Source organism: Salvelinus fontinalis, chromosome 17 (genome assembly GCF_029448725.1).
Source record: "Salvelinus fontinalis isolate EN_2023a chromosome 17, ASM2944872v1, whole genome shotgun sequence".
Taxonomy (NCBI): domain Eukaryota; kingdom Metazoa; phylum Chordata; class Actinopteri; order Salmoniformes; family Salmonidae; genus Salvelinus; species Salvelinus fontinalis.
Genome location: NC_074681.1, coordinates 35,620,937 through 35,693,025, shown reverse-complemented (window position 1 = coordinate 35,693,025; position 72,089 = coordinate 35,620,937). Strand labels below are relative to the sequence as shown.

At 42.4% G+C, this 72,089-nt stretch overlaps 2 protein-coding genes across 2 annotated transcripts; one reads left to right on the top strand and one right to left on the bottom strand.

The window, feature by feature from the left end:
* The first annotated feature begins 38,108 nt into the window (after positions 1 to 38,108).
* LOC129814604 (cytochrome P450 7A1-like) lies at positions 38,109 to 42,152 on the top strand. The gene is made up of 6 exons (XM_055867778.1): positions 38,109 to 38,331; positions 39,094 to 39,334; positions 39,455 to 40,059; positions 40,728 to 40,858; positions 40,985 to 41,163; positions 41,269 to 42,152. Exons 1-6 carry the CDS (start codon positions 38,249 to 38,251, stop codon positions 41,566 to 41,568), a joined length of 1,539 nt encoding a protein of 512 aa, XP_055723753.1. The 5' UTR covers positions 38,109 to 38,248; the 3' UTR covers positions 41,569 to 42,152.
* A 5,624-nt stretch (positions 42,153 to 47,776) lies between these two features.
* LOC129814235 (dual specificity protein phosphatase CDC14AB-like) lies at positions 47,777 to 66,152 on the bottom strand. The gene is made up of 13 exons (XM_055867223.1): positions 65,680 to 66,152; positions 65,098 to 65,188; positions 63,216 to 63,291; positions 62,913 to 63,005; positions 62,742 to 62,821; positions 62,000 to 62,066; positions 60,881 to 61,031; positions 60,280 to 60,510; positions 59,254 to 59,392; positions 57,531 to 57,696; positions 50,486 to 50,571; positions 50,172 to 50,315; positions 47,777 to 48,434 (listed from the first exon to the last, which is right to left on the bottom strand). The coding sequence occupies exons 1-13, from the start codon at positions 65,723 to 65,725 to the stop codon at positions 48,386 to 48,388; spliced, it is 1,419 nt and encodes a 472-aa protein (XP_055723198.1). The 5' UTR covers positions 65,726 to 66,152; the 3' UTR covers positions 47,777 to 48,385.
* Between the last annotated feature and the right edge of the window lie 5,937 nt (positions 66,153 to 72,089).

The window sequence follows — 72,089 nt, the reverse complement described above, 5'->3', positions numbered from 1 at the left end:
GAGAGAAAGAAAGAGCGAGAAAAAGAAAGAAAGAGCGAGAGAAATAAAGAGCGAGCGAGAGAAATAAAGAGCGAGCGAGAGAAATAAAGAGCGAGCGAGAGAAATAAAGAGCGAGCGAGCGAAATAAAGAGCGAGCGAGAGAAAGAAAGAAAGAAAGAAAGCGCGAGAGAAAGAAAGAAAGAGGGAGCGAGCGAAAGAGCGAGCGAAAGAGCGAGCGAGCGAAAGAAAGAAAGAGCGAGAGAAAGAAAGAAAGAAAGAAAGCGCGAGAGAAAGAAAGAAAGAGGGAGCGAGCGAAAGAGCGAGCGAAAGAGCGAGCGAGCGAAAGAAAGGAGCGAAAGAGAGCGAGCGAGCGAGCGAAAGAAAGAGCGAAAGAAAGAAAGAGCGAGAGAAAGAAAGAGCGAGAGAAAGAAAGAGCGAGCGAGCGAAAGAGCGAGCGAGCGAAAGAGCAAAAGAAAGAAAGAAAGAAAGAAAGAAAGAAAGAGCAAAAGAAAGAAAGAAAGAGCAAAAGAGCAAAAGAGAGAGAGAAAGAAAGAGCGAGCAAGCGAGAGAAAGAAAAAAAGAAAGAGCGAGCGAGCGAAAGAGAGAAAGAAAGAGAGAAAGAAAGAAAGAGCGAGAGAAAGAAAGAAAGAGCGAGAGAAAGAAAGAAAGAACGAGAGAAAGAAAGAGCGAGCGAGCGAGCGAGAGAAAGAGCGAGAGAAAGAAAGAAAGAAAGAGCGAGCGAGCGAGCGAAAGAGCGAGTGAAAGAAGGAAAGAGCGAGAGAAAGAAAGAAAGAAAGAGCGAGAGAAAGAAAGAAAGGAGGGAGCGAGAGAAAGAGCGAAAGAAAGAAAGAGCGAGCGAAATAAAGAGCGAGCGAGCGAGCGAAAGAGCGAAAGAAAGAAAGAGCGAGCGAGCGAGCGAAAGAAAGAGCGAGAACGAAAGAAAGAGCGAGCGAGCGAAAGAAAGAGCGAGCGAGCGAAAGAGCAAAAAAAAGAAAGAAAGAGCAAAAGAAAGAGCAAAAGAGAGAGAGAAAGAAAGAGCGAGAGAAAGAAAGAGCGAGCGAGCGAGCGAAAGAGCGAGTGAAAGAAGGAAAGAGCGAGAGAAAGAAAGAAAGAAAGAGCGAGAGAAAGAAAGAAAGAGGGAGCGAGAGAAAGAGCGAAAGAAAGAAAGAGCGAGCGAAATAAAGAGCGAGCGAAAGAAAGAAAGATAGAAAGAGCGAGCGAGCGAGCGAAAGAAAGAGCGAGAACGAAAGAAAGGAACGAAAGAAAGGAACGAAAGAAAGAGCGAGCGAGCGAAAGAAAGAGCGAGCGAGCGAAAGAGCAAAAAAAAGAAAGAAAGAGCAAAAGAAAGAGCAAAAGAGAGAGAGAAAGAAAGAGCGAGAGAAAGAAAGAGCGAGCGAGCGAGCGAAAGAGCGAGTGAAAGAAGGAAAGAGCGAGAGAAAGAAAGAAAGAAAGAGCGAGAGAAAGAAAGAAAGAAAGAGGGAGCGAAATAAAGAGCGAGCGAGCGAGCGAAAGAAAGAAAGAGCGAGCGAGCGAGAGAGCGAAAGAAAGAGCGAGAACGAAAGAAAGGAACGAAAGAAAGAGCGAGCGAGCGAGCGAGCGAAAGAAAGAGCGAGCGAGCGAAAGAAAGAGCAAAAAAAAGAAAGAAAGAGCAAAAGAAAGAGCAAAAGAGAGAGAGAAAGAAAGAGCGAGCAAGCGAGAGAAAGAAAAAAAGAAAGAGCGAGCGAAAGAGAGAAAGAAAGAGAGAAAGAAAGAAAGAAAGAGCGAGAGAAAGAAAGAAAGAGCGAGAGAAAGAAAGAGCGAGCGAAAGAAGAGAGAAATGGGTGGTGGGGGTTTCTCCAATTACATTGAATGAACTACAGGACAGAAATACAAACCCTCCAACCGAAAAAGGCCTGTTGTGTTGATGGTATCCTCAATGAAATGATAAAATATACAGACCACAAATTCCAAGTGGCTATACTTAAACTCTTTAACATTATCTTTATCTCTGGTATCTTCCCCAATATTTGGAACCTAGGACCAAAAAAGTGGAGACAAATTTGACCCCAATAATATGTGGGATATGTGTCAACAGCAACCTTGGGGAAATCCTCTGCATTATCACTAACAGCAGACTAGTACATTTCCTCAGTGAAAACAATGTACTGAGCAAATGTCAAATTGGCTTTTTACCAAAGTACTGTACGACAGACCACATATTCATCCTGCACACCCTAATTGACAAACAAACAAACCAAAAAAAGGCAAAGTCTTCTCATGCTTTGTTGATTTCAAAAAAGCTTTGACTCAATTTGGCATGAGGGTCAGCTATACAAATTGATGGAAAGTGGTGTTGAGGGAAAAACATAAGACATTATAAAATCCATGTACACTAACAACAAGTTTGTTAAAATTGGCAAAAGAACATACACATTTCTTTCCATGGGGCTGTGGTGTGAGACAGTGATACAGCTTAAGCCCCACCCTCTTCAACATATATCAACAAATTGGCGACGGCACTAGAACAGTCTGCAGCACCCATCCTCACCCTACTAGAATCTGAAGTCAAATCTACTGTCTGCTGATGATATGGTGCTTCTGTCCCCAACCAAGGAGGGCCTACAGCAGCACCTAGATCTTCTGCACAGATTCTGTCAGATGTGGGCATTGACAGTAAATCTCAGTGAAACAAAAATAATGGTGTTTCAAAAAAGGTCCAGTTGCCAGGACCACAAATACAAATTACATCTAGACACTGTTGCCCTAGAGCACAAAAAAAATTATACATACACTACCGTTCAAAAGTTTGCGGTCACTTAGAAATGTCCTTGTTTTTGAAAGAAAAGCAAAAAATTGTATCCATTAAAATAACATCAAATTGATCAGAAATACAGGGTAGACATTGTTAATGTAGTAAATGACTATTGTAGCTGGAAACAGCTGCTTCTTATTGGAATATCTAAATAGGCGTACAGAGGCCCATTATCAGCAACCATCAGCAACCGTGCCAATGGCACGTTGTGTTAGCGAATCCAAGTTTATCATTTTATAATTGATCATTAGAAACCCCATTTGCAATTATGTTAGCACGGCTGAAAACTTTTGTTCTGATTAAAGAAGCAATAAAACTGGCCTTCTTTAGACTAGTTGAGTATCTGGAGCATCAGCATTTGTGGGTTCGATTACAGGCTCAAAATGGCCAGAAACAAAGAACTTTCTTCTGAAACTCGTCAGTCTATTCTTGTTCTGAGAAATGAAGATGTGTGAGAAATTGCCAAGAAACTGAAAGATCTTGTACAACGCTGTGAACTACTCCCTTCACAGAACAGCGCAAACTGGCTCTAACCAGAATAGAAAGAGGAGTGGGAGGCCCCGGTGCACAACTGAGCAAGAGGACAAGTGTGTATATATATATATATATATATATATATTTAATTTAACCTTTGTTTAACTAGGCAAGTCAGTTAAGAACAAATTAATTTGTTCAATGACGGCCTAGAAACAGTGGGTTAACTGCCTTGTTCAGGGGCAGAATGACAGATTTATACCTTGTCAGCTCAGGGATTTGATCTAGCAACCTTTCGGTTACTGGCTCAACACTCTAACCACTAGGCTACCTGCCGCCCCATATTAGAGTGTCTAGTTTGAGAAACAGACACCTCACAAGTCCTCAACTGGCACTTCATTAAATAGTACCCGCAAAACACCAGTCTCAACGTCAACAGTGAAGAGGCGACTCCGGGGTGCTGGCCTTCTAGGCAGAGTTGCAAAGAAAAAGCCATATCTCAGACTGGCCAATAAAAATAAAATATTAAGATGGGCAAAAGAACACAGACACTGGACAGAGAATACCAGTCCACTGTCACTGACCCAAACTTAAAATAGGCTTTGACTATGTAGACTCAGTGACTATGTAGACTCAGTGAGCATAGCCTTGCTATTGAGAAAGGCCGCCGTAAGCAGACCTGGTTCTCAAGAGAAAACAGGCTATGTGCACACTGCCCACAAAATGAGGTGGAAACTGAGCTGCACTTCCTAACCTCCTGCCAAATGTATGACCATATTAGAGACATATATTTCCCTCAGATTACACAGACCCACAAAGAATTTGAAAACAAACCCAATTTTGATTAACTCCCATATCTATTGGGTGAAATACCACAGTGTGCCATCACAGCAGCAAGATTTGTGACCTGTTGCCATGAGAAAAGGGCAACCAGTGAAGAACAAACACCACTGTAAATACAACCCATATTTCTGTTTATTTATTTTCCCTTTTGTACTATTTACACATAATGACATTTGATTTTTTAAAATTATTTTGGAACTTTTGGGTGCAATGTTTACAGTACATTTTTATTGTTTATTTCACGTTTGTTTATTATCTACATATGTTTCCCATGCCAATAAAGCCCTTAAATTGAAATTGTACTGCATTGAGAAAGGGATGGATGGATGAGAGAGAGAGAGATGGCTGCAGTTACAGTCTATTAACGCTTTTTATCTAATAACGGCTAAGTCAGGCAGCCTTCCCTCCCTAAAAAGATTATAAGATTTGTCATGGGCCCTCAGATCCTCAAAAGGTTTTACAGCTGCAACATTGAGAGCATCTTGACTGGCTACATCACCGCTTGCAACTGCAAGGCACCCGACCACAAGGAGCTACATAGGGTGGTGAGTACGGTCAAGTACATCACTGAGCCCAGCTCCCTGCCATCCAAGTCCTCTATAACAAGCGGTTTCAGAGGAAGGCGCAACCATTTTCCATAGACTAGTCACCCAAGCCATAGATTGTTCCCTCTGCTACCGCACAGCAAGCGGTGCCAGTGCACAAAGTGTGGAACCAACAGGCTCTTGAACAGCTTCTACCCCAAGCCATAAGCCTGCTAAATAGCTAATCAAATGTCTACCTGAACTACCTGCATCAACCCTTTTTTGAACTACCTCTCTTGCACTGACTATGCACACAAACTCACAAATGCAGTACTTAAACTGACATACAACATACATGGGCTCCCGAGTGGCACAGAGGTCTAAGGCACTGCATCTCAGTGCGTCACTACAGTCCCTGGTTAGATCACATCCGGCCATGATTGGGAGTCCCATAGAGCGGCGCACAATTGACCCAGTGTCGTCCGGGTTTGGCCTGGGTAGGCCGTCATTGTGAATAAGAATTTGTTCTCAACTGACTTGCCTAGTTAAATAAAGGTTACATTAAAAAAAATAAAAACACACACACACTACATACGCCCACACACACATAACATGCACACACATGCATACTGATGCTACACACCCTCACACACACTTTCACACTCACCCCATGCACTGCAGCTACTGCTCCACATATGCTACAGCTCAGTCTATTTATTATCTATCCTGTTGCCTAGTAACTTTACCCCTAACTACAGTATATGTACATAGCTAACCTCAATTACCTCGTACCCTTGCACATCGTACCACTGCACATAGCCATGTTATTTTTACTCATTATTGTTATTTGTTATTCACTGTGTATTTATTCCTCGTGAGACTATATATATATATATACAGTATATATCTTTAACTCTGCATTGTTGGAAAAAGACCCGTAAGTAAGCATTTCACTGTTAGTCTACACCTGTTGTTTACGAAGCATGTGACAAATAACATTAGATTTGACTGTATATATTTCAATGAACGACCTCATATCAAATGGATGAAATTACAAGTGTCTTGTGTATTAGACAGATATCAGTGTGAGGGCATTTCCCGCAGCGGTGAAATATAATATGATGGAAGCTCTCTCTCTATCTATCTCTCTCTCACCTGTTGTTTACAATGCATTGAGCGGATAAAATGTGATTTGATTCGTCTCGCCGCATTCTCCCCCTCCCTCTATGTCCCTCTCTGCCTCTCTCCCTCCTCATATCCCGTGCACAGTAAGACAGAGTACCCATAAAGAGATGCACAACACCTCCTCCCAGGGAGAGAGCTCGTGCTTGGGGGCAAACCTCAGAAGAAGCCTGGGTTTTTGCTGATTCAATAGCAGCTCCCTGCTACAACGGCACAGAGGCTGCATCTGCAACCAATCCCCAGTATAATGTAGGTCATGTTCCCACACTCTCTTCTCCCAGAGAACTGGCAAGACAACGGTACTGAACGGACCCCACTCACAGAAACTCACGCATCCACCAATCAGGGCCGGTGCTGGGCTCTGTCTGGTACTCATAAAGTAGAGATGTTCTCTAAGGTCACAGTAAACGAATGATTTGTAAGTCTGGAGCATTTATGATGTATTATTCATAACCTTGGGTATTGCTCGAGACCGGTGGAGAACATTTGAGGTTGCTCATCATATCCCTGCTTGGATGTTGTTTTTAGAAAAACTCACTGACACGCTATTGTAGGAGGGTATGAATGCACAATGCAAAGATATGGTGCCTTTGTGCAGTGCTATACCAGAACTACCAGGTGGTTAGAGTAGTTCAAAGCCATGTTAATATCCACAGTGTCCTGACCATGCAGTTCATAAGATCAGAGTAGCATGTGATGTAAAGAAAAGGAGAGAGCAAGAGAGGAAAGGGAGGGTAGAGGGATTATATAGAGTGATGAGGTGAAAAGGAGAGGGAAAACAATGAGAGAGGGGAGAGTGAAAGGGAGCGAGAGAGAGAGTGATCATTGTGCTGATGCTCTCCTTTCCACATTCCTCATAACAGCCGCCCCACTGATCACAGGGCCCCGAGGAGGAAGTGCTCATTCAGGAAGGAAGCGTCTGCTGAACTAGCACCAGGAGAGAGAGAGAGGGAGGAGGGCGAGAGGGAAAGAACGCTGGGAGAGAGAGATAAGAGAGAGAGAGAGAGAGAGGGAGTGTGTGTGTGTGTGTGTGTGTGAGAGAGAGAGAGAGAGAGAGAGAGAGAGAGAGAGAGAGAGAGAGAGAGAGAGAGAGAGAGAGAGAGAGAGAGAGAGAGAGAGAGAGAGAGAGAGAGAGAGAGAGAGAGAGAGAGAGAGAGAGAGAGAGAGAGAGAGAGCACAGGAGGCATGCATGTTACAGTGATACACAAGATTTATCGAAGTAATCTAGATTGTATTCATGTTAATCTCATTTGGAATAAAACTAAATGAATGAACTACAGTCAGAATCTGTTTTGTTTTGGTCTGAAAACTATTATATTGGCTTCTTACAGGGTTTTAATTTTTACTTGACCAAGTTAAGCATCTCTATCAGTCTGTCTAAAATAACTGAACCAACTAGGACAAAGGTCATAGAGTTGGGTTAAAGGTTAGAATTACAGTAACAAAGGAAAAGGGTGGTTGGGGGTGCTAAACTGCGTGGCCAACATGAGGAACTGTACCGTGCCTTCTCCCTCAGTTCAGCAGAGATGATGAGTTTATAAAGAGGGGTCAGAGAGTACATCCAGAGGACATTCTGGGAAGAGAGAGACAGAGTGTATTGAATCATGAAAGATTGATATCAAAACAGTATTGTGGCTGAAAATTGCATAAACCGCCCGCGATGCACTCACCAAAGGTTTGCTTTTAGCGGCACTCTAGTCCTTTTCACTCTTTTATTCATTGCACGCTATTTGTCTTGCCCTCCAATAAAGTATATATTTGGTATTTACACTGTGGTAAAAGGTAGCTAAGTGAAAATGTGTTTATGTGAGAGACAGAGGGCATTTTTTGGGGCCAGTTCTTTTCTGACAAGAAAAACTCTGAGAGCAGGTTAGTCGTAGGCCCTATGGCAGGGGATCCCAAACTTTTTTGGTCCGTGACCCTATTTTGATCACCTGGTAAAAAAAACACTACCGGTCAAACGTTTTAGAACATCTACTCATTCAAGGGTTTTTCTTTATTTTTGTTATTATCTACATTGTAGAATAATAGTGAAGACATCAAAACTATGAAATAACAAATATGGAATCATGTAGTAACCAAAAAAGTGTTAAATAAATCAAAATATATTTTATATTTGAGATTCTTCAAATAGCCACCCTTTGCCTTCATGACAGATTGCACACTTGGCATTATCTCAACCAGCTTCACCTGGAATGCTTTCCCAACGGTCTTGAAGGAGTTCCCACATATGCTGAGCACTTGTTGGCTGCTTTTCCTTCACTCTGCGGTTCGACTCATCCCAAACCATCTTAATTTAGTTGAGGTCGGGGGATTGTGGAGGCCAGGTGTCACGCCCTGGCCATAGAGAGGCTTTTATTCTCTATTTTGGTTAGGCCAGGGTGTGACTAGGGTGGGCATTCTAGTTTCTTTATTTCTATGTTCTCTGTTTCTATGTTTTGGCCGGGTATGGTTCTCAATCAGGTACAGCTGTCTATCGTTGTCTCTGATTGGGAATCATACTTAGGGAGCCTGTTTTTCTAAAGTGGGTAGTTGACTTTGTTAGTGGCACTATAGCCCTAGTAAGCTTCACGGTCGTTTCTTTGTTTCTTTTTTTGTTGGCGACATTCTAATAAAATAAAATGTACGCTCACAACGCTGCACCTTGGTTCGGTCATTTCAACCTAGACGACGGACATGACACCAGGTCATCTGATGCAGCACTCCATCACTCTCCTTCTTGGTAAAATAGCCCTTACACAGCCTGGAGGTGTGTTGGGTCATTGTTCTGTTGAAAAACAAGTTTAGTTCCACTAAGCCCAAACCAGATGGGATACCGTGTTGCTGCAGAATGCTGTGGTAGCCAATCTGGTTAAGTGTGTCTTGAATTCTAAATAAATCACAGACGGTGTCACCAGCAAAGCACCCCCACACCATCACACCTCCTACTCCATCTTTGCGGTGGGAAATAAACATGCGGAGGTCATCCGTAGTGGTTTATTTGCAACAATTCGACCATGAATGCCTGATTCACACAGTTTCCTCTAAACAGTTGATGTTGAGATGTGTCTGTTTCTTGAACTCTGTGAAGCATTTATTTGGGATGCAATTTCTGAGGCTGGTAACTCTAATGAACTTATCCTCTGCAGCAGAGGTAACTCTGGGTCTTCCTTTCCTGTGGCGGTTCTCATGAGAGACAGTTTCATCATAGTGCTTGATGATACAGACCGCCGGTTGTTTATTCAATTTTTTTTGTTTTTTTGGGGAGGGGCTCAGTCGGGCCTCAACCACTGGTGTCATATAAGCCCACATAAGACAAAACATGTAGAATTGCTGGAAATTACCTTTCAAACTGCAACATTTTCTCCCTGCCCCATGGCAAAACATGTAGAATTACAGGCAATTAGTTTGAAAACTGCAAAATGTTCTCTCTGCCAACAAGAAGGGTTTGAACAGTTTGGGGTCGCATGGGTTGTGAGGTGGGGGTTTGTTACTACGTCGATAAATGACAATATCCATCCAGACCTTAGCCACCTAGGAAATTTGTGTGACTGGACCTTCTCAAATAGTACTTGAGTACCCCTGGCTTATAGCTCTAACCATTCAAAAGTTAGAGCCACATTTGTAGGAAGATAACAGAACACTCTGTGTTTGTCCCAACCGCATTTAGATGATATCTATTAACCAAGTGGCACATTTTAGAGAAAATCTGAGTTTCTCTTGCGATCCCATTTTCAAATCAAGCGGTGTCACGCCCTAGTTTGGGAAAACACTGCTCTGTGGGCATGGAGTTCAACCTTGTCAAATCACATGGTCAGAAACAAATCTGTGTATTAGTTTCTTCTACACCAGAAGTTCAGGAATTTTTTCACTGGTGTTACTCCCTATAGTTAGTCAGAACAGGAAGTGAGTAAAGCATGGAGCTGCAGTCCCCCCATATGGAGATCATTAGTGATGATGAGTTGTGAGACCCTGACAGATTTCTGCCTCACTCAAAAACTTTCACAGCATTTTCCACAGAGGAGAAGAGCACGGTACAGTACAGTCAGTCAGTGCCAATCCAAGAGAGAGGATTGTAATTACGTTAATGATGAATGTAGGTAGTCCAACAGCAAAAACACTATTCAGAATGATTTAGCGTAATCTCCCCTCTACAGTAGGGCTTGTTCCCTGGTCAGTATCACCAGGATCAGGGCTCATCCAGGACCAGGCAGATCCACACAGACCCCAGTACAACCAGTCTAATAACATAGGAATGCTATGAAGAGTGGAAAGGACTTTATTCTGCAGGAGGTTAGGGCTACTTAACATGACCATATACACTGCATTCGGAAAGTATTCAGAAAGTATTATGTATGTATGTATGTATGTATGTATATATATACACACACACACTGTGTATTTGGAAAGTATTCAGACCCCTTGACTTTTTCCACATTTTGTTACGTTACAGCCTTATTCTAAAATAGATTAAATAGTTTTTTCCCCTTATCAATCTAGACACGATACCCCATAATGACAAAACAAAAACTGTTAAAAAAAATTTTTTGCAGATGCATTACAAATAAAAAACTGAAATATCATATTTACATAAGTTTTCAGACCCTTTGCTCAGTACTTTGCTGAAGCACCTTTGGCAGTGATTACAGCCTCGAGTCTTCTTGGGTATGACGCTACAAGCTTGGCACACCTGTATTTGGGTAGTTTCTCCCATTCTTCTGCAGATCCTCTCAAGCTCTGTCAGGTTGGATGATGTCGCTGCACAGCTGTTTTCAGGTCTCTCCAGAGAGTTCGATCGGGTTCAAGTCTCTGGCTGGGCCACTCAAGGACATTCAGAGACTTGTCCCGAAGCCACTCCTGCGTTGTCTTGGCTGTGTGCTTAGGGTCGTTGTCTGGTTGGAAGGTGAACCTTTGCCCCAGTCTGAGGTCCTGAGTGCTCTGGAGCAGGTTTTCATCAAGGATCTCTCTGTACTTTGATCTGTTCATCTTTCCGTCGATCCTGACTAGTCTCCCAATCCCTGCCGCTGAAAAACATCCCCACAGCATGATGCTGCCACCACAATGCTTCACCTGTCACGGCCGTCAAAGGGAGGAGACCAAGGAGCAGCGTGGGATGCGTACATTCTTCTTTATTTCAAAAAACAAACACTAAACAAACTAACAAAATAACTAACGAACCGTGAAGCTATACAAAAATGAGTGCTGACAGGCAACTACACAGAGACAACTACCCACACTTACAGGCGGGAAAGGGCAACCTAAGTATGGTTCTCAATCAGAGACAACGATAGACAGCTGCCTCTGATTGAGAACCACACCCGGCCAAACACACAGAAATACAAATCATAGAAAAAGGAACATAGAATGCCCACCCAAATCACACCCTGACCAAGCCAAAATAGAGGTTCACCGTAGGGATGGTGCAAGGTTTCCTCCAGATGTGATGCTTGGCATTCAGGCCAAAGAGTTCAATCTTGGTTTCATCAGACCAGAGAATCTGGTTTCTCACGGTCTGAGAGTCCTTTAGGTGCCTTTTGCTAAACTCCGAGCGGGCTGTCATGTGCCTTTTACTGAGAAGTGGCTTTCGTCTGGCCACTCTACCATAAAGGCCTGATTGTTGGAGTGCTACAGAGATGGTTGTCCTTCTGGAAGGTTCTCCCATCTCCACAGAGGAATTCTGGAGCTCTGCCAGAGTGACCATCAGGTTCTTGGTCAGCTCCCTGACCAAGGCTCTTCTCCCCTGATTGCTCAGTTTGGCCCGGCGGCCAGCTCTAGGAAGAGTCTTGGTGGTTTCAAACTTCTTCCATTTAAGAATGATGGAGGCCACAGTGTTATTGTGGACCTTCAATGCTGCAGACATTTTTTGGTACCCTTTCCTAGATCTGTGCCTCGACACAATCCTGTCTCGGAGCTCTAAGGACAATTCTTTCATCCTCATAGCTTGGTTTTTGCTCTGACATGCACTGTCAACTGTGGGACCTTATATAGACAGGTGTTTGCCTTTACAAATCATGTCCAATCAATTGAATTTACCACAGGTGGACTCAAATCAAGTTGTAGATGACCAATGGAAACAGGATGCCCCTGAGCTCGATTTCAAGTCTCATAGCAAAGAGTCTGAATACTTATGTAAATAAGGTATTCTGTTTGTATTTGTATAAATTTGCAAACATTTCTAAAAAACAGTTTTCGCTTTGTCATTATGGGTTATTGTGTTTAGATTGATGAGGAAATTGCTTTATTTAATCAATTTTAGAATAAGGCTGTAACGTAACAAAATGTGGAAAAAGTCAAGGGGTCTGGATACTTTCCTCTAAACATACACTGTACTGTATGTAATTGTTGTGATCATTCAACAGATTATTTTTGTTTGTCTTGGTTTCTGTATACTGTACTGTAAGTGTGTCTGCATAAGTAAGCGAATCTATTTGCTCCTTTGCTGATGAATATTAGTAGCCATTTTGCAACATGATTTACATATAGGCCTTTACCTCATTGCATTGGGAAATTAGGGGTTTTGTTCAGATTTGTACGATGATTTGTAATAATCACAGTTGGCCATCGTATCAATTGATAGTTTCAGCTTGCTTTTCAGTTAAAAGTCATTCAATATTGTCTGTCTGCTCGTTTATCCATCAGCAACTCCATTCTGAAGGAGAAAGGTTAACCTCAAAAAGGCTAAATTACTTTAACAGATGAGTGCTATAGATCTTCCGTCGCTATGCAAAAGCCTCAGCAGATATTTCACTCAACAGCACGCCTCCTTTGTGTTGTTCCTGCAAAACCGATGGACGGACAGACAGACAGACACACAGACAGGTTTGCGGGCCTCACCACTGACAATGCCATGTCACACAATGGGTCTATAAATCAGTTGATCAGATCCAATATGGTGTGAAACTTTCCTAATGGAGTGAAGTATTGAACTGTTGCTGTAAACATTGCAGGGAGGGGAATAATCTATTGGATTCATCAAAAGCCGTTTGTCTCCAATGCTGTTGAAGGGTGAAGCTGTGGAGATGGCAGCCCCTATGTGTCATGTCGGCTCTGCTGTAAGTGTTTCTGTCACCAGAGGGATAAACTCAAGTTTAATGTGACATCGCCGTGGTTACTGTGACACACTTTTATCCAGCAAGGACTACATGGAGATAGAAACAGCACAATAATAACTGCATGGCTAAGACTACCATGATGTTAGATAGTCACATCACATGATTGAGATAATCCATGTGATTTAAAAAATAAACATATAGATGATTAAATACGGTATATAGATGTGATATACATGTTAATACAGATTATGTAATATGAGTGTTTGTCTCTATATTTTAGGTTGGATGCAGATGCTGTAAATCCGTTATGACTACCGGCATATGATTATGGTTTATGTAAAATAATGAATTGCATTAAATCAAATGACTGTTGGGTGAATTTCAGTAATCGAAATTGGGATATATAAAGAAACAATACAATGTGGTTTCAGACTATACTTCTGGGACCATGCTTTCCAAGAAACAGGATTCCCACAAATGTTCTAGAATTCCAAAGAATTCCCACGATGCTCTGGAATACTACATGAAGGTACATCGGAATTACGGACTGTTAGATGCTGTTTCTGAGGAAATGGCCTGATCATTCTGAAATGACTAGTTGATACACAGTCAACCGCTACTGCTGCAGATTACATTTGTAAACACACTGAGAGATAAATACAGTTACTGTTATTTAGTGGCTGTTAGGAGAATGTAACCACTGACCACAGCCCTGTTTAGGATGTCAGTGGGTGACAGGAGATGGGTTCATGGGTAATTCTGTAGTGGAATTGATGTATCTGTGTTTTGATTCAAACATGGTGTGTTTAATCAGGACCACCAATGATACAGAGTTTGTTTTTGAAAATGTATTATTTTTTAACTCTACCTCACATTCAAACATAAATCTATAATTCCAAAGAGCCTAAAAAAGCCAGAATCATTAGATTCTTAACACATTAAGTATTATTCATATTTTATGTACTTTTCTCAATTTTATCCATTTTAGCTTGGTAAATTGTATGTTTCTCAGACAGACTGGGTAGGAATCAATGAGATTTGACACGGTTGTGTGTCCAAGGTTTCTGAATCCTGGAGGGGCAGATGCAGGGTATAATTGACCTAAAAAGCTTTCTTTCCAGTCCAGAGTCCAGAATCCAACCCCTACTCTGCAAGCCCTTTAGCACCGAAATGGTGTATTAGTTTGACATCCTCAGTTTGACAACATGTTGAGTTGACAAAGTGTCATTTTGGGCATAACAGCTATGAGCAATGGATCTATGCAATAAATGTATTAATAGGAGACTAATAATCTACAAGCAAGCTAGTTATTTTTTCTATTGTTTATTTAGTAAGTAAAAAAACAAGTAGGCAACAATACCTTGACATTATGTTCTTTAAATTATTTTGTTCATTGAAGGTCATGATGACTGTATGACGACACACTGATGGACAAACACAACATTGGGACTGTTATGCAATGTTTAGAGCACAGAGATGTTGGTTTTGCACACAGAATCAGATATCATCAGGGGGTTCACTGCTGTGCTCTTATCTGTTATACCTGATACCTATTGGATGTAAGCTATTACTAGTACTGTACTGTTTCAACAGAAGGGGGCAGCACACACACACACAAAGAAAAACAAGTTTGTAACATGACAATCCAACCCAGAGTTTTCTACACGCTGCCGATTGTGGTTGCTTTTAGGCACTGATGTAGGATAAGCTTATTTTCCCCAAATTTGAACCTTAATCGTTAGGGAAGGAAATGCGATACTGACTTCACATCAGCAGCTACAGGGAATATCATCGAATTGGCCGTGAAACAGGTGGTCCATTACAGTGAATGAATGTGCTAATCCAGGCTTTCGATACTGCCATTGGTACAATTCCCAAATATCTGTTTTAGAATAACATTTTGACACATTTTACATATTGAAAGAATTTTGCAAATAATATTGCAAAGTAGTCTAACAAAGTTGAAAGATGTTTTGATAAAGAGATCTAACGACAAAGTTAATGAATTATAGAAATAGGCTACTATACATAAAATGCAGTGTCATTTTTATTAAAGAATTAACCAATCAGCGCTAAGCAAAACTCAACTGTGTATTGTCCTGGCGAATCACATCCTAAGCGAAACGTCATCATTATCAGAAAATGTTGTCTGTTTCTAGTCTGCTTGTGTTGATGTCTTTCAGTAGTTAGCTTGCTAAATCGGCCCTTTCCTAAACCATGGTTGTAGATGGGGATTTGGACTTGTGGTTTTGACTTAATTCTCTGTACAGGCCAATGATCATAACGGCAATTCTGATCTAACCATAAATGCATATATTGTGCCACTGGCGTGAGAAGATTGAAGTTCAATATGTAGCCTAGATGTAGCCTAGTAGGCTCACGTTAACTATGCTGAACAAAAATCTAAACCCAACATGCAACAATTTGAAAGATTTTACTGAGTTACAGTTCATATAAGGAAATCAGTCAATTTAAATAAATGAATGAGGCCCTAATCACATGATTGGACAAGGGTGCATCCATGGGTGGGCCTGAGAGCATCCCTACGGTGACGCATGGTGGTGGCAGCATAATGCTGTGGGAATGTTTTTCAGCAGCAGGGACTGGGAGAAGCACTTGGGAGCCAGGCGGCTTATGGTTGGAGGCAGCTTATCTTAGAGAAATAAACATTCCATTCTCTGGAAACAGCTCTGGTGGACATTCCAGCAGTCAGCATGCCAGTTGCACACTCCCTCAAAACTTGAAACATCTGTGGTATTGTGTTGTGTGGCAAAACTGCACAATTTAGTGGCCTTTTATTGTTCCCAGTACAAGGTGCACATGTGTAATGATCATGCTGTTTAATCAGCTTCTTGATATGACACCTGTCAGATTATCTTGGCAAAGGAGAAATGCTCACTAACAGGGACGTGAACAAACAGCGTCCAAATGTGTGTCCAAACTAACAGCGTCCAAACTAACAGCGTCCAAATGTGTGCACAAAAAATAAGCTTTTTGTGCGTATGGATTATTTTAAAATTTTCTTTATTTCAGTTCATGAAACATGGGACCAACACTTTACATGTTGTGTTTATATTTTTATTCAGTATAGCTAGCTAACATAGCTGGTTCATTGTTGCCCATGAGAGGAAGTTAGTCTAGCAAGCATTTTAGCTAGGTAGCCTATGAAACAAAAACTAAAAGTGTACTGTATGACAGAGCCATAGACCGCTTTGACAACATGAAAGAGAGGAGGATGGCATTGGCATTTAACTAGTCTACAAGGAGGGTGAGTATTATTTTATTTTTTTACTTGCACACGCAAGCACACATGCCCACACAGACAGAAATCAGTGCCATGGACAGCCACATGATTTTTAGCAACATTGATTGGACTAAATTGTTGTTGGTATCTTTAAGCTTGCTTACAGTGTATTAAAACCACTGTAAATCTAAGCCGTTGGGGGGGTATCAAAAAAATTGAAAAAATATATAGAAAAAATATAGAATTAGGCTTTTACTACTAAAGCCCAGAGAAACACATTGAATAAAACATTAATAAATGGCAAAAAATACATAATAAGGGTCTGTCCTATATCTAGGAGATATAAGAAAGCTCAGGAAATATATATATATATTACACATATTTAACCCCTTTTCTTTAGGTAGGCACAAAACTACCTTCATACTTCCATAACTTTTTAAAAAACGGTACCGGTCACCAGACGAGTCCTAGAGCAAAAGATAACACCATCGTGTTTGTGAGAGCATCCCCTCTCCATAGAGGGGTCAGTTTGTAATAGTTTGTAGGTCAAACCATTCAGAAGCTACAGACTGAGAAGACCGATTTTCGGGATGTCTCATGGTGTGAAAAACACTGCTCTAGCTCTGTCACCTTTCACCCCAGATACGGAAGTGTGACATAGGCGGATGTAGTGGATTGAGACGCATCCAAATGGAAAAAAAATTTAATTGACGGATTTTGATGGGGATTTTTTATTAGGTTACTTAGATTGCCGCACCGGTGCATCAATCAACTCTAGGGGTTATTAAGCATATATAGCCTTGTTGATTTGATGATGTTTAAATGTTTAAGTTGAAATGGTGCTTGAATAGCGGAGGCAGTGTTGTCTTTGTGCTGACTTGCGCTAACTCTGTGGTTCTAAATCATTTATTCCACCACTGTGTGACTATTGTCACGGCCTTATTGTATATCACGGTGGTGTATGAAGTAACACAATAAAATAATCCCCATCAAAATCCGAGCCCCACAAGTGTCTCGTCTGAAGGCAACCCATACAAACAAATTGAAGTATGAAGGTAGTTTTGTGGCAACAAAAAAAGGGGGGTAAATGTGTGTCAATTTAAAAAATAATATTTCCTGAACTTTCTTACAGTGAGGGAAAAAAGTATTTGATCCCCTGCTGATTTTGTACGTTTGCCCACTGACAAAGAAATGATCAGTCTATAATTTTAATGGTAGGTTTATTTGAACAGTGAGAGACAGAATATCAACAAAAAAATCCAGAAAAACGCACGTCAAAAATGTTATGAATTGATTTGCATTTTAATGAGGGAAATAAGTATTTGACCCCTCTGCAAAACATGACTTAGTACTTGGTGGCAAAACCCTTGTTGGCAATCACAGAGGTCAGACGTTTCTTGTAGTTGGCCACCAGGTTTGCACACATCTCAGGAGGGATTTTGTCCCACTCCTCTTTGCAGATCTTCTTCAAGTCATTAAGGTTTCGAGGCTGACGTTTGGCAACTCGAACCTTCAGCTCCCTCCACAGATTTTCTATGGGATTAAGGTCTGGAGACTGGCTAGGCCACTCCAGGACCTTAATGTGCTTCTTCTTGAGCCACTCCTTTGTTGCCTTGGCCGTGTGTTTTGGGTCATTGTCATGCTGGAATACCCATCCACGACCCATTTTCAATACCCTGGCTGAGGGAAGGAGGTTTTCACCCAAGATTTGACGGTACATGGCCCCGTCCATCGTCCCTTTGAGGCGGTGAAGTTGTCCTGTCCCTTTAGCAGAAAAACACCCCCAAAGCATAATGTTTCCACCTCCATGTTTGACGGTGGGGATGGTTTCTTGGGGTCATAGGCAGCATTCCTCCTCCTCCAAACACGGCAAGTTGGGTTGATGCCAAAGAACTCCATGTTGGTCTCATCTGACCACAACACGTTCACCCAGTTGTCCTCTGAATCATTCAGATGTTCATTGGCAAACTTCAGACGGGCATGTATATGTGCTTTCTTGAGCAGGGGGACCTTGCGGGCGCTGCAGGATTTCAGTCCTTCACGGCATAGTGTGTTACCAATTGTTTTCTTGATGACTATGGTCCCAGCTGCCTTGAGATCATTGACAAGATCCTCCTGTGTAGTTCTGGGCTGATTCCTCACCGTTCTCATGATCATTGCAACTCCACGAGGTGAGATCTTGCATGGAGCCCCAGGCTGAGGGAGATTGACAGTTCTTTTGTGTTTCTTCCATTTGCGAATAATCACAGAAACTGTTGTCACCTTCTCACCAAGCTGCTTGGCGATGGTCTTGTAGCCCATTCCAGCCTTGTGTAGGTCTACAATCTTGTCCCTGACATCCTTGGAGAGCTCTTTGGTCTTGGCCATGGTGGAGAGTTTGGAATCTGATTGATTGATTGCTTCTGTGGACAGGTATCTTTTATACAGGTAAGAAACTGAGATTAGGAGCACTCCCTTTAAGAGTGTGCTCCTAATCTCCGTTCGTTACCTGTATGAAAGACACCTGGGAGCCAGAAATCTTTTTGATTGAGAAGGGGTCAAATACTTATTTCCCTCATTAAAATGCAAATCAATTTATAACATTTTTTACATGCATTTTTCTGGATATTTTTGTTGTTATTCTGTCTCTCACTGTTCAAATAAACCTACCATTAAAATTATAGACTGATAATTTCTTTGTCAGTGGGCAAACGTACAAAATCAGCAAGGGATCAAATACTTTTTTCCCTCACTGTATATATCCTAGATATAGAATAGACACTTCAAAACAATATTCCTTATTATTTATTTTTTGACTGTCTTTTTTGCCATTTATGAATGTGTTATTCAATGCGTTTCAATGGGCTATAGTAGTAAAGGCCAAGATCAATATTTTTGGGGGATACCTAAAGGGGTCCTAAATTCAAAATGAAATAGCTATAGATCCATGGTATGACCGTCTTAAAACAATTCCACATGTTAGTTTACTACCCCACAAATACAATTATCTGTAAGGTCCTTCAGTCGAGTAGTGAATTTCAAGCACAGATTCAACTACAAAAACCAGAGAGATTTTCCAAAATAAGGAGATGGGTAAACTATACATGACCTATACATTACCTTGTAGTAAGACACTTGATTCAACTAATCAAGGGCTTGAGGATGTGTTAGAATTCATATAGAACAATCGCCTGAACGCTCTATGGGTCCCAAGGATCAGGAATGAAGAACAATAGTTCACAACCTACAGTGGGGAGAACAAGTATTTGATACACTGACGATTTTGCAGGTTTTCCTACTTACAAAGCATGTAGAGGTCTGTAATTTTTCTCATAGGTACACTTCAACTGTGAGAGACGGAATCTAAAACAAAAATCCAGAAAATCACATTGTATGATTTTTAAGTAATTCATTTGCATTTTATTGCATGACATAAGTATTTGATCACCTACCAACCAGTAAGAATTCCGGCTCTCACAGACCTGTTAGTTTTTCTTTAAGAAGCCCTCCTGTTCTCCACTCATTACCTGTATTAACTGCACCTGTTTGAACTCGTTACCTGTATAAAAGACACCTGTCCACACACTCAATCAAACAGACTCCAACCTCTCCACAATGGCCAAGACCAGAGAGCAGTGTAAGGACATCAGGGAAAAAATTGTAGACCTGCACAAGGCTGGGATGGGCTACAGGACAATAGGCAAGCAGCTTGGTGAGAAGGCAACAACTGTTGGCGCAATTATTCGAAAATGGAAAAAGTTCAAGATGACGGTCAATCACCCTCGGTCTGGGGCTCCATGCAAGATCTCACCTCGTGGGGCATCAATGATCATGAGGAAGGTGAGGGATCAGCCCAGAACTACACGGCAGGACCTGGTCAATGACCTGAAGAGAGCTGGGACCACAGTCTCAAAGAAAACCATTAGTAACACACTACGCCGTCATGGATTAAAATCCTGCAGCACACGCAAGGTCCACCTGCTCAAGCCAGCGCATGTCCAGGCCCGTCTGAAGTTTGCCAATGACCATCTGGATGATCCAGAGGAGGAATGGGAGAAGGTCATGTGGTCTGATGAGACAAAAATAGAGCTTTTTGGTCTAAACTCCACTCGCCGTGTTTGGAGGAAGAAGAAGGATGAGTACAACCCCAAGAACACCATCCCAACCGTGAAGCATGGAGGTGGAAACATCATTCTTTGGGGATGCTTTTCTTCAAAGGGGACAGGACGACTGCATCGTATTGAGGGGAGGATGGATGGGGCCATGTATGGCGAGATCTTGGCCAACAACCTCCTTCCCTCAGTAAGAGCATTGAAGATGGGTCGTGGCTGGGTCTTCCAGCATGACAACGACCCGAAACACACAGCCAGGGCAACTAAGGAGTGGCTCCGTAAGAAGCATCTCAAGGTCCTGGAGTGGCCTAGCCAGTCTCCAGACCTGAACCCAATAAAAAATCTTTGGAGGGAGCTGAAAGTCCGTATTGCCCAGCGACAGCCCCGAAACCTGAAGGATCTGGAGAAGGTCTGTATGGAGGAGTGGGCCAAAATCCCTGCTGCAGTGTGTGCAAACCTGGTCAAGAACTACAGGAAACGTATGATCTCTGTAATTGCAAACAAAGGTTTCTGTACCAAATATTAAGTTCTGCTTTTCTGATGTATCAAATACTTATGTCATGCAATAAAATGCAAATGAATTACTTAAAAATCATACAATGTGATTTTCTGGATTTTTGTTTTAGATTCCGTCTCTCACAGTTGAAGTGTACCTATGATAAAAATTACAGACCTCTACATGCTGTGTAAGTAGGAAAACCTGCAAAATCGGCAGTGTGTCAAATACTTGTTCTCCCCACTGTATATGAGGCATCTCATAGCTCACACTGTTCAACTCTAGTCTATGTGTTTCCCTTCCTCCCTTGCATGTACAGTTGAAGTAGGAAGTTTACATACACTTAGGTGGGAGTCATTAAAACTTGTTTTTCAACCACTCCACAAATTTCTTGTTAACAAACTATAGTTTTGGCAAGTCGGTTAGGACATCTACTTTGTGCATGACACAAGTAATTTTTCCAACAATTGTTTACAGACAGATTACTTCACTTATAATTCACTGTATCACAATTCCAGTGGGTCAGAAGTTTACATACATTAAGTTGGACTGTACCTTTAAACAGCTTGGAAAATTCCAGAACATGATGTCATGGCTTTAGAAGCTTCTGATTGGCTAAATGACATAATTTGGAGGTGTACCTGTGGATGTATTTCAAGGCCTACCTTCAAACTCAGTGCCTCTTTGCTTGACATCATTGGAAAATCAAAAGAAATCAGCCAAGACATCAGAAAAAAATTGAACACCTCCACAAGTCTGGTTCATCCTTGGGAGCAATTTCTAAACGCCTGAAGGTACCACATTCATCTGTACAAACAATAGTACGCAAGTATAAACACCATGGGACCACACAGCCGTCATACCGTTCAGGAAGGAGAAGCGTTCTGTCTCCTAGAGATGAACGTACTTTGGTGCGAAAAGTGCAAATCAATCCCAGAACAACAGCAAATGACCTTGTGAAGATGCTGGAGGAAACAGGTACAAAAGTATCTATATCCACAGTAAAACGAGTCTTATATCGACATAACCTGAAAGGCCGCTCAGCAAGGAAGAAGCCACTGCTCCAAAGTGCACCGCCATAAAAAAGCCAGACTACGGTGTGCAACTGCACATTGGGACAAAGATTATACTTTTTGGAGAAATGTCCTCTGGTCTGATGAAACAAAAATAGAACTGTTTGGCCATAATGACCATCGTTATGTTTGGAGGAAAAAGGGGAACGCTTGCAAGCCGAAGAACACCATCCCAGCTGTGAAGCACGGGGGTGGCAGCATCATGTTGTGAGGGTGCTTTGCTGCAGGAGGGACAGGTGCACTTCACAAAATAGATGGCATCATGAGGGAGGAAAATTATGTGGATATATTGAAGCAACATCTCAAGACATTAGACAGGAAGTTAAAGCTTGGACGCAAATGGGTCTTCCAAATGGACAATGACCCCAAGCATACTTCCAAAGTTGTGGCAAAATTTACATTTACATTACATTTACATTTACATTTAAGTCATTTAGCAGACGCTCTTATCCAGAGCGACTTACAAATTGGTGCATTCACCTTATGATATCCAGTGGAACAACCACTTTACAATAGTGCATCTAACTCTTTTAAGGGGGGGGGGTTAGAAGGATTACTTTATCCTATCCTAGGTATTCCTTAAAGAGGTGGGGTTTCAGGTGTCTCCGGAAGGTGGTGATTGACTCCGCTGACCTGGCGTCGTGAGGGAGTTTGTTCCACCATTGGGGTGCCAGAGCAGCGAACAGTTTTGACTGGGCTGAGCGGGAACTGTACTTCCTCAGAGGTAGGGAGGCGAGCAGGCCAGAGGTGGATGAACGCAGTGCCCTTGTTTGGGTGTAGGGCCTGATCAGAGCCTGAAGGTACGGAGGTGCCGTTCCCCTCACAGCTCCGTAGGCAAGCACCATGGTCTTGTAGCGGATGCGAGCTTCAACTGGAAGCCAGTGGAGAGAGCGGAGGAGCGGGGTGACGTGAGAGAACTTGGGAAAGTTGAACACCAGACGGGCTGCGGCGTTCTGGATGAGTTGTAGGGGTTTAATGGCACAGGCAGGGAGCCCAGCCAACAGCGAGTTGCAGTAATCCAGACGGGAGATGACAAGTGCCTGGATTAGGACCTGCGCCGCTTCCTGCGTGAGGCAGGGTCGTACTCTGCGAGATAACAAGAGTGACAAGAGATAACAGAGTCATGGTATTGGAGTGGCCATCACAAAGCCCTGACCTCAATCCTATAGAACATTTGTTAGCAGAACTGAAAAAACGTGTGCGAGCAAGGAGGCCTACAAACCTGACTCAGTTACACCAACTCTGTCAAAAGGAATGGGCCAAAATGCACCCAATTTATTGTGGGAAGCTTGTGGAAGGCTACCTGAAACATTTGACCCAAGTTAAACAATTTAAAGGCAATGCTACCAAATACTAATTGAGTGTATGTAAACATCTGACCCACTGGGAATGTGATGAAAGAAATAAAAGCTGAAATAAATCATTCTCTCTACTATTATTCTGACATTTCACATTCTTAAAATAAAGTGGTGATCCTAACTGACCTAAGACAGGGAATTTTTACTAGGATTAAATGTCAGGAAATGGGAAAAACTGAGTTTAAATGCATTTGGCTGAGGTGTATGTAAACTTCCGACTTCAACTGTAACTGATCAAGGTCGTTGATTAGCTAGGTAGTCCACAGGTCTTCCAGGTCTAAATCTGAATAGCAGAATTCAGGACGAGATCTATATGAGGTTGTGGATCACCATTACATGAGGCGTTCACTCTTCTTATCCAGACCTTTGCCTGCTTTACAGTACTACTGTATTTCAGAGGATATCTAGTTGGCAGATAACTCTACAGCTTCATATCTGTCAAACAGCATTACGGTCAAGGTCAATTATCCTCCACACAGCATTACTGTCAAGGCTAATTATCCACAGCTATCATCTGTTGTCTGTGTCAAGGTGCAGCTGTGTGTGTGTGTGTGTGTGTGTGTGTGTGTGTGTGTGTGTGTGTGTGTGGGGTGGGGGGGTGGGGGGAGGGAGGGAGGGTGGGGGGAGGGAGGGAGGGAGGGTGGGGGGGCGTGCGTGCGTGCGTGCGTGCGTGGGTCAGAGCGTCAAAATAGAGGTTGTTCGATGGGACAGTGTAGGTCTTCCATTACATCAAACTTGCTGAAAGTATGAAAATGATTATTTAATGTAATCATAAATGATCACATAACAAAAACAACATAGTGTCAAAGTAATTCCATAATAAGCCCAACTGTATCAACGCTAATCCCACCTCCTTTTCTATCCAGTCCTATTGTTTGCTAGTTCAAGGTGAACACATCCAAGACCTATGATAACCCTACTACACCCATAAGTCTGTGAGTCATAGATAGTGGAGCAGCACTGATTGTGGACATCAGCTCTCTTGTCCCCTTAATGTCACTTACTCTTTACAATATGCTAAAGGTACGGTGCACTGTAAAAGTAACTGCAATGTTATTATAACCAAACAAATCATTTTGGTTTCTTCTAGTTTCACTGATACAAAACAATATGTTTGTTTAATTACTTACTTGCTGTTTAATCTATTTGAATGACATAATTACTGTTTATTAAATTACTTATACTTACAGTACTTACTTACTTGAAGTTCAAAAAAGTCGTCTATCATGTTGTTATCATGTAATCTTTGAACAAATATTGGGTATGTAACAGTTACAGATTTACTGTAAACTTGAACTTCAATATGATTGGATAAAGTATCCACGTCAAAACTGTTTCAAGTCATCCTTGTCTAGTAAAACAAAATACAGGATAATACCACTGAAATAATTCCCTCAAGTGTAATGTATGCTTCATCTTCAGGAGCACAAGACAGCACAAGATTGCAATAACTTTGTCAATATTAATTGCCCTGAGGGCTCCTCTCTCTCTTCCCTTTTGCATTCCTTTCACTTTTTAAAGTATCTCCATTTTACAACAGTCCCCTGGACTGCTTGCTAATCGCTATGACTGTTGGTCGGGGAGTAGGGTGCAGTGGGTTATCTCTCTCTATCCAACCAGCAGTCTGAACCAAATGTCATGTTTTGTCTTTGATCTTCATGTCTTGTCCCTGTGCTTCCCTCTGCTGGTCTTATTAGGTTCTTTCCCTCTTTCTCTCTCTCTCTCTCCTCCTCCCTCTCTCCCTCTCCCGCTCTCTCTCTCTATCGTTCCGTTCCTGCTCCCAGCTGTTTCTCATTCTCCTAACGACCTCATTTACTCTTTCACACCTGTCCCCTATTTTGCCCTCTGATTAGAGTCCCTATTTCTCCCTCTGTTTTCCGCTTCTGCCTGGTCGGATTCTTGTTTGATGTTTGCTGTTCCTGTGTCCTTGTTCCGCCCTGTCGTGTTTTTGCCTTCTTCAGATGCTGCGTGTGAGCAGGTGTCTATGTCAGCTACGGCCTGTGCCTTCCTGAAGCGACCTGCAGTCTGTGGTCGCGTCTCCTGTCGTTCCTCTCTACTGACGAGAGGATTTCAGTTTCCTGTTTTGGATTTACCTTTGATATATCCAGGAGAATCATTGTTTGTTTGATACTGGAATAAAGACTCTGTTACTATTACGTCGCTGTTGGGTCCTCATTCATCAGCATAACACCAAAGCTCCATGGCAGCTTGACAAGGGACACATCAGATCGGACTGGCAAATTGTTTTCATATCTTTATTGAACCTCACCAGAAATCATCAGGCTAATAAATGTCTGGCAATTCAGAAATTGTACCTAGTAGTGTAATAAAACATTTGCCTTGAGTTTTTTTGTTCCATTGATCAGGTGGCAACTAGCTCTCACAGTCTCATGTCAGAATTAGACGTTCATCTATGTTTCTCAAACGTCACATGTCAAAGTTGTTGCAAACTAATTTTTAAGGTTAGGGTTAAGTTCAGGCATTAACTCTGACATCTTAAGGTTAGGCATTAACTCCAAATGGTTAAGGTAAGGGTTAAGGTTTGGGATAGCTTAAAACACTGTATTTGAACTTGCAACCTTAGGAATCAGCGTCCAAAAAAAGGGGCTAAATATTTCCTTACCTTTCTTATATATTCTATGGGTTATAGTAGTAAGGGCCAAATTCAATATTGAGGGGTTCTAAAATTCAAAATGAAATAGCTAAATGATGCATGGTATGACCGTCTTAAAACAATTCCATATGTTAGCTTAGTACCCCACAAATGCAATTATCTGTAAGGTCTCTCAGTCGAGTAGAGAATTTCAAGCACAGATTGACCCACAAAAACCAGGGAGGTTTTCTAAAAAAAGGAGAATTGTAAAAAAAAGACACTGAATATCTTTTTGAGCATGGTGAAGTCATTAATTATGTATCACTACACCCAGTCACTACATACAGTACCAGTGAAAAGTTTGGACACATGCTCATTCCATGGTTTTTCTCTACTTTTACAATTTTCTACATTGTAGAATATTAAGTTAAGACATCGAAAGTATGAAATAACGCATATGCCAAGAGTGGGCAAACCTGTCATCTAGGAAAAGGATGGCTACTTTGAAAAATATCAAATATCAAATATATTTTGATTTGTTTAACACTTTTTTGGTTACAACATGATTCCATATGTGTTATTTCATAGTTTTATGTAGATAATTATGTAAATGTGTTATTCCATTCTATGTCTTCACTATTATTCTACAATGTAGAAAATAATAAAATGAAGAAAAACCCTTGAATGAGTAGGTGTGTCCAAATTTTTGACTGGTACTGTAGATACAGGCCTCCTTCCTAACTCAGTTATAGAGTTTAATGGTTGTCATAAGAGAAAACTGAGGATGGATCAACAACATTGTAGTTACTCCACAATACTAACCTAAATGACAGTGAAAAGAAGGAAGTCTGTGCAGAATAAAACTATTCAAAAACATGCATCCTATTTGCAATAAGACACTAAAGAAATACTGCAGAAAAATGTGGCAAAGAAATTAACTTTTTGTTTTGAATACAAAGCATTATGTTTGGGGAAAATCCAACACAACACATCACTGAGTAGCCTACTGTACCAATCTTTATATTTTCAAGCATTGTGGTGGCTGCATCATGTCATCGGCAAGGACTAGGGAGTTTTTTTTGCTCTAAAAATAAAAAACAGAATAGAGCTAAGCACAGGCAAAATCCTAGACGAAAACCTGGTTCATTCTGCTTTTCAATAAAAAGCATGAGCTGGCGCACACCCAGAGAAAATTATTTAGTGTAGAGGTGCTTTCCACAGACATTTGGAGACAAATTCACATTTCAGCAGGACAATAACCTAAAACTCAAGGCCAAATATACACTGGAGTTGCTTACCAAGATGATAGTGGTGCAGGGGTCAGCTGTTTGTTCACATGTACCCGCTCGCAATTGCTAATAACCCATCCGCAACCACCCAACTAGGCCTATGTGATAAAGTGAAAATCTGAGGCCTGCACCCAACCCTAACGCGCTAATATAGAAAATGTGCTGTAGGCTACAGTCAAATACTGCAGAACGGTTTTTGAAAGGGGTTACAGGATTTTTTGTTGCCTGTTTTAGATATGTTTCTCTTTATAATTTCCAACATTTTGATAGGCTATTTGTCAGTCAACTTGTCTATAATTAGATACATGCAGCTTCTCTTCTGTCATTATATGTTGCCCTAGAAGACAAAAAAAACATTGGTCACCAGAATAGTGTCATAAATTGATATAATGAATGCTTTAATCTAGTTGACATCTGTAATTTTCTCTGTCATCTTATGCGGAGCAAATACGTTTAGGGACCGCGGAGAAAATGCAAACATTTTCAGTGCCAAATGTCCAAATTACAACAGTTTGACTGGTTGTAAGGAAATAGAAAGATGTCAAAACGACCCAATATGTACCTGATAAGATTTCAGTTTGGCTTGGATGCATATTTTATATGGTTGAAATACTATCAGCTTTTATGATGCTGATAAAGATAACACCTCTCACAGATGGTATGTAACTGAGCATTAGCATTCTAAGAAAGAAGACATATTTCTCCACTCCTGTTCCCTAGTCAAAATGTTGCCTACATTTGGTGTATAATTTTACTGCAAGTGCTTAATTCTGCAGGAATTCATATTAAGACTATGTGAGAGGTTCCAGACATACAGTCTGTGTCCAGATTTCAGTTTCCATTTAATCCATCTGAACAGTAGGCTACAGTTCCCTTGAACTTCTCTATTTGACATCCCCATCTCATGACTGTCGAATTTGCATAGTGCCTCACAATCATCACACATAACGTAGCGGACACTGCTATCATCCTCTTTTACCACTTCACCAAATCTTTCCAAAACATTACTGTTCTGGCCCTCCCATCTCTATTTTCAACTCTCCATTCCGCAGCTTTTCTCTTATTGAATTAAACTCGGACATTGTCATTTTTGTCTCCACGGATTGAGATAAACTTTTTCTGCCCGTTCCAAAAGCATTTGGCGATTGACAATTGGCTTATAGGTTATTTGGCTCGCACACAGTTAGACCCTAATGTTTAGGCTTATGCAGTAATGTCAGTTAGCCTAAAATTATGAAAGAAAAACATCAATGTAGCCTATAGATATAAATTGCACAAGAATGATACATTTAAGGGATTTTTGAGGTATTGTTTTCTCTTTATTCAACCCACTCGCCACCCAATTGCAATCCATCCACACAATATTTAATTACCCTAAATCCGCCCTCACCGCGGGTGGGTTATAAATCAACTTGCGCATCACCACATGACTTCATTGAATGTTCCTGAGTTGCCTAGTTACAGTTTTTATTCAAATCGGCTTGAAAATGGCTGTCTAGCAATGATCAACAACCAACTTGACAGAGCTTGAAAAATAATAATGAGAAAATATCGTACAATCCAGGTGTGCAAAGTTATCTTGTTGGGGCGAGTGACCCTTTGATCTTACAATGGCTAGCCTCAAGACCCAAGTTTTTTCTTGTGCTTTATTTATTTAATTGAATGCCCACGCCCATTATGAATGGGGCCCTCTCTGATGAACAACACCTCTCTCTGAACGACCAACCAGTGGAGGTGGTTGAGTGTTTTTAAATACCTAGGGACACAAATTGATAACAGGCTTTTTACAGAGAATGCAGTGTATTATTTTTAAAGCAAGCCAACGCCTGTTCTTAATCAGGAAATTAAAGGGGTTTGGGGTCAACCAGCATGTTCTGGAGAGGGTTACAGCAGCATGGTGGAGAGCATCCTCGCGTTCAATATGACAGTCTGGTAATCTGAGCGTGAGGAGCAAAAGCAAACTGGCCAGAATAGTAAACACAGCCAGCAAAGTAATTGGTCGACCACAGGCACATTTGAGCATTCTGTTCCACAAGGCAACCAAAAGGAAGCCACTGGCTGTCGTTGGCGACCCCTCCCACCCTCTACACCCTCAGTTTGAGAGGCTTCCCTCTGGCCTTCGCTTCAGAATGCGTTCAAACATTCATTTGTTTCTTGTGCTGCTGGACTACTAAATGCAGTAAGTACATTTTATCGGTATATTTACTTATCTTTATAGTGCAGTTGGGACAGTGGTCATTTGTGAGTGAATGTATTAATGTCCTCTATGTTGTTAGTATGCAACATGATGGACTGACTGGTTTAAATGTGTATGATGTGAGAATGTATGTGTATGTGATCCCTTTAACGGAAGGTGACACCAAAGAAAATTGTCCATCCTGGATGGACAATAAGGTTTTATTCTATTCTGTTCTATTCTATGCTATTTGCCCCATGACTCCTGCGTGCTTTAAACGTGATTGTTTACACGACCGTGGGACAGACAATGTTTGTTCCCACACTCACGACTCTAACTCTCTATTGGTTACATGGACTCTTGGCCTCCCATCCTATTCTAACAACCTCTCGCCGGCTTTGTATTCATGTTACCTGATGAAATTTCTGTACAATATGATCTTGTTACCTTCTGATTCACATTCAAATGCCATAAAAAATCAACACTGCAGAGCTCTCCCTGTCCTCTGCTGTGCCCTGATTGTATTACTGCTGATGATATCTGGAAATGTGCATGTACACCCTGGCCCATCTACTGTTGCTAGCCCCAATTCTGACTTGTGCTCTGATATCTGCTTCACTGATTTCTGCTTTCGTAAAAGCCTGGGTTTTCTGCACGTTAATAAATCAAATGTTATTTATCACACGTGCCGAATACAACCGGTGTAGTAGACCAAACAGTGAAATGCTTACTTTGAAGCCCTTAACCAACAATGGCGTTTTAAGAAAAAGGGGCAAATAGTTCAGGTAGCCATTTGATAAGCTGTTCAGGAGTCTTATGGCTTGGGGGTAGAAGCTGTTAAGAAACCTTTTGGACCTAGACTTTGCGCTCCGGTACCACTTGCCGTGCGATAGCAGAGAAATCAGTCCTTCCTCTGACACCGCCTGGTATAGAGGTCCTGGATGGTAGGAACCTTGGCCCCAGTGATGTACTGGGCTGTACGCAATACCCGCTGGAGTGCCTTGTGGTCAGAGGCTGAGCAGTTGCCATACAAGTCGTTGATGCAACCAGTCAGGATGCTCTCAATGGTGCAACTGTAGAACTTTTTGAGGATCTGTGGACCCATGACAAATCTTTTTTGTCTCCTGAGGGGAAATAGGCATTGTTGTGCCCTCTTCACGACTGTCTTGGTGTGTTTGGACCATGATAGTTAATTGGTGATGTGGACACCTAAGAATTTGAAGCTCTCAACCTGCTCCACTACAGCCCCGTGGATGAGAATGCGGGCTTGCTCGGTCCTCCTTTTCCTGTAGTCCACAATCATCTCCTTTGTCTTGATCATGTTGAGGGAGAGGTTGTCTCTGACCTCCTCCCTATAGGTTGTCTCATTGTTGTCGGTGATCAGGCTTACCACTGTTGTGTCATCAGCAAACTTAATGATGGTGTTGGAGTTGTGCCTGGCCATGCAGTCATGGGTGAACAGGGAGTACAGGATTGGACTAAGCATACACTCCTGAGGTGCCCCTGTGTTGAGGATCAGCGTGGCAGATGTGTTGTTACCTACCCTTACCACCTGGGGGGGGGGGGGGGGGGGGGGGGGGGGGGCGTCAGGAAGTCCAGGATCTAGTTACAGAGGGAGGTGTTTAGTCCCAGAGTCCTTAGCTTAGTGATGAGATTTGAGGGCACTATGGTGTTTAACACTGAGCTGTAGTCAATGATCATGTCATGTGTACTCCCTCTCCAACGCTCGAGGTCACCAGGCTGTTCATTATTACACACACCTGTCACCATCATTACACGCACCAACGCCTCATCAGACTCACCTGGACTCCATCACCTGCCTGATTACCTTCCCTATATATGTCACTCCCATTGGTTCTTTCCCTAGGCATTATTGTTTCTGTTCCAGTTACAGTCCACTGTTCCAGTATGCAAATTGGAGTGGGCCTAGGGATTCTGGGATAATGGTGTTGATGTGAGCCATGACCAGCCTTTCAAAGCACTTCATGGCTGCAGACGTGAGCACTACGGGTTGGTAGTCATTTAGACAGGTTACCTTAGTTTTCTTAGGCACAGGGACTATGGTTTTCTGCTTAAAACATGTTGGTATTACAGAAAGGAGGGACAGGTTGAAAATGTCAGTGAAGATACTTGCCAGTTGGTCAGGTCATGCTCTGAGTTCACGTCCTGGTAATCAATCTGGCCCTGCGGTCTTGTGAATTATGACCTGTTTAAAGGTCTTACTCACATCGGCTGCGGAGAGCATATTCATACAGTTGTCCGGAACAGCTGATGCTCTCTTGCATGCTTCAGTGTTGCTTGACTCGAAGCGAGCATAGAAGGGATTTAGTTCATCTGGTAGGCTCGTGTCACTGGGCAGCTTGCGGCTGTGCTTCCCTTTGTAGTCCGTAATAGTTTGCAAGCCCTGCCACATCCGACGAGCGTCGGTGCCAGTGTAGTACGATTCAATCTTAGTCCTGTATTGACGCTTTGCCTGTTTGATGGTTCGTCGGAGGGCATAGGTGTATTTCTTTAAGCGTCCGGGTTAGAGTCCAGCTCCTTGAATGCAGCAGCTCTACCCTTTAGCTCAGTGCGGATGTTGCCTGTAATCCATGGCTTCTGGTTGGGGTATGTACATACAGTCACTGTGCGGAGGACCTCATCGATGCACTTATTGATGAAGCCAGTGACTGATGTGGTGTACTCCTCAATGCTATCGGAAGAATCCCGGAACATATTCCAGTCTGTGCTAGCAAAACAGTCCTGTAGCTTAGCATCTGCGTCATCTGACCACTTCCGTATTGAGCGAGTGACTGGTATTTCCTGTTTTAGTTTTTGCTTGTATGCAGGAATCAGGAGGATAGAGTTATGGTCAGATTTATCAAATGGAGGGTGAGGGAGAGCTTTGTACACGTCTCTGTGTGTAGAGTGTAGGTGGTCTAGAGATTGTTTTTCTCTGGTTGCACATGTAACATGCTGGTAGAAATGAGGTAAAACGGATGTACATTTCCCTGCATTAAAGTCCCCGGCTACTAGAAGAAAAATATAGATGAAAACTCTCTTGGTAAATATTGTGGTCTACAGCTTGTCATGAGATACTCTACCTCAGGCTAGCGAAACCTTGAGACTCCTTAATGTTAGATTTCGTGCACCAGCTGTTATTTACAAATAGACACAGACCGCCACCCCTTGTCTTACCGGAGGCAGCTGTTCTATCTTGCCGATGGACCAAAAACCCAGCCAGCTGTATGTTATCCATGTCGTCATTCAGCCACGTCGTTAAGAAAGAGTGTTTTGAACACTGATATTAACCTTTCTGTTATAACCTTTTTCAGCAAGACAGATCTTCCAAAGGTGGTGGAGTGGCAATCTTTACCAAGGAACACCTTCAGTGCTCGGTTGTCTCCACCAAGTCTGTCCCCAAACAGTTTGTTTTGCTGGTTTTAAGCGTTAAACTGTTGCTAGGTGTTATCATCCACCATCAGCACCGGCCTGCACCTTACCTGCCCTAAGCTCTCTCCTGGCCCCTTACACTAAGTCTGAATTTGTCCTGCTAGGTGACATAAACTGGGACATACTTAAACCTCCTGACCAAGTCCTAAAGCAATGAGACTTCCTGAATATTTCTCAGATTATTAACAATCTCACAAGGTATGACTCCAAGCACCCAGAAATGGCTACTATCCTTGATGTTATCCTCACAAATAATCCTGATCGGTATCAGTCTGGTGTTTTCTGTAATGACCTTAGTGATCACTGTTTTACAGCCTGTGTTTGTAATGGCTGTTCAGTGAAACGACCTGTCCTGAATTGTCATAGACGCTTGCTAAAAAACTTTAATGAGCAAGCCTTCCTGTAAATTGGTATAGAATCAGCTTGATCCTCTCTGTCGAAGACGCTTGGACCTTCTTTTTTGATATTTTCAGTGGTATTGTTAACAAACACGCCCTAAACACGCCCCCATAAAGAAAATAAGAATTTAAACCAGGTTCAGCACCTGGTTCGATCGTGATCTGGCAGTTACTCCACCTCAAGAATTCCATTTGGCGAAAGGCTCGGCACACGCATACTCAGGCTGACTGGCTCTAGTTCAGGCTAATGAGAAATAAGTGCACTCAGGCTATCCGGAAGGCCAAAGTTAGTTACTTTAAGGAGCAGTTCTCTCTCAGTGGGTCTAACCCCAAGAAATTCTGGAAACGGTTAAAGACCTGGAGAATAATTCTTCCTCCTCACAGCTGCCCATGCCCCTTAATGTTGATGATGTGGTTGTTACTGACAAGGAGCACATGGCTGAGCTCTTTAAGTCAGGATTCCTATTTGACTCAGCCATGCCTCCTTGCCCGTCCAACATTTCCTCCTCTCTTACCCCTAACACGACTATCCCCAATGCGCCTCCCTCCTTTTCCCCTGCCCGCTACAAAGTTTCCCCCTGCAGGCTATCACTGAGTCCGAGGTGCTAAAGGAGCTCAGACTCTCTTTATGTAGTGTTGCGGTGTCTCTCTTGTCGTGATGTGTGTTTTGTCCTATGTTTGTATTTTATTTTTAACCCCAGCCCCCGTCCCCGTAGGAGGCCTTTTGCCTTTTGGTAGGCCGTCATTGTAAATAATAATTTGTTCTTAACTTACTTGCCTAGTTAAATAAAGCTCTTAGAGACTCACATCTGTAATCGCTGCCAAAGGTGATTCTAACGCATCGATTTAGGGGATTGAATGCTTATCTATTCAAGATACACTATTAGTGTTTTATTTTTCATTCGTCTTTTAAAAAATATACAGTGGGGAGAACAAGTATTTGATACACTGCCGATTTTGCAGGTTTTCCTACTTACAAAGCATGTAGAGGTCTGTAATTTTTATCATAGGTACACTTCAACTATGAGAGACGGAATCTAAAACAAAAATCCAGAAAATCACATTGTATGATTTTTAAGTAATTAATTTGCATTTTATTGCATGACATAAGTATTTGATACATCAGAAAAGCAGAACTTAATATTTGGTAGAGAAACCTTTGTTTGCAATTACAGAGATCATACGTTTCCTGTAGTTCTTGACTAGGTTTGCACACACTGCAGCAGGGATTTTGGCCCACTCCTCCCTACAGATCTTCTCCAGATCCTTCAGGTTTCGGGGCTGTCGCTGGGCAATACGGACTTTCAGCTCCCTCCAAAGATTTTCTATTGGGTTCAGGTCTGGAGACTGGCTAAGCACCTTGAGATGCTTCTTACGGAGCCACTCCTTAGTTGCCATGGCTGTGTGTTTCGTGTCGTTGTCATGCTGGAAGACCCAGCCACGACCCATCTTCAATGCTCTTACTGAGGGAAGGAGGTTGTTGGCCAAGATCTCGCGATACATGGCCCCATCCATCCTCCCCTCAATACGGTGCAGTCGTCCTGTCCCCTTTGCAGAAAAGCATCCCCAAAGAATGATGTTTCCACCTCCATGCTTCACGGTTGGGATGGTGTTCTTGGGGTTGTACTCATACTTCTTCTTCCTCCAAACACGGCGAGTGGAGTTAGACCAAAAAGCTCTATTTTTGTCTCATCAGACCACATGACCTTCTCCCATTCCTCCTCTGGATCATCCAGATGGTCATTGGCAAACTTCAGACAGGCCTGGACATGCACTGGCTTAAGCAGGGGGACCTTGCGTGCGCTGCAGGATTTTAATCCATGACGGCGTAGTGTGTTACTAATGGTTTTCTTTGAGACTGTGGTCCCAGCTCTCTTCAGGTCATTGACCAGGTCCTGCCGTGTAGTTCTGGGCTGATCCCTCACCTTCCTCGTGATCATTGATGCCCCACGAGGTGAAATCTTGCATGGAGCCCCAGACCGAGGGTGATTGACCGTCATCTTGAACTTCTTCCATTTTCTAATAATTGCGCCAACAGTTGTTTCCTTCTCACCAAGCTGCTTGCCTATTGTCCTGTAGCCCATCCCAGTCTTGTGCAGGTCTACAATTGTATCCCTGATGTCCTTACACAGCTCTCTGGTCTTGGCCATTGTGGAGAGGTTGGAATCTGTTTGATTGAGTGTGTGGACAGGTGTCTTTTATACAGGTAACGAGTTCAAACAGGTGCAGTTAATACAGGTAATGAGTGGAGAACAGGAGGGCTTCTTAAAGAAAAACTAACAGGTCTGTGAGAGCCGGAATTCTTACTGGTTGGTAGGTGATCAAATACTTATGTCATGCAATAAAATGCAAATTAATTATTTAAAAATCATACAATGTGATTTTCTGGATTTTTGTTTTAGATTCCGTCTCTCACAGTTGAAGTGTACCTATGATAAAAATTACAGACCTCTACATGCTTTGTAAGTAGGAAAACCTGCAAAATCGGCAGTGTATCAAATACTTGTTCTCCCCACTGTATAATTTTTCTTCCACTTTGAGTATTTTGTGTTGATCCATTTTAACCCGAAATTGTAACACAACAAAACGTGGAAAAGGTAAAGGGGTGTAGATACATTCTGAAGGCACTCTAGTTGCCTGACAGAGTAGTGTATAAATACCTTCTGTCACAAATTGTGACACCAACCTAACACATTAACAGGATTCACAACCACCAACATACCCATTCTCAAAAATGGTAGACTCAGTCGGGGTCTCAACTTACTGTTGAGAGTAAGAATAGTAAAGTACACAACATTTTGCTTAGGGTCTCCCAAAAGGCTAGGGCTGGCTCTGACTGCAGATGTGGGTACACAGACCTCCAAACCACTGCGAGTTCAGATTTGTTGTGGCCCCCACCCCCATCAAAGTTGCCAATCCCTGCATTAGGTGATAGCTCAAATTAAGGAATGATTGACCTTCCTGACTGTTAACTGAATGATATGAGAGCCGTCAGCCACAGGTTGCCACAACCATGGTACGGGAGTAACCTTTTATCCAGGAGTGACCTGTGTGGAGGCGGATGGATTTAGGTTACTACAGTCTAAACTCAAAGGGCAGGCGGGCAGGAAAGTGGTGATGCAATCCCACCACATCACTGGACAGAAGGGGCTTTTGGTTGATGACTCACATTTGTAGTAAATCTGAAGTTATGTAATGTAGGGAGTTAGTGAAAGAAAGAAGGAAAGAAAGAAGGAAAGAAGGAAAGAAAGAAAGAAAGTAAGAAAGAAAGAAAGAAAGAAAGAAAGAAAGAAAGAAAGAAAGAAAGAAAGAAAGAAAGAAAGAAAGAAAGAAAGAAAGAAAGAAAGAAAGAAAGAAAGAAAGAAAGAAAGAGGGGTTTGGTATGGTTTTGTGTACACACACAAGTGCAGAATTTTGTAGAATTTTTCATGGATTCATCTGATCAACTGATTTGAGTGTCTTTTTTTTGTACATCTATTAGGGAATGTTTTAAAAGTTTCACATTGTGAAGTTTACAATAAAAAATTAGCAAAACTCCTTTCCATCTGAGACTGCAAGGGACATAATACAAACAATGAACAATACTTTAACCTTGAAACTATCAGTTGGCATGACGCCAGGGATAAGGACAAAACCTGTGTCAGCAAGTCTTTTCAAACTGTCGGTGAGGTGAAATACATGTCATCTCTTTCGTGAACAGCTAACTTAATGTTGAAACACACACACACACACCATCACAGGTATTTCAGTGTTCCATCAGGTGGACAAGTCCCATCCTGTTCACATCTTCACTGGCTCATTCCAACTTTTCCTCTTTAATCAATCTCATGATTTCATCTTGAACTGTCTGCTGTGTGTGCATAGGGACTGCATTTGGTGAGATGGGAAGAAAATAAGTATAGTCCTTCGTTGGTAGGTAGTCAGGCAGACATGAATGAACATAAATGAATATCTTAGTTACTTATTTTTATCAGAGCATCATCATGTGGTTTGGAGAATATAGGGGAAATTAATATTTGTAACAATGTATGAGGAAAGATGCAATAATCCTCTTACTTAGATCCTGAAAATCCATACACTCTGAGGTCAAATTGTCACACTTTTGAATATGAATTAATCTTGAGATTGAAACCCTATTTTAAGAGCAGTGTCACTCAGTGCCAGCACTACATAGTCTTTACTGATGAAATTACACGTATTGTTCAACCACAAAGATCCTGACATGACAGGTTACCTATTGTTCAAGCATGTGTGTGTGACTCACAGCTACTGCGTGGACATAGTCACTTGTCCAAAACAACCATGTAGAGAGGCTCTTTCCAAAAAGCTTACATCATCTGAACATAACATACTGTTGAGACATTGGAGGCTCTTTCACTTCTCTCTAGTTATATACTAGGTTCCACATATCTGACTAATCTCCTAAGCTGTAGATACAAGAGCTGCTGTTCTCTATAAAAGGCTGTAAATGCACTAGAGGGTAATAATAATGTACTGCATGTAACTGTTCTGTACTGAGGGTTCATGAGGTATGGGGAAACAGTTATTGTTCAAGATAATTACCTCTTGAGTGCAAAAATATGAATTGTTTTGATATTTATGTTCTAAGAGTAGCTGAAAAATAATACTTTGCCTCCTCCACCTAGTTACTGGTCTTAACAGGTCAAAACAAGCGCGCGCACGCACACACACACACACACACACACACACACACACACACACACACACACACACAACACACACACACACACACACACACACACACACACACACACACACACACACACACACACACACACAGTGCGAGAGAGACACACAAAAAGCATCAAAGACCTTGAAATCTATTTGCCCACCCAGCGGTGCTATCAGGTACAGTCTGCTGTCCTTCAGGTGGAGTTGTCCATGGACTACAGTCAAGGCCATTGTACAACTCACACACACACCTCCATGGAATTCCTAGAGACATCTAGTGTAATAGGTAACACTGGCAAACATGTAACAGGAGGGCGGTGTCTTGGCTGCACTTGCCAATCAGTCATCCCCACTGCTCTTTCGCTTCATGTCCCTCCCCATGGCTTGTGTGGAGCACCATATAAAAAACCTGAATCAGAGCTTAGGATGCCACGAGCACAGTTTCCAGAACCTCCACTGTCATCTAGCTGAATTCTCTCTGCCAGGGAGTTACACTAAACCTGACCATTTGCCCTCTCTAGCACCAGGCACCTTTTGGTCTATTCTCCACACAGGTATTTGCCACTAGCATCTTAAGCAACCATGATCATCACTGTCTCTTTGATTTGGGTTGTGGTGATCAGCTTTTGCTGCTGTCTGTGGCTTGCTCTGGGGATCCGTAAGAGGTAAGCAGAGACCCACGCATTTTATAGTAAAATGTCCCTACATGCAAAATGTTAAATGGAATTCAATGTTTGATGGTCAACAATCGAATGAAGAACCCAGCATAACATTGTGGAATGGAACACGTGGCTGATAATGTGAAGGCTTGGGTGTGGTATTCCTTTTAAATTGTACAACAAAATATTTACAGCTAACCCTTTTATTGTTTTCTTTCGTTGATGTTATATGGTTTTATTTGTGTCACCTGTATTGCTCTTAAAATATAAATGAGTTCCATGTTGCAAAAGGTTATTCATTTTTATGGAGACTTTAGTGATGTCTACTTGCCAAAAAAGCCAGCGGTAATTTCGTGACATGCAGTTCTTTATTATGTTGTACAAACCTGATAGTTATGTATAAGTGGTAGTGTTATTCTGAGATTGCTGCAGTGGCATTGGGTTTTGTTCTGCTGGATGTGACTTACAACTTTCCAAAGTTTTGTAATTTGAGTACATCTTTTTTGCACATCACTAGAGTTATTCTGACATTACCTTGTTGTTGTTTGCTTTGGGTTTATAAGACAACATTTAAATTGGGTTCAGATACAAGTATGGATTCATTGGACATCTTTAAGTGTCCTTTGGATGTTGCTTAACTCACGTATTTTATACATCTCATGTCTAAACATCACCTTTGTGTTTCCTATGTTCAAGTATTTCCGATGGCTTGCTTGGGCATTGCTTTATCATTGTTATGATGCTAAATGATTGTTGTTGCTCTTCAAGAAAACCAGGTGAACCACCAGTGGAAAATGGTTTGATCCCATACCTCGGCTGTGCCGTCCAGTTTGGAGCCAACCCCCTGGAATTTCTCCGGAGCCGACAGAATAAATATGGGCACATCTTCACTTGCAAGATTGCTGGCAAGTACTTTCACTTCCTGTGCGACCCTTTCTCCTACCACGCCGTCATCCGCCAAGGGAGGCATCTGGACTGGAAGAAGTTTCACTTCTCTACCTCGGTCAAGGTAAAGACATGCCTAACTAAGAAGTGTTGTTCAACTAAATGATGATGAGTTAATCTATCCATATCTGTCAATACAGGCTTTCAAGAGTATTAAATTAAACCTCTCTTTGTCTCCACCCAGGCTTTCGGCCATGACAGCATGGACCCCAGACACGGTTACACCACAGAGAACCTCCACCAGACCTTCATGAAGACCTTGCAGGGTGAAGCCCTCCCTTCGCTCATCGAGACCATGATGGAGAACCTGCAGTCGGTCATGCTGCAGTCAGACACCCTCAGCCCGAGCAAGGATCGCTGGGACGTGGATGGCATTTTCGCCTTCTGCTACAAGGTCATGTTCGAGTCGAGCTACCTGACACTCTTCGGCAAGGATCTGGGTAACGACAAGAATGCTGCGCGCCAGGAGGCCCAGAAGGCTTTGGTCCTCAACACTCTGGAGAACTTCAAGGAGTTCGATAAGATCTTCCCGGCGTTGGTGGCTGGGTTGCCCATCCATGTGTTCAAGAGTGCCCACTCTGCAAGGGAGAACCTGGCTAAGACCATGCTGGCTGAGAACTTGAGCAAACGCGAGAATGTATCGGACCTGATCTCACTGCGCATGCTGCTGAATGACACCCTGTCGACCTTCAATGACCTGAGCAAGGCCCGCACCCACGTGGCTCTGCTGTGGGCCTCGCAGGCCAACACGCTCCCCACTGCCTTCTGGAGCCTGCTCTACATGATTAGGTATGTACAGATGCCGGATCTTAATTTGAGCCAGCTTGCTACAGCAGGAAAAGTGTCCTGCAGCAACAGGACATTTTAAATATTATGTGGATTATAATACATGGACATTTCTATAGGGGTTGATACATTTTTCGTTAGGGCAAAACAAGTCTGAAATGTCAATCCTTTTTAAAACTCAAATACAATACAAGTTTGCATTTCCTGCATTGCAGGAAATTCTCAGCAACAAAATAGTGATCAAATTAAGATCCTACATCTGTACAGCAGGGCTTAGTCTCATTCCCATCCTTAGTGTATCCACCATAGACTTGTGTCAGAAGTCTGGGTAAGTTTGGCCAAGCGAGACTGTCCGAGTCTCAAACAGCTGAACATAGATGCTGTGCTCATTAGGGTGGAGATAAGGGCTGAGTAATGTATTTTGTAACAGTCCTGTACAGTAAATTGGCATTCTCATCTACTGACTGCGACTTAGTGCTAGCTCACAGTAACTCCTGCGATAACAGAGGTGTCAAGAACCACTCATTGGAGAAACATAGCATTTCCTTTATGTCATAGAGCTGCAGAGAACAACCTTGTCCAAAGTGCATGTTGGGAATATTGTGATACATGATCTGTATAGTCTGAACTTGATGGTTTGACTTACCCTCCATCTTGTCTTGCCTCTTCAGGAGTCCAGAGGCTATGAAAGCAGCCAATGAGGAGGTGAAGAATATTCTGGAGAGTTCAGGTCAGCGTGTCAACCCTAACAAACCACAACTCACTCTCTCCCGGGAGGACCTGGACAACATGCCTGTAATAGGTAAGGGGAAGCTGCAATATACCAAAACTGATTTAGTAGATCTTTTTACAAAATCATGTTTGACACCAAAGTCAAGCTGTCCAGTGAATATGGTATTATAAAGAACCATGTCTTCTTGCCCTGCAGACAGCATCATCAAGGAGGCCATGCGTCTGTCGAGCGCATCAATGAACATCCGAGTGGCCAAAGAGGATTTCCTGCTTCACCTTGATAACCAGGAGTCGTACCGCATCCGCAAAGATGACGTCATCGCCCTCTACCCCCAGATGCTCCACTTTGACCCCAAGATTTACGAGGATCCCTTGGTGAGTGATGCTCAGTGTCTTTCCTTTAAAGATGAAAGGCCATATAACTAGGGTTAGGAGTGTGTCAATCGTTCCTCTAACTCCCCTCTCTCTGTCAATCCACAGACCTACAAATACGACAGATATCTTGATGACAACGGCCAGGAGAAGACAACGTTCTACAGGGAGGGACGCAAGCTGCGGTACTACTACATGCCTTTCGGCTCGGGGGTGACCAAGTGCCCCGGGCGCTTCTTCGCCGTGCATGAGATCAAGCAGTTCCTGGTGCTGGTTCTGTCCTACTTCAACATGGAGCTCCTAGACTCAGCCGTTAAAGTGCCTCCTCTCGACCAATCACGTGCAGGTCTGGGGATCCTGCAGCCCACCTATGACGTTGACTTTCGATACAAACTGAAAACTCAGTAAGACGGACTCCACTGATCTACTTTCTTAACAATGTAAATTGTACATATTGTATATTTAAGAATTGAAGCCACAATGATGTACATAGGCTGCAATGTATTGTTATAATGTCTTTTTGAAGTTGATACGCAAAACAAAAGCCACCGAGTGGTTTGTGATCGCCTCAGAATGGTAGCACTGGCAAAAAGCCCATTTTAGGAGGAGGCCCGTTTCGAAAGTGACATTGGTAGAACTCCATATAAGTGTTATTAGTCATATTTACTGCATCTTCCAGTTAATCATCATAACTGTATCCTTATTGTCGACCTCCATCTTTGAACTGTGAAATCATTCAACATTTCAGTGGTAATTCTGTTTGCGACCCTAACTATCACTAGTTAGTTGGTAAATGCCACTATTTACTGTGATGTTGAATGGCTAGAGTAATGTACATTGTAGTTCCATTGAAAGATTCCCTCTGCTAGGATGAAATACATTTTGGTCATCTGTATTAATGTTTACTTTGATATACTGTACAAAACAAGTATTAAAATGCATGCAATGTTTACTTTGATAATACTTTATAAAACTAGTGTAAAATCAATACATTTCTATAACGGTGTATTGTGTCATTCATTTGTTCATTCAGTCATTAGTTTGATCACTACTCACACAAACATACACAAAGACAAGCCACACTCTCATGGTATTAGGTAATTCAATAAACCTCAGATAAGGTATCTCTCTCTCTTCTACATTGGAAGGTAATGTGGTACACCAGGTGCTGGTGTCCCATCTCAGGTCCATAAGGGCTTTGTGGTTAGTACTATTTGGGTTTTAATTAGAAGACTAGCCTTGAAATTAATAATTTAGAAGATATCAAGACTATGACAAGATTCAGTAAGTAGACCTATAGAACAATTGGTCAGCTCCTAATGTCCTGCGGTAACTTGTCCAGTCATCATTAGATCATAAAACATTGATCGTTGCATAGATACAGTCAGGTCCATAATTATTGGCACCCTTGATAAAGATGAGCAAAAAATACTGTATGAAATGAGCTATATTGTATGTAAGAAACGGGAAATTCTATTATTTTATACAGAGAAAGAAGTAATACAATAAATCCAGTGACATGTATTCATGGGTGCCAAAGGAAGCCAGGCTTCCCCAAAAACGTGACCAAGAGAAAAATCGAAAAACATACAAAAAATGTATTTCGTCTCTGTGTGTTTCATAATTTTCCTTCAATTCGCAAGAGGCCGAATGTATCTCACCGGAGAAAGTATCCGAATGAGCAAAACAGCGCCCCTCTGTCTCTGTATTTGTAGGCCATCTATCTAATGTTGTCTGGTCAAAAAGAGCGTGACATTGTTGCCGCCCATAGTATTTAATACAAGGGAAGCCAGTGAGCATTTGGCCTCCCTTGATAAAAAAAAGTATAATATAATAGCCAATCAGTGTTGAGCTAAACTGAGTGAGCTGTGAATGGTCCTGGCGCACCAACAAAATGTGTCAAGGGAAGCCAGTTTGGATTTGGCTTCACTCCTATTACATCGCATTGAGAGAAATACGTAATTGACAGAAACAACTTGTTGCATCTCATTGTGTTGTCGTCCTCCGGTGGCTAGGTAGCTAGCTAAAATTGGCACTCTCCTAAATTAGCAATGGATGGAGATAGGGATTTGGACTTGTGGCTTTACTTAATTCTCCGTACTGGCCAATGATTATAAAGGTGATTCTGATCCATCCGTAAATTCTTACATTGTGCCCCTGGACTGAGAGGATGGAACTTCAATATGTAGCTAGATGTAGAAGGCCAATGTTAACTAGCTAACGTTTCCCATGAAAGGAAGTTAGGCTAGCGAGGAAGTACTTTAGCCACGTAGCCTAGGACATAAAAAAAAAAAATTGTGTACGGTATAACAGAGTCATAGACCGTTTCATCAACATGAAAGAGAGGAGGATGGCATTGGCGTTTCTCTACAAGTAGGGGGAGTCAACATGTTTTTTCAACTTGCATGCACGCAAACACACACAAAAATCAGAACCATGGACATCATATTCAGCTTACGTTGATTGGACTAAATTGTTTTTGGTATCTTTTAGTTGTCACTGTATTAGACTAAGCATAGGTGATTTGATTATTTTGATATGTTGAAATTGAAATGATGCTGGCATAGTAGAGGCAGCTATTGTTTTCTTTGCAACTTGCAGTAACTCTCCATAGTTCTAAATCAAAAGTTGTTTAGTAGTCCGAAAATGTCGAAAACATTAACTTCCTTGACCATACTGTAGGTCATGTAACTAACTGTTTGTTACATGCAATATGCTTTGTGGGCTTCACCGGACAGAGGTTGCTCTCCGGTTTTGTGATGAAACAAAGGTGTGGTTTAATTTATTCTGCCACTGTGTCATTGTATTGTCTCGGCCTTAGGCATATACATAGGCATATACACTGAGTGTACAAAACATTAAGGACACCTGCTCCTTCCATGACAGACTGACCAGGTGAAAGCTATGATCCCTTATTGATGTCACTTGTTGGCAATTTTTGGGGAAAGCCTGGCGTCCCTCGGCATCCATGAATACACACCACTGGAGGATAACAGCTGAGCCTTGTTTGATGAGATTGGAGAACATTCCGGGAGGGTGTTTAGACCATTCCTCCATGAAGAATCCTACCAGATCCATGATGTCCTTTGTCTGCTTTAATGGACTGCCCTCTTCAATTGGTGTGCATGGCCAAAGAGCTCTATTTTCATGTTTCTGACCATAGTACCGCCTGGAGTTTGATAAACGCCATTGGCACTTGGGTTGGAACAGGTGCTATGGTCAGATAACATGAAAATAGAGCTCTTTGGCCACACAACCAGTGGTGGGTTTGGCGTTGAAAACAGAAGCATATGCATAAAAGTACGTCATACCTACGGTAAAATATGGTGGTGGATCTTTGACGTTATGGGGCTATTTTCCTTCCACTGGTCCTGGGGCCCTTGTTAAGGTCAACGGCATCATGAACTTTACCAAGTACCAGAACATTTTAGCCAAAAACCTGGTTGTCTTCAAGGAAGACAATAACCCCAAGCACTAATCAAAATCCACAAAAAAATTGTTATTTGACCACAACATCAACATTTTGCAATGGCCATCTCAGTCTCCGGACTTGAACCCCCTTGAAAGCCTGTGGTTTGAATTGAAGAGGACAGTCCATAAGAGTAGACAAATCATATCAAGGATCTGGAAGGATTCTGTATGGAGAAATTATCTAAGATCCCTCCCAATGTGTTCTCCAATCTCATTTAACATTTTAGAAAAAGGCAGTGTCGTTATCCTCGCCAGAGGAGGGTGCTAAAATACTGAAAAGAGGAATCATTTGAACCCCTATCGTTTTTATATATTTTTTATTACTTCTTAAATAAAATATATTTCTTTGAGCAATTGTATTCGTATAAAATAATATAATTTTCCCTTTTTTTGAGATCAAAATAATACCTCAGTCTGGAAATTATTTATTTTATACAGTATTTTTTTCTCATCTTCATCAAGAGTGCCAATAATTATGGACCTGACTGTATGTGTGCCAGTTGGGCAAGACATCAACCCCAGGACGATAAGAGAACCAGTAGGCACAGTGTCACTGGCACATCGTAACCCCAGCTGCTGCCGTCAGCACAGCTGTCTCACCAACAGGCCAACGGGTGCATTTGTGAACTACCGTCTGTGAAAGTAGTTATTGGATGAGCATTTCATGCCTGAGGCACAGCTTGGCTGAGCTGCCTTAATGACTGCAACACAATTAATAACTTTGATCCTATTTTATCTGTTTGTTGTTTTATATCTGTGCTTGATTTAATCCCAAGATGATGTTCTCGCTGTAGTGTTCTGACCGAAGAACCCATCTAGCTTTATTTCTTTGGAATTTGATCTGGTTATATATAACCTATCCCCAAAAGCACATCCTTGATGCTAATTACGCTTCAGAAGTGAACATGTACGCTTAGATTGACTTGTGCCCAGGTTGAATCTCGTTTAAACTAACTTGTGATTAAATTGTACTGCAGTGTTTGCTGTTGAAATATTACTGTTGAATTGCTTGTTTGCTCTTCAGAGAGCAAACATTTCCTTATCTCCAGCTGATGCAGGAGCTGTTAGTAAAGGCCATCAAATTAAACAGTTGAGTTTACCACAGTTCAGACCCAAATCTGCCAATGTGGGCTACCATCAATCATATACCAATACCATGGTACTGTATAACGGAACTATGTTTAAAATACAAAAGACAGGATAACATATTTATTAATGATAACTTTAAATATTGAGTCTTTCTTCACTTTAGGCTATTCAAGGTGTTATACAAATCCTTTCATGTTAGAGACTCATGGGATACACTGCAGTCTTAGTTCTTACAAATGTCACCATAATGCCAGAAACTTTCATAACTCTGGTTTAACTTTCCCTAGCCTGGCACCAGTTCTGTAGCTATGTGCTTTACCCTGATATGACATGTACAACATGACCGTTTGGCTTAAAGTACATACAGATCTGAGATTAAACAAACCTTTCCCACCCTTCCAGCCTAAAGTAAATCTAAGACAAGAGCCATTCAAAACAATTGAAAGTGTGACCTTTGAGCAGAGATGCAATCATTGATTTGCGGTCTGAGCCACAAGTGCGGGTTGGGAGAGAGTGTCTGTGTGAGGTCATGTAACTGGAACTGGGGTTACTCTGGGGCAAGATGAAGAATGCTATGAATGAAATCTGTACAGCTGGTCATTCATTTGGTCCCTTTGTTGTTGGGTGACTAAAGTTCAAACAGAGTTTAATGGAATTGCCCAATCTAGGGGGCTAATGCGTGTGCCCCTCTGAGGGGTAGGAAGAAGTGACTAAGGGTAACCAAGGACCATCCCCTAAATCAACTATTAATTCACCACATTTTCACAAACAATGACACGTCTAAATAAAAATACTTTCGTCACATTGTATATAATAAATATTTATTGATAATGAAATTGGCTCCTCTCACCAGGAATGCACTCTAAATGTATATCACTAAAATGTGATTTGATTTCAATTTAGGCTACCTGATAAATCGTCAATAATGAATTTACGTTAATCCACGTCATACCCAGTGTTCTAGAATGTAAGTGTTTGGTTAGCCGACATCTATAACTTCTGTTCTTATTCCCGGTGTGACATAAAAAATGAAATAGTTCACGAAAGTTATGCACTGGGCATTCACTAGTCCTGAATTAACGGACTGATATAGTCGTCTGTAGCACAGGCAACAAAAAGTTTTTCAAAAGAATTCTCAGTACCCCCACATCTTCCCACGGCTATGGAGTGGACACATTGTTTGCAGTGTTCACAAACTAGGCCTACGTTACACTTGTGAGAAAGAAGTTTGATTTATTACATAACATTTATGTATTTTTGTTTGGAGCACTCCATCTGTGCATGAGTCTAGTTCCTCTTGCTGCGTTTACACAGGCAGTCCAATTCTGATATTTTGCCCAATTATTGGCAAAAGAGCTGATCTAATTTGTCATAAGTATATGTATACAGTATACGTGACCTGCGCTCCTCATTTGGGAGTCCTAGCCTAGGGAGGTTACTATGAGTTGTGAGAAAAGTATTGAAAGTGTTCAATTTATTAACTGTGATGTTATTTCGGATATATACAAATGTATCAAAGTAAAGACGGATATGTAAATTGCCTTTTACATTGTAGAACCAGTTTATTGGTTTACAATTTGATAACGGTATGGTCATGTATGAGGCCAAGTAGGTCTATGGCATATTCACCATTGGATCACTAAGGCTGCGTTTACACAGCATCCCAATTTTGATATTTCTTTTCACTAATTGGTATTTTGACCAATCAGATAAATTCTGAAAAACATCTTGTGAAGAAATCTGATTGGTCATAAAATACCAATTAGTGGGGAAAAAATCATCAGAATTGGGCTGCCTGTGTAAACACAAGATCTGCAAATATTTTTTTATTTTAAAAAGATAGCACTTCAATCTGCCTTGAATTCTGTTGATTTCCTGCCCTTACAACTGCTATACATGGTCCCTATTTTATTGAGTTGGAGATATTAATATAAGCCGAAAAATGTGTCTTAACCTGCCATGTTTATGAGCCAAATCACATTTGCAGAGAAAGACAACTTATTTTGACAAGGAATGTTTTTAATCAAATTAAAATGACAATGTACCAATAGCAAAGTTTGCAGAAATACACTCCATATACGCCATACAGGCCTACTACTTAAAGTAATTTAAAACAAAACAATTGTCTCAAGCCTGTCAACAACAGAGTCGTAAAAACAAGTCAGAAAAAAAGTGCTCAACCAGAGTCACTTCTGTTACAATCCAAATATGTATTCACATAAAACAAATGGATCTCCTGAATGACAACATTCATAAGACAGCCACTCATGAATCAATTAAGTGTACAGTAGGATATGTCCTCTTTTACAGCGTCAATCAAACAATAGATATCAATTAAATAACTGCATAAGAGAAAGAGAAAGCCATGATAAACAATCTCCTTGCACACAATTAAAATGATAATAAACCCATTTTGAAATCAAACAATTACATTGATTGAAACGAGATCATCTACAAATCCAATTGTTACAAAGAGGATTTTTACAGAGTGTCTCAGGGGTGGATTAGATTTTTTTCTTGTATTATTAAATGTTATTTAACGTGCATTTATAACAGAGACAATCGTGCACATTTCTCCAGCGGTTGAGGGGGTTAACCTCCTGTCTCCTGGGGTCAACTGGAAGGTCAGAAGGTCAAAGATGAAATGGCAGTGATCAACGTGGGCTCAGTGAATGGCAGTAGCCTTAGAGCTGAACATACTCAGGCTAAAGGGACTAGAAGGAGAGAGAGAGAGAGAGAGAAAGGGAGAGATCATACAGTTGAAGTCAGAAGTTTACATACACCTTAGGCAAGTACATTTAAACTCAGTTTTTCACAAGTCCTGACATTTAATCCTAGTAAAAATTCACTGTCTTAGGTCAGTTAGGATCACCACTTTATTTTAAGAATGTGAAATGTCAGAATAATAGTAGAGAGAAAGATTTATTTCAGCTTTTATTTCTTTCATCACATTCCCAGTGGGTCAGACGTTTACATACACTCAATTAGTATTTGGTAGCATTGCCTTTAAATTGTTTAACTTGGGTCTAACGTTTCAGGTAACCTTCCACAAGCTTCCCACAATAAGTTGGGTGCATTTTGGCACATTCCTCCTGACAGAGCTGGTGTAACTGAGTCAGGTTTGTAGGCCTCCTTGCTCACACATGCTTTTTCAGTTCTGCCCACAAATTTTCTATAGGATTGAGGTCAGGGCTTTGTGATGGCCACTCCAATACCTTGACTTTGTTATCCTTAAGCCATTTTGCCACAACTTTGGAAGTATGCTTGGGTTCATTGTCCATTTGGAAGACCCATTTGCGACCAAGCTTTAACTTCCTGACTGATGTCTTGAGATGTTGCTTCAATATATCCACATAATTTTCCTCCCTCATGATGCCATCTATTTTGTGAAGTGCACCAGTCCCTCCTGCAGCAAAGCGCCCCCACAACATGATGCTGCCACCCCCGTACTTCACGGTTGGGATGGTGTTCTTCGGCTTGCAAGCCTCCCACTTTTTCCTCCAAACATAACGATGGTCATTATAGCCAAACAGTTCTATTTTAGTTTCATCAGACCAGAGGACATTTCTCCAAAAAGTACAATCTTTGTCCCCATGTGCAGTTGCAAACTGTAGTCTGGCTTTTTTATGGCGGTTTTGGAGCAGTGGCTTCTTCCTTGCTTAGCGGCCTTTCAGGTTATGTCGATATAGGACTCGTTTTACTGTGGATATAGATACTTTTGTACCGGTTTCCTCCAGCATCTTCACAAGGTCCTTTGCTGTTGTTCTGGGATTGATTTGCACTTTTCGCACCAAAATACATTAATCTCTAGGAGACAGAACGCGTCTCCTTCCTGAGCGGTATGACGGCTGTGTGGTCCCATGGTGTTTATACTTATGTACTATTGTTTGTACAAATGAACGTGGTACCTTCAGGCGTTTGGAAATTGCTCCCACGGATGACCCAGACTTGTGGAGGTCTACAATTATTTTTCTGATGTCATGGCTGATTTCTTTTGATTTTCCCATGATGTCAAGCAAAGAGGCACTGAGTTTGAAGGTAGGACTTGAAATACATCCACAGGTAGACCTCCAATTGACTCAAATGATGTCATTTAGCCTATCAGAAGCTTCTAAAGCCATGACATCATTTTCTGGAATTTTCCAAGCTGATTAAAGGCACAGTCAACTTAGTGTAAACTTCTGACCCACTGGAATTGTGATACAGTGAATTATAAGTGAAGTAATCTGTCTGTAAACAATTTTTGGAAAAATTACTTGTGTCATGCACAAAGTAGATGTCCTAACCGACTTGCCAAAACTATAGTCTGTTTAGAAGAAATTTGTGGAGTGGTTGAAAAACTAGTTTTAATGACTCCAACCTAAGTGGTATGTAAACTTCCGACTTCAACTGTACATACCTGAACACATGAAGATGGCACAAAAACACACACATCACACACAGAAACTCACCTCTTAAGGTTACTAGCTGATGATGAGGAGCTTTGCACCAGCCTCTTGGGAGAAGAGGAGGAGGAGAAGGGGACAGGGACCTGAGATAACTTGGAACACTTGGGAGGGGTGATAGAGGTCTGACTGGTCTTTGTCAAATTCAACCTGGAGAAGGAGGGTAAAGCAAACAAGGTTTTATAACCATTTAAAAATACATTCAAAGTATAGCTCTAAAGATGAACGCAGGGTTATGTCTGTCGATGTACTATGCAAACAATGTCAACGAAGTATTGATGGATGTTTAACATTCACTTTCACACACCGCACGCACATACCGTGAAGTGGTGGCAGACCTGGATGAGCGACGGCCTTTCAAATCCCTGAGTTTATCTCCTTGGGTCAGACACTCCCTGTAGTTATTCTGCAGATGACAGAGAGAGGGCGACAAACCAAGACATGCAGTCGCAATCATTTCACATCCTAGCAAAATACCAGCCCTCAAGAGACTTAGACAGGGTAAGAACATTTCAGATTATAATGCAATGAATAAAACTGACCTGAATCATTATTGTACCTGACAGACAGTTCTATATGTAACACCACATGTGTCAAATACGGGCCGCATCCGGTAGGCAATCTTTCTATAATATTTGCCGCCTATTTAATGTTCTTTATTCTGCCCACTCAACTCTACAGCCAGAGGTTGTCATCTCTTATGCTGAAAAGGCTTTGGACCGGGGGTTGAGTGGGAATATCTATTTGCAGTACTAGAGAGATTTGGGTTTGGTCCGTCATTCCTTTCCTGGATTAAGATTTTGTACACGTCCCCAGTGGCTTCTGTTCGCACCAACAATGTTACCTCCAGCTACTTCCCTCTCCACAGAGGGCCAGGCAGGGTTGCTGTTTATCCGTATAGGGTAGGGTTGCTTATAGGTTGCTTATATCTGTATAAGCCTCTTGCTATTTCCGAGCGGGCGGAGGAGAGGATTAAGGGAATACTAAGGGGCAACATAACTCACAAGGTGTCCTTATATGCAGACAATCTTCTTTTATACATCTCTAACCCTGTGGAGTCTATGCCCGCTCTCTTAGACATGCTACAAGATTTTGGGACATTCTCTGGTTATCAGCTAAACCTAACAAAAAGTGTGCTCCTCCCCATTAATCCATTCGCAGAAGGAATTGGGTGTGCCAATTTCCCATTTAAGGTGCAGCATCAGGTCTTTACTTATTTGGGGATAAAGGTCACACGCTCATTCAAGGCTCTGTTTAAACATAACTTCAAAGCACTCCTGGAGCGCACTAAGCAGGATTTCATAAGGTGGTCGTCTCTTTCCATTTCATTAGCAGGTCGCATTAATTCTGTTAAGATGACTGTACTACCTAGGTTTTTGTACATATTCCAAATGATTGCCATTTCTCTGCCAAAGTCGATGTGCAAACAACTGGACAGCTACATTTCCAACTTCATTTGGAATAAGTCAAATCCACGAATGAGAAAGGTATATCTAGAGAGACCTAAGCCGGCAGGCTTTTTTACACTACTACTGGTCAGCAAATATATCTAAATGTGTTTATTGGGTTTCTACATTTGAAAACAAGGATCATCATGGAGTTACAGTCAAGCCGTCCAACTTCTCCGGTCTCGCTCCTGTGCTCCCCAATGCCCATGAACCTTGGCACCCATGTTTTGAACCCAATTGTTAAGAACTCCCTTAAAATCTGGTCCCAATTCCGAAGTCACTTTAGCCTTTAGCAAGCAAGTGGCTTCTCTCCATTAACATCTAATCATCTCTTCCCAGCGTCACAGATTGACACGGCATTCCAGGTCTGGTGTTTATTAGTGACCTATTTGTTGATAACACATTAGTCTCATTCGATACTCTGAGGGTTGACCATAACGTTCCCAATATCCACTTTTTTTTTAGATACCTACAAACTCGCAGCTTTGCCAAAAAACAATTCCCTTCATTTCCACTTGAGCCTACTAAGTGTCCAGTCGAGAGGTGCTTAGATCTTAACCCTTATCTGAAGGGCACAATCTCCAGACTATACGACATAATACAGAACATTAATCTGCCTTCCTTTGCAAATACAAAATCTGCATGGGAGCAAGACATAGGTGGCGAGCTACCTGATGATATATGGCAACAAAGTATTGAGTGTATCCACACATCATCATTTTGCATACGGCATGGGCTTTTGCACTGTCTCCATTACTCAAATGACAGATTTGGAAAAATACACCCAAATGTTGACCAAGTGTTTGAGATGCCACCTGTCCAGCGACTGTGGGACATATGTTTTGGTCATGCCAATCTTTGAGTGGCTTCTGGGACCCCATTTGAGAGGCATTCTCATATATGTGTAATAAAACTGTTAGCACCAACCCGGTCCCTGCCATTTTTGGGGTACTTCCCCTAGACCAGAATGCTATCAAGCATCAGGCAAATGCGATAGCCACCCTCCTTTATGCAGTGGGTTAAGGAGGTGATGTCATCTCTGCCTCTGGATAAGGTTAGGTACACTGTGCATGGGTCCCAACAATAGTTTGACTTAACCTGGTCCCCATTAACACAATACGTGGAAAGTATTTTACTTATTGTAACTTGCATAGTTTGGTAAGCGGTCATGTCTGTTCTAGTGGCCATTTGTGCTGATAAGAATTTTTATATAACTCTTTTTCCCATTGTTTTTGTTTCTATTACTGTTTGTTTCTGTTTTTCTGTCCTATTTAACTTACTTTTATAGATGCCTTGGTGGGTGGTTAGATGCCTTGGTGGGTGGTTAGGAGGGAGGGAGGGTGTGGAGGGAGGGAGGAAGGAAGTGGAGGGAGGGATGGGAGAATGAGGGGTTGGGGTTGTACTGTTTTTGGTGTTATATCTGAAAGTCTATAAATAAAGTTAAAAAGTAAAACATACAAACAGGGATGGGGGTAACGGATTAGATGTAATCCGTTACATGTAACAGATTACAAAAAAACGAACTAATATGTTACATTACCAGCAAAAATATAGTAATCAGATTACAGATAATTTTGAAAAACTAGATGATTACTTCTAGGATTCCTTTAAAATTCAGAAAGGATGTTTGCATACGTTTTTTTGACACCTTTTTGTTTTCTCAATGACATTCAAATCAGCATTGAAAGAAGACTCAAGTTTACATTTGTTCCGCCTGAGCGAATCTGACCACAAGTCAGAGACCACTATGATGACACACCAAATGCGTTTGATGGATCTCGGGAAAAGAGCAGGAATAGGCTTTTGAAGGCTATTGTCCAAGCTATGTCTTCCAATGGAGTGACTGCTGTCGGCAATCAAAGATTATCCAACTTGAATAAATGCTTGGAGGTAAGAACGACTGCAGTGCTGTAGCCTACGGGCGATTCGGATATCACTTATTATCTAAACTGAACAAAAATATAAAATGCAACATGCAAAAATCTCAAAGCTTTTACTGAGTTCATATAAGGAAATGAGTCAACTGAAATAAATAAATTTACGCCCTAATCTATGGATTTCACATGACTGGGAATACAGATACATTATGCATCTGTTGGTCACAGATACCTTATAAAAATGGTAGGGGTGTGAATCGGAAACCAGTCAGTATCTGGTGTCAACACCATTTACCTCATGCAGCGCAACACATCTCCTTTGCATAGAGTTGATCAGGCTGTTAATTGTGGTATGTGGAATGTTTTTTGTCCCATGCCTCTTCAATGGCTGTGTGAAGTTGCTGGATATTGGCAGGACCTGGAACACGCTGTGATACACGTCGATCCAGGGCATCCAAAACATGCTCAATGGCAATGTTCCTCTTAGCTGCATACATGCGTGGGCGCTCAGCTCCCCTCAGCCCGCGCAAAGAAGCACTAGATTGAACTTCGCTCAACTCAACTTTCCAGAGTTTTCCCCTTTAGTTAACACTATCAATATTTCGCTCTACTGTGGCAATATTAGCCACATTCAATGTAACATACCGTAACAAAACAAACAATGAAGACATAGTATGCTAAATTAACTTTGCTAGAGATTGTCTTGTAGGTAGAGTGCATTGGAGTAGGATTATATTGCATTGACAGGCATGAATCAGGCCTGTACTCTACACAGACCGGTGCGCCATAACCAATCAGAGCTGCAGTAGGCCTCTATGTAAATAGCCATTGCCATATATAGATCTGTGCCATTCACTTTGAACTGGACTACGTTTAGGCTACAGTGTGAGTGGTTGTGACTCGCAGTGGCGGTTCTAGCTTGTATGGCTCCCTAGGCGAACCCCCCCCTTCAGCCCCCCCCCCCCCCATTATATCCTTTTAAGTTATCCTTTTTAGATAAAACTATACTAAATATAATCACGTCACCAAATAACTGATTAAAACACACTATTTTTCAAAGAAGGCCTACAGTAGCCTCAGCAGCACTCTGTAGGGTAGCACCATGGTGTAGCCGGAGGACAGCTAGCTTCCGTCCTCTTCATGATCAGGGTGTCTATTCATTCCGCCGATTCTGTTGAAAAAACGCTTCTTAAATGGAAGCAAACGGAACAAAACGGGGATAAACTTACCAGAATTTGTCCAATAGAAACTTGTCTCTCGACCTGTGTGCACCTATTCAGTTGAAGGTTTACATACACTTAGGTTGGAGTCATTAACAAGAAATTTGTAGATTGGTTGAAAAACGAGTTTTAACAAACTATAGTTTTGGCAAGTCGGTTAGGACACCTACTTTGCGTGTGACACAAGTCATTTTTCCAACAATTGTTTACAGACAGATTATTTCACTTATAACTCACTGTATCACAATTCCAGTGGGTCAGAAGTTTTACACTAAGTTGACTGTGCCTTTAAACAGCTTGGAAAATTCCATAAAATGATGTCATGGCTTTAGAAGTTTCTGATAGGCTAAATGACATCATTTGAGTCAATTGGAGGTGTACCTGTGGATGCATTTTAAGTCCTACCTTCAAATTCAGTGCCTCTTTGCCTGACATCATGGGAAAATCAAAAGAAATCAGCCAAGACCTCAGAAAAAAGATTGTAGACCTCCACAAGTCTGGTTCATCCATGGGAGCAATTTCCAAACGTCTGAAGGTACCACATTCATCTGTACAAACAATAGTACGCAAGTATAAACACCATGGGACCATGCAGCCGTCATACCGCTCAGTAAGGAGACGAGTTCTGTCTCCTAGAGATGAATGTACTTTGGTGCGAAAAGTGCAAATCAATCCCAGAACAACAGCAAAGGACCTTGTGAAGATGCTGGAGGAAACAGGTACAAAAGTATCTATATCCACAGTAAAACGAGTCCTATATCGACATAACCTGAAAGGCCGCTCAGCAAGGAAGAAGCTACTGCTCCAAAACTGCCATAAAAAAAAGCCAGTCTACGGTTTGCAACTGCACATGGGGACAAAGATCGTACTTTTTGGAGAAATGTCCTCTGGTCTGATGAAACAAAAATAGAACTGTTTGGCCATAATGACCATCGTTATGTTTGGAGGAAAAAGTGGGAGGCTTGCAAGCCGAAGAACACCATCCCAACCGTGAAGCACGGTGGTGGCAGCATCATGTTGTGGGGGTGCTTTGCTGCAGGAGGGTCTGGTGCACTTCACAAAATAGATGGCATCATGAGGGAGGAAAATTATGTGGGTATATTGAGGCAACATCTCAAGACATCAGTCAGGAAGTTAATGCTTGGTCACAAATGGGTTTTCCAAATGAACAATGACCCCAAGCATACTTCCAAAGTTGTGGCAAAATGGCTTAAGGACAACAAAGTCAAGGTATTGAAGTGGCCATCACAAAGCCCTGACCTCAATCCCATAGAAAATTTGTGGGCAGAACTGAAAAAGCGTGTGCGAGCAAGGAGGCCTACAAACCTGACTCAGTTACACCAACTCTGTCAGGAGGAATGGGCCAAAATGCACTCAATTTATTGTGGAAAGCTTGTGGAAGGCTAACCGAAACGTTTGACCCAAGTTAAACAATTTAAAGGCAATGCTACCAAATACTAATTGAGTGTATGTAAACTTCTGACCCACTGGGAATGTGATGAAAGAAATAAAAGCTTAAATAAATCACTCTCTAATATTATTCTGATATTTCACAATCTTAAAATAAAGTGGTGATCCTAACTGACCTAAGAGTGAATTTTTACTAGGACTAAATGTCAGTAATTGTGAAAATCTGAGTTTAAATGTATTTGGCTAAGGTGTATGTAAACTTCCGACTTCAACTGTACGTTGTAAACTTTCATCCATGGCTGTTCACAATTGTATGTATATTTTAACACAATAATGGTTGAATTGAAGAATTTTAAGCTGCTTATTAATCATTGTTTTTGTGACCAGGGGTGTATTCCTCAGGAAATATGTTTACCGTTTAAGAACCAAACTGAAGCAAACAGAGTAAAATAAGAGTTTCTATCAGAAAATTCAGGTAGGTCCCTTCCCGATTTGTTTCGTTTTGTAACAGAATCGGCATAATTAATATGACCCAGTGGACAGCCAGTAAACTCCCCTGTGGTATTGTGCTCCGTACTGTCAAAAAATAGTTTCATTTAATAAGACCATGAGTGGGGATTTTATTGCTCAATCGATTGCCAATACATAGGCCTAACGGACAAATGCTCAAACTCTCAAACTCGCACACTTTTGATAGACTCAAACAGCTGCAAATTATCAAAATATCAGTGTCACCAACAAAAACGTAAACAATAGGCCTCTATAGCAAATGCAGCATATGGCATACATTTTTCACATGCAAAAAGACAGCAATGGGTTAGAAGAAGCCTACATAACCAATCCATTAAGTAAAATCCAACATCCATTTATGACCAGCTATGTAAACTCTAACAATGATTTATCCTGCAATGGATGCTGTTCAATTGGTAATATTGACTTATGTCTTCTTCTAATGCCTCTTAAGCAGGTTGACGTTTATTGGGATGAGTCTTGTCCTTGAGGCAGAACTGAGAGATTTCCACTAGATGGGCCAGCTGCAGAACACAAATTGTCTATATTGTAAAAATGTATGAAAACCAAAAATACAATTTGGTCTTAATTTAAGGTTAGGGTTAGGCACTAGGGGTTAGCAGTGTGGTTAATGTTAGGGTTAAGGTTAGGTTTAAAATCAGATTGTATAACTTTGTGGCTACTGTATGCCATCTAGTGACCACTCTGCAGAGCTGCCTCCAGGACAAGATGCATAACGAAAATGCTCTTAAAGGGAAAGTAATCAGATCATGTTACTGAGTTTGGGTAATCCCAAAATTACGTTACTGATTACAATTTTGGACAGGTAACTAACGGATCACATTTAGAAAGTAACCTACCCAACCCTGCATACAAAGAACTATTGCCAAAGTCACTCACCTCATCCAGGCTGAAGGACTTATAAAGAATGGTGTTGATTGACAGGTCGTCCATGCTGGAGACGAGGCAAGTCACTTCCTGGTCCAGCTTTGGCCGCTGGCGACGCTGCTGCTGCTTCTGTTTGCTGCGGTGCATGTCACCCTGCACCCACATACTGTGCTGCTTACTAAAGAGAGAGATAAGGAGTCAGGAGGAGAAAAATATTCAACTGTACCAAACTTCCACAGATATAAGAGGCAGATTATAAACAAAAATGTATTAAATTGTTTTCCTCCTCAATCTACACACAATACCGCATAATGACAAAGCGAAAATAGGTTTTTAGAAATACCTTATTTACATAAGTATTCAGAACCTTTGCTATGAGACTCGAGCTCAGGTGCATCCTGTTTCCATTGATCATCTTTGAGATGTTTCTACAACCTGATTGGAGTCCACCTGTGGTAAATTCAATTGATTGGACATGATTTGGAAAGGCACACACCTGTCTATATAAGGTCCCACAGTTGACAGTGCATGTCAAGCCATGAGGTTGAAGGAATTGTCTATAGAGCTCCGAGACAGGATTGTGTCGAGGCACATATCTGGGGAAGGGTACCAAAAAATGTCTACAGCATTGAAGGTCCCCATCAGCATTGAAGGTCTCCATAATTCTTAAATAGAAGAAGTTTGGAACCACCAAGACTCTTGCTAGAGCTGGCCGCCTGGCCAAACTGAGCAATCGGGGGAGAAGGGCCTTGGTCAGGGAGGTGACCAAGAACCCGATGGTCACTGACAGAGTTCCAGAGTTCCTCTGTGGGGATGGGAGAACTCTCCAGAAGGACAACCATCTCTGCAGCACTCCACCAATCAGGCATTTATGGTAGAGTGGCCAGACGGAAGCCACTCCTCAGTAAAAGGCACATGACAGCCCGCTTGAGTTTGGCAAAAGGCACCTAAAAGACTCTCAGACCATGAGAAACAAGATTCTCTGTTCTGTTGAAACCAAGATTAAACTCCTTTAACTGAATGCCAAGTGTCACATCTGGAGGAAACCTGGCACAATCCCCACGGTGAAGCATGGTGGTGGCAGCATTACGCTGTGGGAATGTTTTTCGGCGGCAGGGACTGGGAGACTAGTCATGATCGAGTAAAAGATGAACGTAGCAAAGCACAGAGAGATCCTTGATGTAAACTTTCTCCAGAGTGCTCAGGACCTCAGACTGTGGCGAAGGATCACCTTCCAACAGGACAACGACCCTAAGCACACAGCCAAGACTACGCAGGAGTGGCTACGGGACAAGTCTCTGAATGTCCTGGAGTGGCCCAGACTTAAACCCGATCGAACATCTCTGGAGACCTGAAAATAGCTGTGCAGCGAAGCTCCCCATCCAACCTGACAGGGCTTGAGAGGATCTGGAGAAGAATGGGAGAAACTCTCCAAATACAGGTGTGCCAAGCTTGTAGCGTCATACCCAAGAATACTCAAGGCTGTAATTGCTGCCAAAGGTGCTTCAACAAAGTACTGAGTCTGAATACTTTTGTAAATGTGATATGTCCATTTTTGCTTTGTCATTATGGGGTATTGTGTGTAGATTGATGAGAAAAAAAAACAATTAAATCCATTTTAGATTAAGGCTGTAACATAACAAAATTTGGAAAAAGTCAAGGGGTCTGAATACTTTCTGAATGCACTGTATCTTTCACTGGGTCTTAGTGTGAAATATTGGGGTTTATTCCTTACTCTTCTAGAAAGTCCTGCTGAGGTCCGATGATGGATCCAGGCCTGCAGATCCTGATCCAGGCGATGGCGTCAGCCGCTGTGAAACGATAGTGCTTCATCAGGTAACAACCTATCAGAGTCCCCGTACGACCCAGACCCGCTGTGAATGGACAGAGGGGAAGAGTGGGCAGAAAAGAGTGAGTGAAGAGAAAAGACAGTTCTTTATGAGTGTCACACACCTATCTTTGTGCTTGTTTTCACCACCCTCCAGGTGTCGGCGATCTTCCCCATTATCCCCAGTGTACTTATACCTGTGTTCTCCGTTTGTCTTTTGCCGTTTGTCTTATACCTGTTGTCTGTTTGTTTTGTTTCGTCAAGCCTACCAGCATTTTGTCCCGTGCTCCTGCCTGTCTCTAGTTCCTGTTTTCTAGCGTTCCCGGTTTTGACCATACTTCCTGCCCTGACCCTGAGCATGCCTGTCGTTCTGTACCTTGCCATACCACCCTGGATTACTGACCTCTGCCTGCCCTGAGCCTGCCTTCCGTTCTGTACCTTTCGGACTCTGCACTGGAGTACTGACCTCTGCCTGCCCTTGAGCTGTCGTTTGCCTGCCCTCCCTGTTTTTGTAATAAACTTTTGTTACTTCGAAACAGTCTGCATCTGGGTCTTCTCCTGAGCCTTGACATAGAGAGTACATTTTACATTTAAGTCATTTAGCAGACGCTCTTATCCAGAGCGACTTACAAATTGGAAAGTTCATACATATTCATCCTGGTCCCCCCGTGGGGAATGAACCCACAACCCTGGCGTTGCAAGCGCCATGCTCTACCAACTGAGCCACACGGGACCAGTAATGGTGAGAGAGGAGTAAGCCTACTGTTGATCTGTCAACCTATTGCTGCCCTCTAATGATGAGTCTCTGTTTCACTGCATGCTGGAGTCCAACACTGAATAATGATCTTATTTGCTACTGAACAGACAGCAGAGCTAAGTATGACGTACATGATGGCTTTATGAACTCATTAATACACACACAAAGCCTCTCACCCTTGCAGTGGACAGCCACAGCGCCCTCGGTGCTCTCACACACGTGGAGGAAGCGTCGTGTGATGAGGTCACTGGGCGTGGTTCCATCCACGAAGAACAGGTCGTGGTGCTCGAAGCCGCCGTCAGTGAACCGCCGTCCGTCGTAGATCTTCCTGTTGAGCCGCACCACGGCGGTTACATGATGCTCCTGGAAATACGGGAAGTAGGCCTCTGGAGCATGGAGAGGGTATCCTGTGAGGGGGGGGGGGGGGGGGACAGGGTTGGGGTCAGTGCCATTATAGTGGAGGTTGATATGAAGGACAGTCATTTGGGGCGGCAGATAACCTAGTGGTTAGAGTGTTGGACTAGTAACCGAAAGGTCACAAGATCAAATCCCCAAGCTGACAAGGTAAAGAAATCTGTCATTCTGCCCCTGAACAAGGCAGTTAACCCACTGTTCCTAGGCCGTCATTGAAAATAAGAATTTGTTCTTAACCTGACTTGCCTAGTTAAATAAATGTAGGTATTCTGTACTATCAACTGCCATTCCATTTACTGTGACATGACAAGCGTTGTAATTGTCTCTTAAAACCATGAAAAACATGTAGCGAGGAAAAGTCACCATTCTCTATCTTGCTTCTTGGGTGAGGTCCACTAAAGGCCAAAATCTTCCCAGGAATAATCCAGTTCATGTCTCCATTCTCCACCCGCTCGTAATGCTCATACTCTTCCACATCAAATATCTCAAAGTTGAAGAATCCATATTGCAGGGCCTACGGATGTAAAAAAAAGCACACATGGTGGTATTGAATCAAACCTGACGTTAATTGTTGTTCACAAGAAGACCAGTACTTAGGAGCCACTTACATACACTGTAGAGTCATTACTATAGACATATCCTTGCAGTCACAAGGACCTGTGTCAACGTGGGGCCAGGAGAAATTGCCACTCTTCCTCATCTTCTCTTTTTCTCTTATTGATTACGCACTCCATTGCACAACCCTTCTGGTCTTCACATCTCGCTGGCACTTGATTGGTTAACCAATCCATTAACTGGATATAGTCCACACACCAGGTTGCGTGGGAAGAATTGAGTCCCTGACTAAAAGGCTAGGGTGAGCACCAGCGCACAGAGCAGGATCGCATCCAGGCGAGCAACATTTTGAAATGCTCAGATAGAAATGTTTTGCAGAGAACTCAGCTGAGTCCATATTCTACATAGTTGAGAATCATGTCTATTCTAGATACTATATTTCTATCTGAGCGGAACATTCTGTAGTGAACCCATGATGTAACCCTTCCTCCATGTTGATACATGCTAACCATGTTTCTCCCCCTGTGAGCATAATTGGACTAAAAGATTAACACTGCGAACAAGACAGAGAGAGGAAGGGGGAAAGAGGGAGAAATTGAGAAAGAAAATGGATTCCTGAGGCCATTTAACCTGTCAATGGGTCCTTTCAAACTCATAAAAAGGCTGGGTAATATGTTGTAACATTTTTAAATGCTACACCATTGTAAATGCCGTAACTGTTAATACATGATGGAATACTCATTTGTTAAGCGTATGTACTACTTGTAAAAAGTGTATTCATGCTTATTACTGACAGTTATTATAACTAATATCAAGTATTGGAAGACACCAAATACCCATGACAAGAGGGACAGAGTCTAATGATAAATCCTTATTATAGTAAATACCAACCCAAGGCTCAAATGAAAATAAACAATGCATTTTTACCTTGCGTATTCCTTGTAAACAGTCTAGGATGGTCAAATTGTATGTGCATTCTCCGAGAGCAGCATCCCTAAAAGAGAAGGACAAATGGTGAGTTCATTTCACATTTGGAGACTATTGTTGGCTGTGCATCACAGTGAGTTGAAATGGCCTAACCATCCTGTTGAACATGAAATGGTTGTCACTTCAACAGCTAACCTCATGATAAGCTTTTCCAACGATATTTACTCAACATACACCCAAACGGTGACAGTGTAATTTGGAATGGTGTTGGGTCATCCTGTGATGTCAGGATGATGGGGTTACAATGTGGCATTGAGTCATCAGGAATCTAGAAGGTTCTGCAGAGATTTTGCATCATTCATCCACATTCTCACCTCAACTCATTTCTAACTGTATGTGCACGCAAGTATTTATGTGTGTGCCAGAGTCATTTCTGTCAGTGGCACAGCCCGGCTAAACTGGGATTTGCGGCATATCGGAGTCTAATGCGAGCACATTTATACCAGTTATAGAAAATAAACAAATATTCTCCTTTGTTCAGCAGTACGCTATTTCAACATTATCAGTGACAAACATTAGGCAGTTAGGCATAAAGGCATTCGGCATGAAGTTTGGCAGTATTCGTATATGAACCATTCACGCAGGGTGTTATGTACACAGCATTAGCCTACCAACCTCTAAATTTAAGATTGGGCGATAGAGTAACTGAATAGTTAACTGGAGAGGTGTTTTGTTTGTTTACCTGAAAGGCAGATATGCGGTATTGTTTCCTGAGATGAGGGTCCTGTAGGCCTCCTCTGGGCTTCTCTTCAAATAGATCACCTGAAACAGTCGTGTGCATGCGTGCGTGTGCATTAGTGACAATAAGAGACTACGACAATTACATAATAAAGACAAGAAGATGAACACTCACAGAATAGGCACCAATAAGTACTGCAGCATTGGCCCTCTTCCTCTGGTCATAGCTGGTGTAGTGAATCACCCTCTTTCTGGAATGAGTGAAGGACTGAAAGAAACCAGACTGTCAACATTACAAATCATAAGGTGTTTGTTAAACGGCTTCTATGTTTGGTTTTATAGGAAAGATTGTGTTGAAAATTACACTGCAGTTACACAGTAATAGGAGCAACTTAATGGAAAGGGTTATCAAAAGGGTAAAGTAAAGTGCATATTGAGGTAACCCCCTTGGAGTAATGGTAATGTATCTGTGTCTTACCTTGAGCTTCTTGTTCAGTTTACAGCAGTACCTGTACAGCATGCCCAGATTCAGGGGTCCAAAGTCAGCATAGAAGCTGAGACACAAGCCCGAGAGAGCAAATATAAATGATGTATCTAAAGTAATAGCATAACTATTACTCTTCAGTGGAAGGTAATATTATGTAGGCCTGAATACTGTAAATTAACAATTACAGAATAAGGTACATGTAATACACATTTTTTGATTTAGAAATCAGGTTTTAAATCCAATTTTACACATGGTAACTGGTTGCCATTAGGCCTAGGCCTACTGATTATTGGTTAGCCTAAATCCAGAGGCAACACAGGTTTTATCTATGTGAGCTACAGTGTCCTGAGTGACTCCCGAGTGAAGCAGCGTTCTAAGGCACTGCATCTCAGTGCTTAGAAGTATCACTACAGACCCTGGTTCGATTCTGGGCTGTATCACAACTGGCTGTGATTGGGAGTCCAAAAGGGCAGCGCAGAATTGGCCCAGCGTAGTCCGGGTTAGGGTTTGGCCAGGGTAAGAATTTGTTCTTAACTGACTTTCCTAGTTAAATAAAAGGTCAAATAAAACATTTAAGAAGTTAGGAACCACCAAGACTTTTCCTAGAGCTGGTCGCCCGGCCAAACTCAGCAATCAGGGGAGAAGGGCCTTGATCAGGGAGGTGACCAAGAACCCGATGGTCACTCTGACAGAGCTCCAGAGTTCCTCTGTGGAGATGGGAGAACCTTCCAGAAGGACAACCATCTCTGCAGCATTCCACCAATCAGGCCTTTATGGTAAGAGTGGCCAGACGAAAGCCACTCCTCAGTAAAAGGCACATGACAGCCCGCTTGGAGTTTGCCACAAGGCAAGGACTCTGACCATGGGAAACAAGATTCTCTGGTCTGGAGAAACCAAGATTGAACTCTGTGGCCTGAATGCCAAGCGTCACGAGGAAACCTGGCACCATCCCTACGGTGAAGCATGGTGCTGGCAGCATCATGCTGTGGGGATGATTTTCAGCGGCAGGGACTGGGAGACTAGTCAGGATCGATGGAAAGATGAACGGAGCAAAGTACAGAGAGATCCTTGATGAAAACTTGCTCCAGAGCGCTCTGGACCTCAGACTGGGGCAAAGGTTCACCTTCCAACAGGACCATGACCCTAAGCACACAGCCAAGACAACGCAAGAGTGGCTTCAGGACAAGTCTCAATGTCCTTAGTGGCCCAGCCAGAGCCCGGACTTGTACCCAATCGAACATCTCTGGAGAGAGCTGAACATAGCGGTGCAGCGACGCTCCCCATCCAACGACGCTCCCCATCCAACCTGACAGAGCTTGAGAGGATCTGCAGAGAAGAATGGTAGAAACTCCCAAAATACAGGTGTGCCAAGCTTGTTGCGTCATACCCAAGAAGATTCGAGGTTGTAATCACTGACAAAGGTGCTTCAACAAAGTACGGAGTAAAGGACCTGAATACAAGTTTTTGTAATACCTGTTTTTCCATTTTTAATACATTTGCTAACATTTAAAAAAAAACTGGTTTTGCTTTGTCGTTATGGGGTATTGTGTGTAGATTGATGAGGAAATTTTTTTATTTAATCAATTTTAGAATAAGGCTGTAACGTAACAAAATGTGGAAAAAGTGAAGGGGTCTGAATACTTTCTGAATGCACTGTAAACCCCTGGAGATTGCTAAACGGCATTGGATTGGTACCCGTGCTTTGGTCAGATTACATGAAAATAGTGCTGATTGGCCACACACACCTCTTGTTAAGGTCAACGGCATCATGAACTTTATCCAGTACCAGGACATCTCTGTCTCCGGACATGATACCCATTGAAAACCTGTGGTTTGAATTGAAGAGGGTAGTCCATACAACAGGCCTACTTACTTCTCATAGAGAAATTCATCATCTGTGCTGAAGTAGTGAGTGTTTGCTGTAGTTTTCGGTTTGGTTCTAAGGGTTGCAAAATACAACCGGTCTGTAAGAGAATGAAGACAATGTAAAACAAGGGCAAAGAGATAACAACAATAAGAATATTTAATTTCCCACGCCCAGTGACCCACATTAGTGGTTCTTAAACTCTTTCCATTTCCCGAGGCTTAGCCTTCTTTGTTTCTTCCAAAACATCAAACATTCATTAACACCCAAAATATAAAGTTACTCTTCCATTCAAATGTGAGTCCATGTAGGCCTATGTTTTGGCTGGTGCAATCAAATTTCCGTTCTGGGAGATTAATAAAGTACTAACGTCACTAGAAACTGAACAAACAATGCTCATAGAAACTAACTACACGAATGAAAATCATTGATTCCACATACAAATTAGTTGAACAGCTGTTAAATCACGTTCTAAACGTTTGTGGGCGAAAGCAATCTAATGATGTGCCTGACCAACACTGTCCACGAACTCTGGCGCAATAAGTGGCTGTTATTCAAGCCAAGTTGCGCAACTACTTCTATTTTTGTTACCTTTGATGAACTCGGACGCTCCAAGTAGTACATATTCATCTGCCATTTCATTCGTCGTTGTTAAAATCTCAAAATTATATAGGGTCCTTCAACCGATGAATTGGAGATGGAGGGCGCAGATTGTTGGTGCAAAATAAGTTATTTATACGCGCCCCATTTTGAATTAAACTACAACACACAATACGAAATATTCCTCTTGATTGTCTTATATTGACGAACTAGTGAAGAGTCAATAAAACATATGTTTCTTCTCAACACATCCGAAAACAATGTCGAAGACAAAAGGGATGAAGAGAAGAACAAATGTGATCATATCCAACTTGGGACAACTCTCCTCACTTGTCAGCACGGCTTCAAGTTCTTCCCTAGAATTTAGATTGGATTGTGTTCTATATTCCAATTTAGGTTGTTCTTCAACTAAACGTTTCAATTGAAGTTGGCTGAAAAATCCAGTTTGTCCGAGACGCATCTAAAGTAACTAAATGCCTAACCTCAACACAGGGCACGTCGCTATGGTTTAGTTGAGTCAGGGCCAATCAGCATTTAATAGGAGGTGGCTCTGACCTAAGAAGTAAATCCCCTGTCAAGTGTCTGGGCTGCGCAGTAATGCTTATTCGTCTAGCCTAGCCTAGTACAGTTAGTGTCACATCTTTTACGCATAAGGATTCAAGAATGTTCTTTGTGGATTTGTGTGTCATATTTCAGTTGTTATTTTACATTCTTAAGTTTACTTTTCCACTTTAAGTCTTATAATAGTCATCTTGCTATCTTTTTTCAGTCAGTTTTAGTTTTGATATGTCTGTATTAAAAGTACATAGACCTAACTGTAGGTCTGTAAAAACTGTAAAACAGTCACTTTTACAGTGTGGTTAACATTGAAGTGATGTAAGGTGCAAGACACCAACACAAACGGCACACTCATCTTGGTGTGTGTGCTTGGCATTCCCTGCGGCATGTGATGCAGTCCTTTAACCAACTATATCTTCCCACCTGACTACCATTAGGCCTTGCTACCTCTCCATAGCAGGACGTGCCACTGAAGTGTTTAAAACCCCGACACTAATTGGCCCCAGTACATCACTGGGGCCAAGCTTCCTGCCATCCAGGACCTCTATACCAGGCGGTGTCAGAGGAAGGCCTTAAAAATTGTCAAAGACTCCAGCCACCCTCGTCATAGACTGTTCTCTCTGCTACCGCATGGCAAGCGGTACCGGAGCGCCAAGTCTAGTTCCAAGAGGCTTCTAAACAGCTTCTACCCCCAAGCCATAAGACTCCTGAACATCTAGTCAAATGGCTACCCAGACTATTTGCAGTGCCCCCCCCCCCTCTTTACACCACTGCTACTCTCTGTTGTCATCTATGCATAGTCACTTTAATAACTCTACCTACATGTACATACAGTACTACCTCAAATAACCGGTGCCCCCGCATACTGACTCTGTATCATTACCCCCCTGTATATTGTCTCACTATTGTTATTTCACTGCTGCGCTTTAATTACTTATAACTTTTATCTCTTATTCTTATCTGTATTTTTTTTAAACTGAATTGTTGGTTAGGGGCTCGTAAGTAAGCATTTCACTGTAAGGTCTACACCTGTTGTATTCAGCGCATGTGACTAATACGATTTGATTTGAATAGCTGATAGGCAGTGGAGAGGCCAGATGCGTCACTGCGCACAAAATAACAGTCAAGACATGAGACACGCAGCTCAAAAAGCTCTGCTGTTGATCTTGTTTCGGCCATACAAATTTAATTTACTGTAGAACGGATTCCCCTCTTCACATTTCTCAAAATATTTAATTAATATGAATCAATTATTTTTGAAAGATTATTATACACTAACTAAATAATGTTATTCACCATTGTAGTAGGTTAAGTCTCGGTGAATCGAATCATGCCCATCAAAATAGTCATTTGTGAATCGCAAACAGTAAAAGGAAACAATTTAGCTGTAAGCTTCCTTTCGAATTGTGTCGTTGCAAAACATTTCGTAGATACACTACTTTAAGTTGATTTGCACATTGAATTTAGGGGAAATATCAACTCAATAGATGCTAGTAGTCAGCCTGAAGTAAACACTTCTAAAAAGGTAAGATATAAAGCCTATCGGCTCTATAAACGTTTTTCCCCATAAACCTTCCCAATTAAATGTTGACTGCAAAGTAGGCCTACCTGGCAGAATGATATCATGATGATTTGTATCAAATTTGTATTGCATACTCTGCCATTACATGTGCAGTACAGAAACACCGCTAGCCTAACACAAATGTACTGTGACTAAAACTGCACAGGGTGTTTACCTTTCACACTAGTGAGCCGATTGCACTTCTTTGTCCTGCCGTTTACTACATTGGTGTCAGAAGTGGGAATACCAAAAGGCTAAAACCTCTTGGTGAGGCCGCTAGGTGTTGTACAAAGGTTGTTTAGTATTATTACAACTTTTATTTTATTTCTTATTATGATGATTTTTTTCCCCACTGGCTCACCTCACTTTTCTATTTTTTTTGTATCCGTTATACAGTTAATAAAATTTGTATGACCTTGGGGACAATACAATTACTCTACCTAGACTAGCCTACAACGCCACAATGCAATGAATATTGCATTATTGTTTTCAAGTGAGTACAATTCTATTCTAGACGTAAACTGTAGTGCAAATATAATTTAAATAATGGTGCAAAAGCCCTGTTATTTGAATGTCTCATTCCATTTGGATCAGTTGTGGGTCTACTCTGGACAGATTGTAAGATCTAGAAAGGTACAGTACAGGACAGTCTGGCTGTATTTGTACTTCTGATACTGATGCGCTGTCTGTTGCCAATCCTTATTCTCCCAAGTCGTCCTAGGCCTATGCTCTCATCAGGCCCAGTTATTCAGGACAGCTTAAGCTTACAAAGCTTAAGCTTACTACAAGCTCAATGCAGACGCAAGATCTGGAGTGTTGCAATGTCATTATTCGTCACAAAAGGGATCATACCTTGAGATCTCCTTGTAATAAGCTCCGGCATTCAACATTCTTTTTTACTTCCTGAAAATTGAGACGCGCTTATCATTCCTTCCGCAGCCATGGAGGCATTGTCGTCGCTTGGTTCCTTGATCTGATCTATAGCAGTGGAGATCGGTGCCCTTTAAGATGAGGGAGGAGGATTTTTTTTTTTTATGAGCATGGCCTTATTTCTATTACAGCATATTAGATGACTGTCATTCATATTCCGATCACCCAGCTCAATGTAACATCGATAGTGTAGCGACCCGCACAGACAGCTCTGTGTTATGAGTTATGCTGTTATTTAGTTGTATTGTACTTACCAGTACCCAGTGTTAGCAGGTTGACTGGCATGTCGGACCCTGCGATCTGCCAACCACGGGAATGCCTGCAATGTTCTGGTGCCGGCCATCCTTGTGGTTGGTGGAGCGGCGGGGGGGAGCGGGGGGGGTGTTGGAAGGGGGGTGGAGCACCGCAAGTTTAAGACCATGCTTAGCCATTGTTCTCCCTCTTTTACGGCTGGTCTTAACAAGAGATGGGTCACTGTTGTTTGATACTGTTTTCCTTGGCTTATTTGGCGTGGGCTATGGCCAAACAGTAGCCTGTGTTGAGTTTGGTTAATAAACCAGGAATTCGTAAACGCAATCCTCTGTCTGGACATATGTCAATTTCTGATCTAGCCAGGTCATTACATTGGTGTCAGAAGTAAAAACTTAGATAAAAGTTAGTCGGCTAGCTAGCTGACTACCATGGCTAGCAAACGTTACGTGAGAACAGGGGTTGAAAATGTTTCAAGGGAATCCGAAAGTGAAGGAGGAGGCAGGAGACGATTATGGCTAAGGAGGTGCGTGTGCAAGGACATCGAAGGTTCTGGCCGATGGGAACACCAGGGCATCAGAGCACAGAAGCCGCTTGAGGGTGACCGTTAGAAGGATGGCGGCTGAAGCGGGCATGGATACTTCTGCGACTGTGCTTCGCATGGATTCTGGGCGGCGGACCGAAGGGGTGAGGTCGACGCTGCGTGACGAGGAGGCTGGAGCTCAGGATGTAAACAAACATGGCGGCGCCCAGTCCCCGATTGTATCTGTATCTGTGAAGACCCCGAAGTACTCTGTTAAGGCAGATTGGGAAGCTTTTCATGCTCAGTTTGAACGGTTAGCTCATTCTGGAGGCTGGTCGAATGAAGATCGGGCACTGCAGTTGGCTTTGTGCCTCACGGATGATGCTCTGTCCTGTTTGATATTGATTAGCCCCGAGGACAGACGTGATTTTGGGGGTTTCGTTGGAGCACTGAGGAGGCGCTTCGGACAGTGTGTACAGCCTGGGCTGCTGCGCTCCGAGTAATAGACGCAGGCAGCCTGGAGAGCCACTACGAGTGCTAGCTAATGACATTAGGAGCATCTCGCGGCGGGCATATGCTCACATGCCCCCCTCTGTGCAGAGCGAGTTAGCACAGGTGGATGGCAACACATGCCCTGGTCCCATGGTCTGCTGAGGGTTTGGCCAGCCAGGCCATCTGTGCCGGAATTGCCCCATGTCCCCCAGAGCTCAGAGATACTGCTCGGGGTCCGCATAGACGGGGCAGTGTGGACCCCTGGCTCGCTTTCCCAACCACCACCATCGCCAGGAGGAGCCCACTGGCACGGACGGGGGAGCAAGGCTCGTCTTGGACAGGGGAGCAAGACGAGTGCAGATGGAGCCTGTTGTGGTGATGACTTTTGTCATGTCCCTGTCACTGTGGAGTGGGTGCCCTGCTCTGCCCTGGAGGACACTGGGACCACAGTAACCCTTGTGAGGCCGGATATTGTGCCAGTTTGAGCCCACAACTCTGCAGCTCGGCACAGTTACAGGTGAGCTGGCACCCATGAAAGGGAAGGGAATAATGACTCTGACAGTAGGGTACAGGTCTGTGCGTCATCCTGTGTGGGTGGCGGCTGTGCAGGACCCTTGTATCCTGGGGTTGGACTTTCTTAGGAGCACAGGCTGCCAGTTAGACCTAAATGGGGGTACACTGAGCTTCCAGGGAGGGCCGGCAGTCACCATGCCCCCCCCTAATGTCACATTCACAAAATCAAATAACCCCCTTACTCCAACAGTTAAAGCAGCAGAGACTCATGGCAGCCCCTCTGTCACCTATGGCTGTGTGTGTTACAGTCCCCCAGCTACCTCCATGACACATCCCTCCGTGAGCACGGTCCATGTCCCTCCAGCCTAGCTACCCCAGATGGGAGAGGAGAGGACACTGTCTGCAGTGAGGGAGATATGGGGGAGGAACTGTGTTGGTCTTGACACCGAGCAGCAGGAACCGTTGTGGCAGTTGCTGTTTGAGTTCAGAGACAGCTTTGCTCTGTTTGAGGAAGAGGTGGGTCAGACTCATCTGGTGCAGCATGAGATCAACACAGGTGATGCTTGGCCCATCAAGATGCTGTATCCAGCTGGCATGCCAGGATGCAGCAGACAAGGCTGTGTTGGAGATGCAGTGGGCAGACTTCATCGAGCCCTCAGACAGCCCCTGGGCGGTACCAGTTGTCATGGTTCCTAAGGGGGGCAAGCTGAGGTTCTGTGCAGACTACAGGCGGCTGAATGAGGTAACCAGGAAGGACTCATCCCCCATACCACGCATCAATGAGTCGCTGGACCTGGTTAGGGGGTCCTCCTGGTTCTCCTCAATAGACCTCCACAGGGATACTGTCAGGTGCCCCTCTCCCCAGAGGCTAGAGCCAAAACTGCATTCTCCACTAACAGAGGACACTGGCAGTTCAAGGTCCTGTGCTTCGGCCTGTGCAACGCTCCAGCTACTTTTGAGCGTTTGATAGACAGGGTGCTGGATGGCATCCCCCGACAGGAGTGTCTGGTATACATTGACGACATCCTGGCCCATGGCAGCTCATTCCAGTCAGCCCTGGGTGTGCTACAGCGTGTGCTGGAGAGGGCGGCTGCCGCAGGCCTGAAGCTACACCCTGAGAAGTGCCATTTCATGAGGAGAGAGTGGGGGCTGTCCGAGACTGGCCCAACCCCACCGACCAGCAACAGCTGAAGAGCTTCCTGACCAAAACTGATATGGGACTGAATACACAAGCACCATAACACACTGGGGAAATGTTTTAGGTTACACAAGCAAATGTAAGAGTACTTGCCAGGGAATCTTTTTTAATTATAAATCTGATTATTTCACATGGAGATGTGGGAAACTAAAAAGGCTAACTAGCTTGGTATGTTTTTTTGCCAGGCTAAAGCTAGCTAGCCAAGCTGCCAGCTAGCACTTACTAGCAAGGGAAGGCGACTTCCTTGTTTTCACAAACTGAAAAGAGAAAAAAATGTTTGCTATCGTCCCCTTTTGAATGGGACAGACAAAGATATCATGTTGCCAAAACGTGTCCACTACTAAAAAATCCCACTCCACTCATGTGCACGCACACAC

Coding starts and splice junctions, on each gene's coding strand:
- LOC129814604 (XM_055867778.1), top strand. CDS start 38,249: ATGATCATCACTGTCTCTTTGATTTGGGTTGTGGTGATCAGCTTTTGC. Junction 38,332..39,093: donor GCTCTGGGGATCCGTAAGAG/GTAAGCAGAGAC, acceptor TTGCTCTTCAAG/AAAACCAGGTGAACCACCAG. Junction 40,060..40,727: donor AGCCTGCTCTACATGATTAG/GTATGTACAGAT, acceptor TTGCCTCTTCAG/GAGTCCAGAGGCTATGAAAG.
- LOC129814235 (XM_055867223.1), bottom strand. CDS start 65,725: ATGGCAGATGAATATGTACTACTTGGAGCGTCCGAGTTCATCAAAG. Junction 65,189..65,679: donor AGCGTCCGAGTTCATCAAAG/GTAACAAAAATA, acceptor ATTCTCTTACAG/ACCGGTTGTATTTTGCAACC. Junction 50,572..57,530: donor AGTCCTTCAGCCTGGATGAG/GTGAGTGACTTT, acceptor TGTCATCTGCAG/AATAACTACAGGGAGTGTCT.